Genomic DNA, 61,029 nt, shown 5'->3' on the forward strand with positions numbered 1-61,029 from the left:
TTCTCGGGGTTGAGCTTCAGGCGGGTGGTTCGGAGACTGTTGAAAGTCTCGGCAAGGTCTTCGAGCAGGGTGGCACGGTCTCGGGACTTGACCATGAGATCATCGATGTAGGCCTCGACGTTATGGCCAACCTGCGAATCAAGGGTGATGCGGATAGCGCGCTGGAAAGAAGACCCAGCGTTGCGCAAACCAAAAGACATCGACATATAGCAATAAGTCCCCACCGGGGTGGTGAAAGCAGTTTTTTCTCCATCCTCCTTGGCCATGTGAATCTGGTGATAACCAGAGTTTGCATCTAAAAAACACAAAAGATCGCATCCCGCGGTTGCGTCTACAATTTGATCTATGCGGGGCAAAGGAAAAGGATCTTTGGGGCAAGCCTTGTTTAGATCGGTGTAGTCCACGCACATGCGGAGCTTGCCGTTGGCCTTCGCGACGATAACTGGGTTCGCCAGCCACTCGGGGTGGAGGACTTCTCGGATAAATCCAGCATCAAGGAGCTTGCTGACCTGCTCCCGGATGAATTTCTGGCGCTCAGGCGCCTGCCGCCGGACCTTCTGCTTCACCGGGCGTGCGTCCGGACGCACAACCAAGTGGTGCTCGATCACCTCCCTAGGGATCCCGGGCATGTCGGACGGCTGCCATGCAAACACGTTGGCGTTAGCCCAAAGGAAGGTGACGAGCGCGTTTTCCTATTTGCCGTCCAAGTCACTGCCGATTCGGATGACCTGGGAGGCGCCTTCGCCCACCACGACCTCTTTTGTAGGAACGGAGGCGTCGGCGGCGAGTCGGGGTTTGGATGAAGAGGGTCCCGGACCCCCTGGATAGCCTTCGACCTCGGCCTGAGCTGAGACCAAGGCCAGGTATGACTGTTCAGCGCAGGAGACAGCACCACCAGAGTCGGCGGTCACGGAGATGGGGCCTGCTGGGCCCGGCATCTTGACCGTGAGGTACGCATAGTGCGCAGCCATCATGAACCTAGCAAGCGCTGGGCGCCCAAGGATGGCGTTGTAGGGGAGGGGGAGCTCCACGACGTCGAAGAGGACGCTCTCCGTGCAAAAGTTATCCCGACTCCCGAAAGTCACGGGCAGCTCAACCTGCCCGAGGGGCAGGGAGTGCCCGGGTGTCGCCCCGCAGAACAGAAGCGACGGCTTTAGACGCCTGGAGGGCACCTGCAGCTTCTAGAAGGCCTCCTTGGAGAGGAGGTTGAGGCCTACGCCCCCGTCGATCAGCACCCTGCCGACCCTTATATTGCAGATGGTGGGGGACACTACCAAGGGTAGTCGCCCCACGCCTGCAGTACTGGAGGGGTGATCGGCTATACTGAACATGATCGGGGCGTCCGACCATCTCAGGGGCCTTGTGGCCTCTTCGCTCGGGGTTGCCGAGCATACCTCGCGCCGCATAGTCTTGATGTCGCGCCGTGAGGATGGCGTATAGGCGCCCCCGTCGATGAAGGCGACGGTGTGCTCGGGCTCCTGAAGCTGAGCTCTGTGTTGCCGGGGGCGGCCTCAGCGTCGCCTCCCCCGCGGGACTCGTCGCGCTCCCTTTGGCGCTGCTCGATGAGGCCCTTGACCGTACGGCACTCCGTGAGGTCATGCCATATGGTCTGGTGGATTGGGCACCATTTGCCTGGCTCGGGCTCCGCAGGAGTGGGGGCTCTTGCTGGAGCGGGAGCCCGGGCAAGGGCTGGAGCCCTTGTGGGAGCCGGGGCCCTTGCGGGAGCCGGAGCCCAAGGAGGGGCCCGGGCCGGGGCTCTCGCGGGCGTAGGCCGTCTGTCGGTGGCCGCCCGGCATTCTTGCCAGCGGTCGGGCTCTTGGGCCGGCCTATGGGCGGGGCCCTGGGCCGGCTCGACGGGAACAACCTCGCACCTCCTTCTCTTTTTCTTTTCCCGCCTGTCAGAGCGGGAAGAACTTGGTTGATCGGCGGCGGGGCGCTCGGGGCGCGGAGCGTGCCAAGCCCGCGCCTCCACCGCCTTGGCGCACTTGTCGGCCAGCGCGAAAAGTTTCGTAGTGGTCTCGACCTCGTGCGTGCCTAGCTTCTCGAGCATCCGCTCGTCGCGGACGCCCTGCCGGAAAGCAACAATGACAACGTGGGGGGTGATCCACGGGATAGTGTTGCGGACCTGGCCGAAGCGCTGAATAAAGCGTCTCCCCCTCCTGCTACTTGAAGGCGTGGAGGTCACACTCCAGGCCAGGGCGCGTGAACGTGCCCTGAAAATTAGCCACGAACTGGTGGCAAAGATCATCCCAGGAGCTAATAGACCCTAGGGGTAGGTTCGTGAGCCAAGAATGGGCAGAGCCCCACAAGGCAACATGAAAATAATTAGCCATCACCTTTTCGCTGCCACCAGCCGCCTGGACAGCGGTGGTGTATATCTGGAGGACTCAACGGGGTCGATGGACCCGTCGTACTTCTCCGGCAGCTCGGGGCGGAACTTGGAGGGCCATTTGACCCGGCGAAGCTCGCTAGTGAAGGCACGGCAGCCGGTGCCGTACCCTGTGGCGCGGGTGGCGTTCTTGGGCGGTGAACACCGACGAGCCGGGGAGCCCCGGCGATCATAGGCCGGCAAAGAGGAAGCCTGGTCCTCAGCCTCGGTCTCCTGCCGGGTCTCCCGCTGGCGCTCGAGAGTGACACGCGCGTCTTCGAGGCCCCTCCGCTCGTTGAGATGCAAGCGGAGGTCCTGGGCTCCGAACGCGGCCAGGGGGGCGGCGCTCAGCCTGGAGGCCCCCCGGCCAGTGCGAACGTTACCCGACGATGGGCCGGTTCTGGCGGCGCCACGCTGGGTGGTGGCGCGAGAACTCTCGGCCAGTACCTGCCGGCGGGCAGTGCCGACCAGGGCAGCGACTTCCTGGAGCCAGCGGCCCTCCGGGGTTTCCGCCGTCGCCTGGACAGGCGGATGTCTGAGGAGAGCGTGCGCTGCAAGCAGCGCGCTCCCAGGGCTGGCCTCGCCGAAGGCGAGCCTACGCCAGAGAGGCGCCCGGCGCTGTCCAGACGCGGACCTGGCGGCAGGAGTTTCGACCACCGGCTGGGGGTCGGATGGTGCACCGGCAACGGCGGCGACGGCCCTGCTGGGCCGAACTCCCTGGTCCCCTTAGGAGGGGAACGCCGCGTGTGCAGATCGCGGCTGCTGCTGGGACGCAGCAGCGGCTGGGGCCTCCTGTGCGAGGGGCTGCATTTCCCCGCTGGAAATGGAGCCGGAATGCAGGAGGCGATGACCACCGGCCATTTTTTCTGCGGAAGAAAACAAACAAACAGATTCAGGGATGTTTCCCCCCTACTTGGCGCGCGAGCTGTCGGAGGATTTACTCCTGTCGCAGGGATCCCGAGAGACCCCTTTTTAGAGATTCGGCCGGGGGGATGATCCTGAATACGTTCGTCGGAGAAATAAATGGGAATGAATGCAACGGCTGGTGGTGGGGGTGTCTACCTAGTCCAAGAAAAAGTAAATGCACCGGAATTTTGACAGATTCAGGCCGCACGAGGGCGTAATACCCTACTCCTGTATGGATACTATAACTGTCCTGAGGAAGTCCCTCAAGGATGTTGCTGGTTACAAAAATCTTGATCTATCTAAGAGCCTGGGACTCCTTGTTCTTCGGCTGGGACTGGGCTCAGCCCTCCTCACAGTGTTTCTCTTGCGCTGTGTTCTTGTCTATCCGTTGCCTCTAACCGTCTTCTTCAGCTCTCTTTTTCGTCTCTCCTGCTTCTGTGCCACCGGCTGCTTTAAGTACACGCCGGTAGCAACGTGCCCCGAACGAAAAGGGGGCACGAGTTCCGAGACACCATAAATGAAAAGGGCGTCATCATTTCCTCTGGGCGAAGTGACCGGGGGTGGAAAATACGGCACACGCCCGGTCATCCGTCACAATAAATGCCCTGGCAACGGGCGCCGTGGAGAGGGCCCACCGGGCAGCCGCAGAGCAGCCCGACGTGCCTGCCCTGTCTTGTTCCCCTGCCACAGCAGTGCGGCAGACGGAATGCCTTGGTCCTTACGACGTTATCTGAGACAGGCCGGATGGCACGGGACGGGACCCGTGCAATTAATAACCCCACGCCTCTCTGCCAGAACATGGCAGGAACTGACGCTGAGCGCGACGGGAGTAGTTGGAGGTGACAGGTCACGCACGCTCATTAAATGCGGCCTCGGGCCTTTGACTGGTTGACACCTCATCGGTGGGCCCCTCGGGGGCCTTTCTGGGTCGTCGGGGTACCGAGTAATCGGGGATACTGTTCACCTCCCCGAACACTCTCTCCCGGAAACGCCCTTTCTTGTCCTCGGGGAACCGAGTGCTTGGGGGTACTGTTCAACTCCCCGAGAACTCTCTCCCGGGCACACTTGTACGGATCCTCGGGGAACCGAGTGCTCGGGGGCTGCCGCACGCAGCCCCGAGCACTCTCTCCCGGAACTTAGCTCTCCTGATCGTCGGGGGACTAGGGTGCTCGGGGGTGACCGTACACTTTCCCGAGCACTTTCTTCCCGGTACTTGGATTCCGTGGATCATCGGGGAACTGGGGTACTCGGGGGCCACCGACTGTGGCCCCGAGCGTCTTCTCCCAGGACTTGATCTTTTCTCATCTTGCAGGAGAGACCCCGCTGGATGACGCCATGTGGCGGATGGCTGGCCTAGCCTCGGGATTCGGGGACCCCCGGTTCCTGATACACTGACACACCCGGAGAGCACCCAAGCTTGTGGAGTGCCCTAGGAAGTTTGTGAAGGTCATTCTTGCATCCGCAAAGGAATAGGAAGCTTTGAGTAAGCCCAAGCTCGATCTTCTTGGTCACTTGGTGAGGATAAGGGTTGAAAGAGATCTAACTCTTTGTGAGCACCACAATGGAGATGTAGGATCGTTTGATCCGAACCTTGGGAAATAAATTTTTGTCTCCTTTACTTTCTTGCATACTTTCTCATTCTAGTTGATCTTTAGGGCAATTTGTCTAATCTCTTTGTTTACGAGTTTGTAACTACAGGTGGTTGGTGACATTGTCTTTAAGCTTCCTTTGAAACCCGTGTTAACCCTTATATTCAATTAGACTTGCTTTGGTATTCTTAGTTTTTTATTTTCTGTTCCATCTGGACTATCCGGGTTGTATAAAGGCACATATACATGCTTAGGAATTTTTATTTAGTAATGTAAAACTATTTTATTTCTTTGAAAAAGGTTTTAATTTTTTGGGTTTTAAGAACTTAGGTTGCTACAGTAGTTTTTTAGGGTGTATTTGGTTGCCTGAATCTCCCCCAGCCTAGCCAAGTGGATGCATATAATCTCATATAGAAGTGTGTTTGGTTGTTGTAGGATCAAGGATACCGATTAGAGGGTGGGGGGGGGTAAATAGGAGGTTTCAAAACTAATTGCTAAGCGATCAAATAAAACTTGCCAAAATTAAACTAGAGATCACTAGAGCAAAAAGAGGCAACTACAACTACATCAAGGTTTTCAATTCTAGGGTGATATGCAATAATTTATATTCTAGCAAGATAAATTGCACGAAAGTAAAGAGCACAAGATTTATCACACAAATTTTATCCCGCGGTATCGATGATTTGCCGATCAACCCTATAATCCACGTTGAGAAGAGTTCAACCTTCTAATCACCCCTCTATCAAGTATGCAATTCTCACCACGATAAAAGACTCACACCGAGCAATTTGATCTTGAGCCAGATTAGAATAATGAACTACTCAATACCTCGATTTCATTAGAGTAGCACTTTACCGCTTAGGTGAAGCGTGCTCAAAATCTCTCAAAATCACCATTGGGGCTCCTTCACAATCTTCTTTGAATTGCTCAATGGTGCAACCACCTCCAAGTCGTCTAAGAGGCGGCAACCTCCAAGAGTAACAAGTCGACGATGCTTGCTTGAAGGATCACTAGTGCCACAAAATTCAAACGCTACAGGGCAATGCACTAGATGTTCTCATACTCTCAAAATGCAATCACTAATCCAAGACAGGGAGATGATAATGTCAAGTGCTCAAGAGTTCAGAATGGGCATCCAAGAGAGTCTCCTTGAACTAGAAAGGGGACTATTTATAGTCTACAACCCAAAATATAGATGTTACCCAAAGGATTACACTTCTGCGCTCCTGGCGATCAGACCGCATACAACTAGCGATCAGACTATCACTGTCCTAACAGCTATTTTAGAGCAATGATTACTCTAACTCTGAGCTGAATTTGACTTGGTGGTCTGATTGCCACTTATCTTGGTCAGACCGTGAGCCTTGAATAGAGAACCAAAACTCTATGTTCCCTTAGCGATCAGGCCGGGATGCCCCACAGTCAGACCGTGAGCCGGAGCAAAGAGTCCAAATTCTATGTTCCCTTGGTGGTCAGACCAGAAAGCCCCATGTTCAAACTGCGAGTCATGAAACCTAGAATTTTTTGCCTTTACGCATATAGTGGTAAGATCGACCACTCCTAGCAATTAGACCGACAACCACTCAGAACATCGCCCATGTAATGGCTTGTGCGTCTTCATGGGCATTGACGTATGCGTCCCACCAATCTGTCGCGGGCCCAGAAAGCTGATGTGAAGCAAACAAGACCTTTTCCCTGTCGTTGCATTGAGCTATCCGGAGTTTCTTCTCCGTGGATTTCAACCAGTCGTCAGCATCCTTTGGTTCCACAGCCTATGAGAACACTGGGGGTTTGGTCCTCATAAACTCTCCCAACTTATTCTGCGGTGTAGGAGGGGCTTGCATGCGCACGGGGGCCTGCTGCATATTTACAATAGTTTGAGCTAGTCCTTGAAGGATTTGCGTTTGCATGGCCATCATTTGCTCCATGTTGAATTGAGGTGGTGGAGGAGGCGGCAGTTGCTGGTTGTTGTTGACTTCGTTGTTGTCGGCGCGGGGGTTTCTCCTGGTGTTCACCATCTGCTTGGTTGCCAAGGTATAAGCGGGGAACGGAGGAAAAAAGCAAAGATGACAAGATATGACTATGACAGGAAGAACAAAAGCAAAAAGACTCCCAACTATTTATTATATTATAAGATAACTGATGCAACGTGGAGAAAGAGCATCCACCTTACATCGATAATCACGCAAAGATCCAACTCATAACATGATCACAAAACAGACACGACGACACCAGGACTAGACAACACAAATGATCTAGACGACTTATTAAACTGGCTTCAGGTAATCTCCTAAGCTTGCGACCCGACAGATGGTTTGGCAGTTGACTGGTCGTCGTCCTCTGAAGACTCCTCATTAGAAGGATCACTGTGGCATGGCCTCTTGGGAGAGGGCGAGCGAACGGACTGGTCCTCTGAGTCAGAAGAGCTGGACATCCCATTGAGGCTCTTCTACAGCTCCCTGATCTGTGCTTCAGCATCACTAAGGCGCTTGCGGGTGTCCTGAAGCTCGTCCAAAGCTTCATCCAAGTCCTCGTGCAGTGTGGTGGCCAGCAGCACCTGCTCTCGAGCCACACCGCTGTGCTCGTGGGTGGTTGCCTTCACCTTGATGTCCCGGCTTCCACGCTCTCGACGAGGGAAGTAGTCGTAGGAGGTCCCCCTCAGAGTACTCCTGTGGCGCTCACAGACACGAGCTAGTGCCTGCCTCGCCGCGTCTCGGATCCCTGCTTTGAAGCTTGCTCGGACGACCATTGCTTTGTGGATGCCCACGATCTCATAATTGTCGTCACCTTCTGGAGAGCCGTAGATGCACACCTCCACTGTCCACTCCTCACGTCCTGGACGAATCTGACGAAGACCGTGGTAGACAGGTGCCTTGGTGTACCCTAGACGTTGCAACATTTCCACCAGTATCATTGGTGCCTTCCCTGCTTCGAATCCCTTGGAATGGTACACCTTCTTGCTTCCGTTCTTAGGAATGGTGACTCCACGGCTGGGTCCAGCAGAGGCGTTGGGTGCAAAGGTGGCCGGGGCACGAGGAGGAACATAGCCGCCGGTGGTATTGCGGGCAGTCTTCTTGATGCGGGCCATCTACAGTTTGGAAACAAGAGAGAATCAGTAAACATTTTTAATAAAGCAGTAAAATGAAGCTCAAGGGTAAATGAAGATTTTGCAAATATAGTTTTTATAAATTAATCCTTATTACGTGACCATTTCTAGCTAGGCTTGCGACCTACGGTCAACACGGCTCTGATACCATTTCTGTCACACCCGGTTTTAAGACCAAAACCAGATGTAAACTTATTCATACATATAGCGACTTCATTAGTGTAACAGACACAGTGCTTCTTATTACAACGCTAAATTATTATAAAATGATCACACACGGGTCTAAAGAAAAGAACACCACAGCGGAAAAAAAGAATGGCGCAGCTCCAAGCCAACAGGCAGCCGACCGAGAGTTCCACAAGCCTAGAACTCGGCATCATCCTCGGGGAAGTCGTCCTCAGAAAATTCTTCAAAGGTTTCACCTTCTGAAACAGCAAGCGTGAGTATTTCCAATACTCAACAGGTGGGGGAAAACATTTAATTTGATATGGTGGCTTGAAACAAGGCTTCCTATTCTCTATGGTTTCATTTGCATAAAAGCTGATTTTTAGCGCTGAACTATGGAAAACAAATTTTTATTTTAACCGGGAAAAGATGTACCAAAGATTTTCTTTAACCTCTGGGAATTCAACCCAATTCCCAAAGATTTTCTTTAACCTCCGGGAATTCAACCCAATTCCCAAACCGAGAGAAACACCCACCCGACTAATCATGTGAGGGTCCATGCTGCTCATAACCGTGAGCACGGCTGAATATTCGGTTTGACACTCTGCAGAGTTTGTACACTTTACCCACGAGTCATGATGTTCTCTGTTGCCGGCACCTGATGGTACCTTACACACTTCCGGGGTGTGCGCCAAGAGATCACTACGAGGCTTTTCCAGAGAGTCTCCCAGTATGCACTCGCCCACTGAGGTTTCACCGCCGTACATAAGTGGAGTAACTCTCCACCCCAGAAGCCCCCTCTTGTGCCGGGTAGAATCGGGAAGTAACCCTTCCTTATCTACACATCCGATTGGCTCATACAACACTGGGAGAACATCTAGTTACTAGGCCAAGCCGTACCATATTGATCTCGTGGTTGCTCTGTTTGCCATGGATGTTCGCTCCACGAACCGGTCCTTAAAATGGTCTGGGCAAGACCTCCAATAACCCCATAAGGGTATACTACCAAACAACCAACCATGCTGGAAAAAGTAGCCCTTTCTTGCCCAAAACCCCAATTATCTCTGTTGTTAACTCCCTTAACAACATCAGTTTCCATGATATTCTTCCTATATCAATTTTTAGTTCATAACTCAAGATTCATCACCTACACGCTACATGTTCATCTAAAGCATGGATAAGCATAAACATGATGATCTTGTATGGATAAAGCATCTATATCTAACACTAGTATTTGCTATACTACCCATTTTGTAAAACAGCATGCATATTTGACAAAGACTCACTTTATGTAAAAACTGGGTTTGCAACATGGTCAAGACACTTGCCTTCGTCGAAGTGTTGCACAGGTCCTTCAAAATGTTCCTCTTGAAAGTTGCCGAACTCCTGGACTGAATCGTCTACACGAGCACACAATCTAACATAAGAACAGTACACCAAACATTCCTAAAACTAGATGAAAACCCTATAAACAGATTCTATGCGACGCTACGATCATTTGAGCGTGAAAATCGCCTAAATCGGAGCTACGAACAAAAAGTTATGATTATTTGAAGTTCCAGGCGTGTTTCTGCAAAATTTCCTTACTATCAGAGAAAATCTGAATTGTTTTTATACTGGAAATTGGATTTATAACGTCATAAAGCAAAACAGATTTAATTCTTAAAAGGAAAAAGTGTGGACAAGGTTCACGGGGCTTGTGGACCACGGAGGACACGCCGGTCCACCGCTCCATGGTGGACGAAAGGGGTATGCCCCCGGCCGGTCTAATCCGAGCCGTAGATCGAAGATCCGATGGTCGGGGCTTGAAACAGCGGTGCCGACGGCTTCCACCGGAGGGGGCGACGGCCGGCAGCGGCAGGGACGGTAGCGAGCTTGCCGGCAATGCGCCAAACGATGCATTCGGCCATGATACTCAACGGTGAGCGGCGGAAAAGAGAAAGGGGGAGAAAGGGAATCTCACCACGAGTTCGACGGCGGCAGAGGAGCACCGGAGATGGCTGGCGACGGTGAGGGAGGCCGGCGGCGCTTCGGTCTTCGGCGGAAGTGGAGTCCGGTCACGAGAGACACTCCAAAAAGCGCCGAGGGATGAAGACCGAGACCCTACAGAACCGTTTGAGCGAAGAACAAGGTTAGATGAGGCTCGGCCATGGAGGAAACGGGTGGCGGTCGAGCTTCTTACCGTCAACAATGGTGGTCTCGGCGGAGGGCTTAAACCCGAGCGCAAACCGAGGGGAAAAAGAATGGTTCGGGTGGGGAATGATGCAACGATGCCGATGGAGGGCTTAAATAGCCGAAAGGGGAAGGGAGGCGGCCGGATTCGAGAGGATTGGCCGGCGGCCCCAAATTTTATTCGAACTACGGTTTCCATGCAAGGGGAAGGGGAAACGAAGGGGAAACGGTCGGAATCAAGAGTGGGGAGGGGGAGGATCACGGCCATGCGATTAATTTCGCGATTCAATGCGCGGGGCGGCTTCAATTTGAAACGACGGCGGCAAACGAGAGCTCGGGCGTCGGGAGGAGGAAGAAGGCGAGCCGACGGCTTCGAGGCTCGGCGTTGGCTTCGGCTCGGGCTCGGCGGGTCCACACGTCAGCGAGAGCGGGGCGACGGGGCCGGCTGGAGTGGGAGGCGGGTCGGCTCGGCGCTGGCTTGGGCCGGTGCTGAGAGGGATTCCGGCCCACGCGGGAGGGGAAGAAGGGAGGGGGAGAGGGGAAAACTGGGCCAGAAAAAGGATTCGGCCCAAACGAATTTCTTTATTTTCAAAACCTTTTTCCAATTGAATTTCAGCATATTTTCCAATGAGGTTTTAAAGCCATGAAACCTAGCGAAATTTTGCAAACTTTTTTCCACCCAATAAAACCTTATTGCATCTACAACGGCATGAATGCATTCAAACAATTATCCTAGGCCAAATTAATTTTAGAAATTAATTTCCTATTGAGCTAAGTTGCAACACCTGAGTTAATTTCTAGGAAAATTTTAAATTATAGCAAATATTGAAATTTGGGTGTTACATTGACGAGTGTGCGCCCTGGAACTGGGACGATGACAACGGTGTGAAAGACCCAAAGTCAGAACCATTCTTCGTCAAGTACATGGTCACACTGGAGGAGATGCAGGGAATGGGATTCCCCGATCACGCGCGATCATTGTCTACATCGACACCAGTGGTCATGGCGCCTGCGATGCCGACTGCAGCGACATCGAATGCAGCAACACAGACGCTGACACCCACATTGATTGAACATGCGATGCCACCTTTGCACGATCCAGCCCTAGACACGGACGAGGATGAAGATGTGGCGCGCAGGTACTGCACAATTGACAACCTTCTTGAGCCGTTTAAACCGCATGGGAGCACACCACGCTACCTTGACATCCACAAGCTCCATGCAGTCAGCATCGAAGAGCCAAACTTTGTGGCAGAGATAGAACAAAGTGAAGCATGGCGAAATGTGATGCAAGTGGAGATGAACTCCATTGTTGAGAACATAACTTGGAGTCTCGTCGAGCTCCCTGCAGGGCACCAGGTCATTGGCCTAAAGTGGGTGTTCAAGCTGAAGCGCAATGAACATGGAGCCATCATTAAGCACAAAGCCCGTCTCATCGCGAAAGGATACGTCCAGAAGCAAGGTGTGGACTTCGATGAAGTGTTCACCCTAGTGGCGTGATTGGAGTCTGTCCGTCTGCTCCTCGCCATCGCCGCGTGCCAAGCCTGGGAGGTTCTCCACATGGATGTCAAGTCGACATTCTTGAATGGTGAACTCCATGAGGATGTGTACGTGGGACAACCGTTCGGCTTCATCGACAACAAGCAGAAGAACAAGGTGTATCGAATGCACAAAGCTCTCTACGGACTACGTTAGGCATGGTGCGTGTGGAACCTGAAGCTAAACGTCACACTTTTGTTGCTGGGGTCAAGCGTAGCAGCTCGAAGCACGGCATGTACAAGCGCAGCCAAAGTGGGCTCAACCTGGTCGTTGGAGTGTATGTCGATGACTTGATCATCACAGACACTAGCTTCGACGACATCCGATGTTTCAAGGTGGAGATAATGGAGCTCTTCAAGATGCGCGACCTGGGTACCTTGGGCTACTACCTTGGCATCGAGGTGCGCCAAGGGGCCGACATCATTTCACTATGTCTGACGGCCTACACCCACAAGATCTTGGAGAAGGTGGGCATGGTGAATTGCAACCCATGTCAGACACCCATGGAGACCCGCCTCAAGCTCGACAAGATGAGATCAACTCCACCGTTCAACACCATGGCCTACTAAAGTTTGGTCGGTAGTCTTCGGTACCTCATTAACACCAAGCCGGACCTCGCCTACGTGGTGGGGTACATGAGCAAACTCATAGAGTCACCACAAGAAGAACATCTGGTTGCGGTGAAGCTTGTGTTGCACTATGTTGCAGGGACCTTGAGCTGGGGTGTCCTGTACAAAAGGTGGAATGGCACATGGTCATGTTTGCTGGGATACTCGGATAGTGACATGACCGGCGATGTCGATGATCGCAAGAGCACGACGGGGCTGGTCTTCTTCATCAACAATAGCCCCATCGCTTGGCAATCCTTCAAGCAAAAGGTTGTTGCTCTGTTCACCTGTGAGGCAGAGTACATCGTTGCGGCTGCCACGACATGTCAAGGAATTTGGCTAACATGACTACTGGCTAACATTCTTGGCGCAGAGTTCAGCACATTGGGTCTCAAAGTGGGCAACAAGTCTACCATATCTTTGATCAAGAATCCAGTACTACACAATCGAAATAAGCACATTGATACAAAGTTTCACTTCATAAAGGAATGTGCAAAGCGTAGGTAGATTGACGTCGAGTTCATCAGCATGGAAGAAAAGCTCGGTGATATCTTCACCAAGCCACTTGGCCAGATTCGACTCCAGGAACTATGTTCCAAGATCGGCATCATTCACATCTAGTAGATGCATCAGCGATTAGGAGGAGAAATGTTAGAATAAACCATGTGCGCAAGTGTCTGTGTTTAGCTTGTTGGTTTTTTGTTTGATTTGGGTAGTTAGGCACTCACCAACTGTTCCATTTAACGTGAGTCATGGGCGTGCCATTGACGGCTTCTGCTGAGTCATGGTGCACTTGTAGGAGGCCACGTTTAGCCAGTAGAGAGTCCTTTAAATTGAGCAATACTATGCAGAAAAAACACTACCACTTCGTAGCATAATTTCGCTGAGTGCTTCCACTGAGTTCTGACAGAGGTGAGGGCCACAACTGAGGGCGCGTCGAGGAACGACCAATGGAGGAAGCCGAGGAGGCAGATCAAGACTGCACAAGAGGAAGCAATTCCATCAACTTTTCTGTGCACAAGTAGTATACATGTATACGATATACCTGCATCACTATATGGGAGGGGGCCTTGGGTTTTGGGGTTCGAGGCATCCGCCATGCTTGCCCCCCTCTAGGGTCGGCCCTAACTATGAGTTGGCTAAGGCTTGTACATCTCTAGCCCATACAGGACCTAGGTGCTCCCAACGTGGAAGCCTGCAGTCGCGGCCTCCGTCTCCGATGGCTTTGGTTCCGATAGAAGCAGCCACAAAGTCCATGGAATGGGATGGAGCTGTTGGTGGATGCCGTTGACATTGCTCCTTTCGCCGCAGCCACACAGGTTCAAGTACACAATGGACGTACAACACGTTTCTGGACTCCAAGTTGGCTTGATGGGCACTCAAAGCATCTTCAGCAGACTAGCCAAATTCCACCCTCTATATCTCCATTTGGCTATCCACTCCAAAATATTTCCTCTCTATATTTCTACACACTTTGGCAGACTAGCAAAATCCCACTCCTCATATCTTATTTACCTATATTTTATTCATAACGGCTAGTTTTTTGGAGCAACTAGTTTTTTTGCAATAGGTTTTCCTTAAGTGGCATTTCATCGTACAACTTCAGTGCACCACAAAAACTGAAGCAATTAAGCAAGCAGTAGTAACACGGAGCAACGTATAGGACAAGGAATGAAGCAATCAAGCATTCAAGCAGCAGCAACAAAGAGCAGTAGCTCCACCGATGAAATTTGGCCTCATGAATCAAGCATACAACCAATCAAGCATAGCAATAGCAGCACATATCATTACGCATTTAGCCGAGACAAACTCGAGCGACGGCTGCACGTCTGTCGCATTCCTCTTCCGCCTCCGCCTCTGATTCCACGATGACCCATCGCGCCTCCCTGCTCCGCCCGCCCCTCCTCATGCTCCCCGTAGACGTCTGTTGCCGGCCCACTCCCTATGCCTTCGTGTCCACCATCACCTCTTCTCCTCTTCATGGCCCCCTCCCCTCCACCTATGGCCTCTACGCGCCGCCACCGCCGAGGCCTACCCGTGCGCCACCTCGAGCCTCCCCAGCCGCACCACTAGGTCCCTGCGACGGCGGAGAGGGAGCGCGGCGGCGAGGCCGGCTGCTGCCGCGACACTGAAGGTAGAGGCGGCCGTCAAGGGTGCATGGCGATAGGTTTGGAAGCTGTAGTGAGGCCCGGGATGCCGCGCGGGAACGAAGGAACGAAGGAGAGGTACTTGAGGTTGGGATAGCGAGGCACACGCTCCAGCTAAATTTGGTGACCCTCTCCCACGCGATGGCGAGTCAACAAGGATAGCGATGCTATTGGCTATTCTACTAGACGTGCATTTTCTCGAACAATGGAGAAATATAGCGATGGCGAGCTGGATGGCAAGACTACTGGAGATGCTCTCACCGGCCTCCCTCTTCCCAAAATTATACTACAAGCCTAGCAAAAGGAAAAAAACTGGACAGAAGTGGAAGCACTGTGCGATGAACGGTGGATTATGGACATCTCGCATGACTTAACCGTTGGGCTAATTGAGGAATACGTGCAACCATGGTAATTGATTGATATGGCTACCTATGATCCGATGGATGATGCAAATGATGAGATCTTTTGGATAAGAACAGCCAGCGGGGAATATTCAACAAAATCGGCTTATCTGATGCAATTCGAGGGTAAGTTCTTCCTTCGGCTGTTGTTTCAAAACCGGGTGTGGACAGCGGCAGCTGAGGGAGTGGCCTAATTGCTACTTGTGACAGATGTGCGGGGTTCTCTTGGAATATTCAAAATCGCACGTTGAAAAATTAAGAATCGCTCGGAATATTCCGCCGCAGCGCTAGTCCAATGTATCCACCTGGACGCACGAACAGTTCATTCTCGCCTTTGAAACTTCAGTTCAAGTTTGGACGGAGTGGTAAAGCGTGACCCGGTTGACCTCCACCGACCGAGCCGGAATGGGACCATCCAGATGTTTGACCTCTGCGGCTCTGCCCGGGCACGTACCCGGCATTACGGCTGTCACAGCAGCACTCGTAGTCTTGTAGTTTCACGACTCGCGTGTGTACCGGCAACGCAAACTAGGGACCCTACGTGATCGTTCTCCGCGCCCGGCGGCCGGTATGCAGGGCTGAAATGCGGCGTGAACCGAGGTAACTGCTTGTCCGTCGCCCTCGGTGCACGGACCACAGCTGCTTGTACCAGTCAGCCTCAGGCCTCGGCAGTCTCGGGTGCTCACCTGCCCTGTCAGCGGCCGTCGCGCGTGAGGGTGTGAGCTGACGAAAATTGCTGGATCGGGATTTGATTACATTTGGGCCGGTGGAGTTCGGTGGGGAGACGGAAGCCGCCGCCACCCACCGTTTCTACGGAATAAGGCCCATGGTTTTATCAGTTTATATCGCACTAGAAGTGTGCCAGCGACAGGCAAAGAATGAACGAACAAAACAAAGTAACAAGAGCATCTCTAACAGATTAATTACATTAATTTTTTATATTTTTATTTAACTATCTACTTCGATTTTCTCTCTATATTTCTATAGACTCCAACAAACTAATCAAATTTCACTTTTTATATCACATGTATTTATATTTTATCCATACCTAATTTATTTGCATACGGCTATAATTTTAACTGTTAAAGTGCAAATAGGAACAACACACACTAAATACTAAAAATTCTCATGTAACTTAGGATTGACAATAATTTTAAAAATTAGTACATTAGTTTAGATGAATATTTATGAATTTTCTCTGATTTTGGGAATTAATTTATACCTAAAAATTCAAGTGAAGTACAAAAGCAGTTAAATTTAGGGAATTTTCATTTAAATTTTGTAATAGATTTTTAGTTGAAACCAGTTAAAATGGGTTTTCTGTTATTTATTCTACGAGCACAAAATCAGTCTGATTTTAGGAGCTTCAGAAGTTCGTATTTTTGAATTTATAAAAGATGAGAGAAGCGGTGAATTTTTTAAGCATTTGCCCAACTTACTGCCTTCTCTCTCCTCCCACCGATTTGCACAGGAGCCAAACACGCGAATGGAGGGGCGGCAGTAAACACAACAGTTCCTATTTTGTTGTTATGTGGTTCCTCAATGGATGGATCAGTCGACGTGGCACGGGAGAGGGAGGATCGAAGAAGGTTGCCAGTAGCGGCGCGTGGTGACGGTGGCGTGGGTAAGTGACGGTGGTAGTGGCCTAGCCAAACGGGGGTTGGGGGCGACGGCGGCGGCCTGGCCAAACGAGGGCAGGAGGAATGACTTCTGAGTTGTGTGCTTATGATTGTGGGCGATGCAGATGACTATTAGGTTATGGGTTGTCTGGGATCTGGACCGACTGAACAACCTACATTGCAACCTAATGTTTCAGTGACCTAATGGGCACCTACGAACGAAATTTAAAACCTGAGACTGACTCGATCCAGTTCAAGTATCCAACCCGATGAACCTGTGTGGAAAATAGAATCCAAACCTAGATCCGTCAAATGCAGAACCAAAGAGTACCTGAACCCACAGATCCCATTATCAATCTCTAGTCCTGGTCAGTTGACTAAAATCAGAGCACATTTCAGTCAACGGACAGGGTTATCTGCTAAAAAATAGTTTCATCCTTCTTTTCCTTCCTCATTATCAATCTCTAGTCCTGGTCAGTTGACTAAAATCAGAGCACATTTCAGTCAACGGACAGGGTTGTCTGCTAAAAAATAGTTTCATCCTTCTTTTCCTTCCTCACTTGGTTTCTCTTCAAACCCTAACCCTGGGTCCTAACCCTCAACCCTAACCCAGACTGGACGCACGGCGGCAGGAGAGGAACTCGGCAGCTCATGGTCGTCTAATGTTGGTGGCCTCGTGTGGATGGAGAGAGAACATCTACACTGATGCTATCACTGAGACGAAAGATGAGAAGCGTTGGATGTGGATCCAACGTGCCACGTCATCAACTGAACTTTTTTTAGATTTTCAATCGTCTGGCCTTGAGACATTTCGTAGAAATAAAGATGGGTTTCATGCTTTTGAAACACCTATGTGTTTCTGTGTAGCACTAGCAATGTGAGCCGTTCTTACAAGTTACACAGATCATTGTACTTTTCCTTGCTTCGTGCATCCAAGGTATATCTCTCAAAGTAGGCTTCGAACAAAAAAGAACAAAGAATTAGAACCTTAATGGTTATACTAGTACTAACAACTGCGCATGACGTGAAATCATTTCAAAATATAGCAATTTAAATAAGTAAAAGAATATAATATATCAAAGAGGGATTTACAAAGATGATTGAATCCAAATGGCCGTTGGACGCGGGGATGGATGGTGTTGAGAAGATGGTCGTCATCGATCAACAGAGATGGCCGGTGTTGATGAGGTGGGTGCGAGTCGATGAACGGAGGTAGCCAACACCTATCCACGAAGATGATCGGCGTGTGACTAGATTTGAAGTTGTTACCAGTAGATCCATATAGCCAGTAATAAGGATCGAATACTATGACAGGATTTTAAAAATAGACAAAGAGGGGAGTATATGAAGTATAAAAAAGAAACCCAGGTCATGTTTGTTTGTGTTTTTAGTTTTTAGAAACTAGAAACTGAAACAAACATCCTATTTTTACTAATTTTTTAAAAATAAAACAGTCTTTACTAATACATAAATATAAGAAGCTAGAAGCGCATTTAAATATACTTGTATTAGACACAGACTTTTAAAATATATATAGAAGACCAAATAAACATGGCCTCGATTATTCCTCGAGAAGCCAGCCAACCACTTCAGTTTCTCCATTTGGAGAAGCAAGCATGTTACTTGTCGACTTGTCGTCTCAGAAACCCAAGCCCGAACCTAGAACAAACACCCCAGGCCCAGCCCGTCAGCCCACAGAAGAAATGAAAACACAAAACCGAAAGGAAAAAATAAAAGGAAAAGAGAGTCTCCGTCCCCAAGCGGCCAAGCCCTCTCCTTATCCCTTCCCTTCCTTCCCTTCCCTTGCCATAAAACCCCGACGCCGTCCTTGTATCACCCCCGCCTCCATTCGCCGTGACCCCGCCTCCGCTTCTAGGGTTTGATCTCCCACCGCGCCGGGCCGGCCCCCGCATCTCCCGGTAAGCATCTCCGGTTTCTCCACCTGGGCCACCGAGAACACTTCGCTGCCGCCGTGCGCCTTGGCCAAATTGGGTTGTTCTTTCTTGTTGATTCGTTGGGGGCGGGTCCTTGTGTGAGGGGACAGGAAGGAAGGGAAGCGCGTGGATGGCGGCGCCGATACCCCGCGAGTGGGTTGGGCTGCAGCAGTTCCCGGCGGCCACCCAGACCAAGCTGCACGATCTCCTCGGCAAGCTCAAGGAGGAGGTACTGCATTACACGCCTATCTATACAACGCTCCACGCGTAAACCAGTTACGGCCTCCGCCCTCCGGTTTAAAATAGATGTCATCCTAGAATGTGTGCAGTGTACTATAGATGAAATTATTTATGTTTATCACATGAAAATGATATTGATAGAGTTGTCACCAGAATGGCTTCAGTGTCATTACAACTTTGTTGACTCATGGTAACATATTCTTAGAACAAGTAATGGTCAAATTGGTGTGTTAGAGACTATTAATGTCCTAAATGACAAGTAAATCGGACCGGAAGTAGTAAATAGTTAGGAATGCTCATATTTTCTGATTGGTTGTGTATTGTGAAGAATTGTTGATAACTGTATGTTCTGCTTATGTTTGGTGTGTCAAGAATGTGAGCACGTTAACGATACTGGTGATGGGGAAGGGTGGGGTGGGGAAGTCATCCACGGTCAACTCCATCGTTGGGGAGAGGGTCGCTACTGTCAGCGCTTTCCAGGTTTCACTTCTCCCAGTTCCAGTTTCTGTTTGGGACCCTTACCAGAGTAGCGTATGTATGGATGTTGTTCTGTGCAGTCCGAGGGTCTGAGGCCGACAATGTGCAGCCGCACAAGGGCGGGGTTCACCTTGAACGTTATCGACACTCCTGGGCTCATTGAAGGTGGTTACATCAATGAGCAGGCTGTTGAGATCATAAAGAGGTATGTGCATTTCAGGATGTTGAGTTATATCCTTGTTTGCCTGCAAGTAATGCAATTGGATGTAGATTTCGTAACATAGGGCTTTAGATGTCACTGTGGCCTGATAAAGGATTGCCAATTTGGACTTAGTTCAAGGAAGGATTGTTTCTTAGTATCTGGTTGCTTTGAGTTGGATGCTTTTACATTGTGGAATTAGCAAGATATTTTCAAAAGTCAAAACAATGTATCAACATGAAATACTGCATGGCAGATCCTTGGATACTATGCAAAACCATGTGCTGAACTCCTGAAATCTCCACTCATGACATATGCACATCCTTACTATTACAATCTACAACCATGACCGCACTACGGTCTACTATTAATGTTCCTGTCTCTAGTTAAGCACTCCGTAACAATGACTGCATTGTTAAATTACATTGTTTTCTCTGAAAGAGGACAAAAATCTTTTGCAACTTAAAGAGCTTATGCAGAATAGATTACTTCATAAATGTGCAGAAATTTTGGTTAGCAGACTTTTTATATGCTGAGTGCCTGAGTTACCTTGATCGCTGTAGTCGGTTCATAACTTCATATGCAGCCCTGACAGTCTTGGATTAATTTCCCTTTTTCTAGTTATATGTTTACTAAAAATCATAAAAAAATCTTTTGGAAAAAGAAATTACCAAGCATCTTAAGTGTAGAATTAGAGCAGGTCATTACTTTCACGTCGCAAACAACAAAATGATGTCTGTAAATATTGGGTTATAGTTGTGTTCATGCCCGACGGTAGTTCATTAAATTGATCTAATCAAATGTTTGTGTTTTTCTGGTATCACTAACATGTGACCCTTGGACCCACATGCAAGTGAGACATTGAGTGGCAAATGCCATTTAGTGGAGTAGCAAATCAACAGCCCCCCCTTAATATTCATATGCTTGCATCTTACATATTATTAATGATATCACAGGTTTCTTCTGGGCAAGACTATTGATGTTCTCCTGTATGTGGATCGCTTGGATGCATACAGAATGGATACACTGGATGAACAAGTTATAAGAGCTATTACCGATTCATTTGGAAAGGACATTTGGCGAAGAGCATTGGTTGTATTGACCCATGCTCAGCTCTCCCCACCTGATGGAATAGATTATAATGATTTCTTTACAAGAAGATCAGAGGCTCTTTTGCGATACATCCGCTCAGGTGCAGGAATCAACAAACGAGAATATGGGGTAATGCATATTTTCGTTTGTTATATAACCATTTCCATTATGCTTTATAAAATACCAACGCATCAGCAAAAATCTGCAATTTATGTTGAGTTTCCTCAGCCTAGACTAGTCATTGTCTGCCATTTTGTATTTGGACATCCTCCCATGGAAATGCCTTTTGGACTTCTGATATTGGCATTGCTCTGAAATGAGTGATCGAATCCACACTAGCTGCTAAATGAAGGTCACATGTGGATGTAGTTATCATCGTATGCCATTAACCTTTCATGGTCACCATTTCCAATGTCAGGTTAGCATGCTATTTGGTCTTCACATAACTAATAACTGAACCTGGTTTATGCTGAGAGTCTTGGGCACTAAGTCAATGATATACTGACATGGAGCGAGTCTAGAGTTGTTCAGGGCATACAGTGATTTTTGTCTGGTCAGTCCACGGCTCTACACCATTGCCATGATTTCATCTATTCAGTTTGCAAATACTATACATGGTGATGGTAGTTTGGTTGCCTGAGATTTTGTTGAATGTAGTGCAAATTGTCAATTTCCTGCTCGAACTGGCAACAGGATATGTGTATGTAGCCATATATCATGTGATAAGGCACAATTACACAAATGAAGTTTAATTTTGCATTTCATTTTTCAGTCATTAGCAAAATGTATTTGCTGTATTGTTTGTGTTTTGCCGTTCAGCCCTTGCCTTCTTCCGGTTATATATTTAATCTAGCATACACATTTTGTGAGCCTTCAATAATTTCTCAGTTAGCTATGCTCCTCCGTGTGCTTCAGCCTTGAGTACTGGGCTAGGTCAGGATTGGTGGAAAAAAACCATGGCTACTTTGTGTTATCAATATTAATTTCTATTCTCCTGCTGATTTACTTTATGACATGCTCTTTCATCACAAACGGTTTCATGAAGAACCTGGAATTTGGATTTGTCAGTATATCACAATCTCTCTGTAGACAAGCAGCCACACCTATGAAATAACTTTGTCTTTGCATATGAATAATAATTCTAATGGAAGCTCTACATTCTGCGTATTTAAGGATTTCCCCTTGCCAATAGCTTTGGTGGAGAACAGTGGAAGGTGCAAGGTTAATGAGCATGGGGAGAAGGTCTGTCTGTTTCATGCTGTATTTGACTTGCATTTCTTTGTGCTAGCTTCTTGATGTTTAATAGATGATGCTATTTGATTGCTCACAGATTCTTCCGGACGGGACTCCGTGGGTTCCAAACCTGATGAAAGAAATTACTGTTGTCATCTCAAACGGGAGCAAGTCCATTCATGTTGATCAGAAGTTAATCGATGGCCCAAACCCCAATAATCGCTGGAAGATATTCATACCACTTATCCTTGCTGTGGAGGTTAGCTACATTTACATCATACTCCTTTCACTCATGCCCTGAAACAGAATTCTTCATTCAAATCCTTCATACTCTTTTTCAGTACTTTTTGGTGGTAAAAGGAATCCGGAGGGCGATCCATGCTGATATAGCAAACGGGAAGGTGGATGACTGGGAGCAGCGTTACCGGGACTTGGTTGGAAGCAAAGACCCCGTAGAGCAGAAAGGTTCTGCGTCCAAGAACCGCAAGGCCTAAGCTGGCGTATTGGAGCGGGTTTCTTTTGCATCGTGACCCATTCAATTCTCTGATGTTCCTTTTGAGTTCCTAATTCTAGTGGTCTGTTGGGGTGGTGGGGGGGGGGGACGCTTTATAGAGTTCGCTGGGACAACTTGAACAAACTTGCCGTATTGTAGTTGCTAAGAGTATGCACTTCATTTTATGATGCCCTTGCAATTTTGAAAATGTTATTGATCGAATCCCTGTTTTTGAATTTTTCGTATGACACGAATACACGGAGTGTAGTGGTTTGAATGGGCCATTCCGTTTTCGAATTGATGAGAACTATGAGACCAAAGGAACATATATGTTTCGCTGCAAAGTATCAATAAGCAAACAAAGTCGTAATATTGGCAAACTTAAGTACTTGTAGACAGAAAGCTTCGTCAGAAAGGACTGTTTTGGTTGAGTGTTTTCTGCATTTTTACGCTGCCAACCGAACAAATCATCAGCACTCCAAGTAGCAGCGATATGTTTCTGAACCGTGGCCCATATAAAGAACACAACATATATTGAATCCAAACAGCAGGTCATGCATATGTATACCAGGCTGAGTACCTGAGCATATATACTTAGTATGCCTTTATCCTCCAAAAAAAAGCATGTAAAGCATGTGTAAATCTAAGCCTTGCTAAAACTGAATGAAGCATGGATGGGCCTATTGCTTTGGCTTCTGTATTTTATGCGAGCTACAAAAATCTTGGTATGGCCTGAAATTATTTTGCCATGTTAAAAATTGTTTCTTCAAGCATTTGTATACCTTTTCCTCTGCAGGATGAATTTCCATGCCTGGGAATTCAAAATCCATCCTCACTGGGCCGAAATCAAACAAAGCAGTTGCAGCTTGTTCAGCTCCAGAATCAGGAATTTCAGCTTTTCCACAAACAAATGTCGTAAATATCTTATCCTGATATGGTGTTGCAGATGTATGCACTGGGTCATCTAGCTTTTGATCTCCTTTTTCCTTCTTTTTAGCATTTTCATCAAGAGTGAACCTATTTTCAATCTGAGGCTCATATGCAAAATAGGACTTCTCATCATTCATCTCTTGTGAAGCAGGCCATCCATTACAGTTGTTCATGTCAGCAATGGATATTACAGGATCAAAGGCTTCAAGAACTTCTCTACATCGATCTCTTACAGAGTCGGTTTCTGCAGTTGCACCCTGAGAAGAGCTTTCTATATCCTTGTTTCTCTCTTCCATTGCAAGTAGAACATGTATGGGAAGTACTGGACCAACAAGAGAAGATAGTACTTTGCTAGTCAGATTGTCACTTAAGCCTGAAGGTTTCGCCAGCAGGAAAGGTCGAAGTTTATTGTGTGTCAAACAGGTAGGAACATCTAAATGTTCACATAAGGTTTTTTCTGCACTGCATGCTAGCATGTCCTTGTAGTTAGAGAAGGTGACATGAAGGATATTTGATGGTAGGCCATTCAATATTCTCTGACATGCAATTTCAAAAATGTTCATGGGGATACTTGCATTGCACAGAAAATCCGAAACTGATCGAGAACATGAACTAGAGTTATCTTTTGCATATTCTGACACTTCTTTACTAACAGTAATTTGCTCCATTTGTTCACTAACAAAAAAATCATGCTTCACCAATGCACTGCACAGATTGCCTTTTAGATGTTCAGATAGGAAATGCAACTTCATTAAACCATATCTGAGGGAGAAATTTTCTCCCCAAGTGTCAGGAAAAATGGATGAGTTACTAACCCTGGATGTATGCTGTGATTCATCACATGGGACATCATCACGCAAATCTGCTGATGCACGATACTTTTGCATCTCTAACTTCCCCAATGCTGTCAGCCGGATCAAAGCAAAACCAGTAAATGATGGCTCCAACACTGAGAGGTCATTCGGAAGCACATAGTAGCCAATAGTGGGGTTCTTACTTTCTTGAGAAGCAGGGCCGTCTCTTGAAACAGGCATTGAGAATACTTCTTTCACTATTGCATTGCTGCAGCTGCAGCACTGACCTGTCAGAGAAAACCGTGAAGGAAGATCCCAAGCATATAGGTGAGAATTTTCTGAACAGCCTTGCTCCTTAGGCCCATAACAGAACACACTGAACTCCCCAGTCCAGAATGAACCAACCAAAATAGCAAAACCAGAATTTGATGCCCACTCATGTTCCTCAGAAGGCCTCAACTCAGAAAGCCGAAACATAGCAACATTATTAGGGCTCTCAAGCCCATGCTGCCACGCCAACAAAGGTGTCAACGGCTGTCTCACATCAAGGAGAATCAAGTAACGCTCTGTCACCACTGAGAAATGAAAATTATCAAATCCCGCCCTGCAGAATGCAAGATACTGATCTGCCCCAGCAAAAGGGTCAGTTTCAAACAGTCCTGGAATCCCAACTCTAGCTAAAACCTTGTATTTGCCATGGTCCCCAAATCTCAAATCAATCAAAATAATGGATTTTGAGCTCGCAATGATCACCATCCATGGTTGCGCCCCATAGTCACAGCTTAGCCAGTTCCCCCAATCATCCTTGCAGCCAAAATCAACCCTCATCTTCCCTCCACGCTGGGTATTCAGATTGAACCACCACAGCTCCCCACTCTCCAGCAACACAATACACTCCGATGGCAAATGCCTGCTCCAGCAGGCATGCACGACGACGGCGTCAAACCCATAATTGGCCACCGGCACTAGGACCGGAGGATCCGAATCCTGCAAGTTAACCCTGAACCAATTCACCGAGTACAACGACGCAGCAAGCAGGAATCCCTCGACAAGGCTGTCTCCCAGCTGCGACGGCCAGGACGACTCAGTAGCGGAGGCAGCAAGCTGCTGGATGCGGTGCCCCGGGTGCCTGAACCCATCTCCCTGAACAACGAGCGAGACGGGCGTCGAACCGGTGACCGTGGAGGAATCCAGGGTAACAAAGGCAAGCTGCTCTGCATTCTCGCCGTAGGGGAAGAAGAGGAGGAGAGAGCACGGGGAGGAAGAGCTGGAGCGGCGGAGGACGGCGAGAAGATTGGAAGGCAGCGGGAAGGGCGGAGACGGCGGCGCAAGGAGGGCCCCCGCGAGGGAGTCGAGGGCGGAGAGCGGGAGGAAGGAGGTGGCGGTGACGAAGGACCGGACGAGGCGGTGGAGGCCGCGGGTGGAGGCGCGCGGCTGGATGGGGAAGGGGAGGGAGATCAGCGGGGTGGGCGGCGGGAAAGGGGAGAAGAGGAGGGGCCCGCGGGAGGAGGAGGAGGCGGCGGGCGGCGGGGCGAGGGACGGCGGCGCGAACACGGAGGAGACGGGGAAGAGGGAGCGCCAGTCGTCGGAGAGGTCCATGGAGGGCGAGGGCGGGGCGAGCGGCGCCCGCCCGCGCGGCCGCGGAAGTGAATCGGTGGCACGGCGTGCGCGGGAGCGAGTCGGGTGCAGAGGGGCACCGGCAGCCACGCGCGGGAGCGGGAGGAGGAAGACGTCGGCCGGGGGGTTTTGGTGGGGAAATCACGGGAGCCGGCGCCTAGGCGGAGGGGTTTTGGATTGTTTGGTGGCGGCGGCGGCGGCGGCGGGGCCGTTCTGGGCTGAGGCAGCCCAGAGGGAGGCGGGAGGACGGCCTGCTTGGTTTGCTGAAGAACGTCCAAGCAAACCCAACTAATATTCGACGGTTTCGATCAAATTCGGTTATTGGTACACTAACCAAACAAGATTATTTTGGTCTCATGTATTAGCTGTCTGGATTTAATTTATAGCGTGATATATGATAATTTATTTTGTTCTTTATTTTTTTCACACATGATTTCCTCTAACTTCATCATAAATTTTATGATAATTTTTTCTATGTGTCACGTTATGTGTCACGTTATATATTGAGTCTAGACTGCAAATATATGAGATCAGATATTATATAATTGTTTTCTGACTTATAGGATAAAGGGCACACAAGCCTTAAACTAATGGTAGAACCAATTGTGCCATCCTAGCTGCATATATGTGATATTACAAGGTAACAGGTGCTTAAGAAAGTGCTCGGTGTCTAATCAAGCACATTCTTTGTTATCTGTGGACCTTTTCTACCTTTATAAGCACTTTCTAAACACGCGCACCCATACTGTCTAGGCCATTGCTCTAGTTGAAACGTGGATGATCAATCACATGGATGTCTTGCAGTTACCTGTTAGTGTTGAAATTTAACATGTAAGTATAATATAAGGCCTTAGCCATAATTTGTCGAGTTGCTATAATCGTACCTAATAATGTCTTCTATATGAGTAAATTTTTACAGATATTCGGTTTTGTGGTTGAAACGCCAGAAAAACTCAGATCATCTAGCATATGCACACTTAACACTAGTTATCCTCATATTGAAGTTTCGAAATTCTTCCATCTAATAACAAAAATAGCCTTTTGCACATATGGTCCACTTTTGCAAGGCAACGTGACACTGATGAAAAAACACACCTCAGCAAACAAGGATGTATAGGGCTTAGAGAGTACCATGTTGCTCTATAAACGATCATACAAATAAGAATGATTGTTATTTGAGCTGTGGTTGTTGATGTAAAAGTTACGATAACATTACTTAGCGTGAAGTGACATATGTAAATATAGTTAACGTTGTTAAGACTATATACAGTAGAATATGTTTTCAGACTATGTAAATATCTCATTGTAACGTATATATTATCAAAACTATTAACAATATATCGATGGTAATTGTATATGCTAGAACTAACGCTGTCAAGAATATGTAAATATAATTTCAAACACGCGAATTGGTCGTCGCAAAACCTTTTGAAAAAGGTAACAAAGTTTAGTCATTGCTAGGATTATTTGCTGTCCAAATGGAAAAAGAAAATACAGAAAAATCACGCTTTTGCCTCTCAACCCTCAACTCTCTCACTCTTTGTCTCTCTCTCTCTTCCTTGTTTCTCTGTCCGACCCGACGTTGTGATTGGGGAGTGCTCACACCATTTCCTCTCTCCTCTCCATCCACATCAGGGACAGCGCTCCACGCCTCCGCCTCCGAAGTCCCAAATCCAGCGCCTCCACCCCGAACCTGCTCATCGAACCCTTCTCGCTGAACACGCCGGAGGAATTCTTGTCTGGCAGTCGTCCTCCTCTCTTCGTCTGGGCTGGCGTGGAGTGGAGATCCACACGCACGTGGATTGGTCTCTCCTTTTGTTGGTAAGTAATCCTAGCTTTGCTCGGACGGAATTCCTTCTTAGAGTTCGTCTGTTCTCAAATCAAATCTAAATCTTTCCTCCTCTCCGTTGAGTTAGTCGTGGATTTGTGTGCTGCGCGGTGTCCATACTGATCCAACACACCCGTCCATGGCTCGATTAGATTCTTCTTCATCGCCCCGAGATCGACATTAGTTGACGCCATAGGGCTTCTCGGTAGCCAATCAAGGTGCGGTGCAGTCTTTGTTCCGAAATGTCTGGGGGTTCAACTGAACCACCTGCCCCTTATCAGAGTCACTGATGGTATTTGTTAGATCTATTTGATTTTTTTGGGAGCAACTTGTGGAGGATTCGAGGATTTCCCCTTTTTATGTTGCTCCTTTGACCTTTTTGTTTTGCTTTGTCCTGTAGAACCTTTTTTGTTTGAGAGATGCATGTCACGTAATTTTGTTTAGTGTTATATCACCTGAGGCAAGGTTGTCATTACAGTAGTTTCAATTAAATATGCTATCTTGCGAGAATACCGAACATCTTAACTTCTTAAGTGCGTTAGTTCATGAAGAACCCGTGTCTGTAATGCCCCCCAGTGAGTAGTTCTCTTAAGGAGTTAAGGTGACTATTATCTCTGAGAATCTTAATAAACTTATACTTGTCCTGTTTCCAAATAGATGGTAACATAGAATGCTTGTAATAAAACCTTTCAAGCTGATTGTCACTATGCATTGAAGTATTTAGATTAAGTTAATTTTGCCAACATATTACTACAGAAATTAATGGTCCAAGATGCATATTGGAAACCATGCTAAAATGTGAAATTGTACTTATTTGCAAGTATACGAGTAATACTTTTGAAGTAAACAAATGCCTCCTGGCAGGGATCGAACACAGGTTATGAGCTACTTGCTCCCATGCTCTTACCAAAGGAACCCATCCCAACCTTGTTGGTATATTGACATAATTATTAAATAAAAAATAAGTGACTGAAAGATTTTTACTCCTTATTCCTGAAGATTTGAATGGATGACTGTCATCAGGCATTTATTTCCTGCCATTTCATATACGATGTCAAGACTACATGCATTCCTTAGCTGGATAAATTTTTTGTCTGAGACAGGTATCCCTCATCGAAGTATTGTGGATATGCTCATGACAACTGTCTAAACAAATAAACCTTATATTGAGTCGAATCGACACATCAAATAGTAGAATAGTGGATTCTACAATATTATAAGAGTTGCATATGTTTTATTTTCAACATTTTAAAAACCCTTCTGTTATAAATATAGGACTAAATTCTGTTGCTCGAATTTGTACACGAGACATCTCATGTGGAAAAACTTATAACACTACTGTTGATTTTCTTGTATGAATCTCTAGAACTAGCATTTATACATGAAAGGTGTGACCTTTAGAAGATAGGCTATATAGTACATACTGTTAGCTAGAATAGATAGAATCTAGTTGGAATCGTGATCATATCAAAGTAAGAATTCTAAGGCAACCTACAACTAGGATTGTGATCCTACTCTGATCGAGACTTGACATGGTGTTGTAGGGTCATATAGTCCTATGATTCTAGGACTTGACTAGGGATTTAAACTACCTTGGATGTGAGCAGCTGAGCACCCTAAGTCTCTTATCCTGGCTGGGTCACATGAATAGTCTTTTTTGTTGTCTAGAGGAGTTAATTCAGCAGCAAAAGCATGTTGATTGTTGACAGCTATCAATAGTTAATGGCAAACATCTTATGGTAGATGTAGCTTGCTTGGTGTGCTGGATAACAGTGGCATTGTAAGTTGTTTCCTAGAATATCCTTCATTAGTAACTGTACCTATATTTCCTTGCCATGTGTGGACAGCTTGAAAGCCTGGTTAGTCTAATTACCAAAATGCCTAATTATTTACGCTCTTAAAGTTCACCATGATGGTCCTAATATGATTTTGTACCCCCAGCACTCGGGACTTAAAAGTTAAAAACTTCAAATACATCAAACTTGGACTTTGATGTTGTTCCTTGTGAAACACTGCGATATAAAACATTTGATAGTGCTAGCAAACTAACGATCATGTAACACTAACAGTGATACACACATTATGATGCGTTCTGGTTGGATGCTTCTGATCCCAACTTAACCATATGACATACATATCTTTCATGGGCCTCTTAGTCTCCTCCGTGCAGTAAGCTTGTTGCACAGAATATTACAATTAATGTTTCTTTCCTTCTGTTTCGGAGCAAAAGTTATCAATACATTCTACAATCTTTCTTTCTATTTTTGTTCCAAGTGCTAGTAAATAAGCCAATTCTGTGTGTTGTTCAAGACTGCTTGGCGACTCCACCGATCCCTTGGCCAAGCAAATATAAAATAACAAGCGAAACAACTCTGCATTGTGGGTATGTAGCTGCTATGTCTTCTTGATATGTTCCCCATTTCACTTGATGGATTTCTGCCATGCTTTTTAGTTATTGTGGGTTTTGGTTCACTTCTGAATTACCCAATGTTCCGGTACTGAAGAAAATTCATTCCTCCTTTTAGAACAGTTGTTTCATCCTGGATCGATATGTTTGCCTGCCGAAATCTGTTTCTTACATTCATTAAAAATATATTTGATCTAGTATGTGCGCTTTGAAAATTAAACTGAAGATGAAATCATGACAAGTGATGTAAGACCCTTCTGAATTCATTTTGTGAGAGTTTATTTGCTTTGTACTGCACAATAGAGTTTTAATTTCTTTTACCCGAAGCCTCACACCCCTGCGACGTAAATTGTTTATTGACTCAGAGTAAACATGATGGTTGGTAATCTAGATCAAGTAAACAAAGTTGTTTCTTTGAATAGTGGAATATGTATGTGTGAGTAGATGGGTGGGTGAATCAATATGATTTTTGTTACTGTTTGATTTGACTTTATTGGAGTTCAATAGTTCAAAACAAAAATCACGCCTTTCAGGCTCCCAGATGTCACAAGTTTGCATGAGGCAATGAAGAACTTCCAAAATACAGCGTCTAGAAAGACTTGTAGAATACTACTGATGAAATATTTTTGTGTTGAGTCACATTTGACGGAATTAGGTGGATTTTTAGTTGTAAACAAATGTTACAGTAGATCCCTCATTTTTGCTTATTATGGCGGCCTTTAAACCATTGTTGTTCTTGTTCATAGTTGATTAAAGAGCTATTGTAGTGCCTCTCCTCTGAAGCTAATATGGTAGATTACTTTTATGTTCCTTCCAGTTATTTATGTTGTGCCACACTATTAAGATATGACTTTGATTGATATGTTAAACTTTAGGATTTATCCTTTCTTAATGGCACTTTTACCTTTTTCCCACAGGTTGGACCCATCATATAATCATATTTTCAGTGTCCTGCATTCTCTGGTTAGTGTGATTCTCCATTCCTAAATCCTTATTCAAAGAAAGGAAATGATGTTAAGCAAATTGCAAGGTCCTTGGGATTCTTATTAACTGATAAATTCTCATGAAATTTGTTTTGTTGCTTACGGCCATCAACCCAAGATGTTGCTCTTGCTTTAAATTGAAAGCTCTGTCCTTTTGGGAGCTTAAGAGGTGAAAGTAACATTGGACTAGAGAGGAATAAACGATGGGAAAAGGAGATGTGGTCACTAGGTCCAAATCTCAAAAATCATCAGCGATACAGGTTTGTATGATCAATCTGAAACTACAATAGTAGCAATACAGGTTTGTATGATCACCCTCTTACCTTATTTTACTTGTTTCAGATTGAACAGAGTACACCTACTAATCCCCCCACAGCATATCCTGACTGGTCTCAGTTCCAGGTGTGTAAAATGAAATTGTCCTGTATTCCTTTTTTCCATTGATCTAGTAGATTGATTTGTATAACTGTTAGAATAAACCTGTAGGCATACTATAATGCTGCTGGGACGGCTCCAATGACCCCACCAGCTTTTTTTCATTCATCTGTGGCTCCGAGTCCTCAGGGTCACCCATACATGTGGGGTCCACAGGTATATTCTGTCACTTTTACCATTCTGCAAGAACGTGTCTAGTAGCTAGTGTAAGTCTGTAAGCACGAGGGTTAGTGAGCAAATGTTAGGATGAACCTCTCTGTAACTGTAGTGTGAGTTTGGCAGATTTTTGAACATTTGGTCATAGGGTTTGCTAGCCATTTACTCGCATGAAGGACACTATCAGCCAGTACAACCACTGGAGGTCTGGACTCTGGAGATAATCAGTCTTTTAACATTCATTGTAAACTCTTCTGGTGACAGATGATGCCTCCTTATGGGACACCACCACCATATGCAGCGATGTATGCACATGGCACACCATATCAGCAGGCACCCATGCCACCGGTAATTCACTCATATTTTACTCGAGATCATGGTCTTATCTCATCATCTTATCATGCTTATACATGGCTAATATCAAAAGAATTATAATCTCTTTGTTTCTGTGTCAGGGTTCACACCGGTACAGTCCTTATCCTGTGCAATCACCAAATGGGACAGTTCAAACTCCTGTAAGTTAATGGGCACCTTGTACTGGATCTATATTGCTTGTTGCAGAATGCAGGAAGAATTTCACCCTATCTCATCACAACTGTTCTGTCTTTTATATTTATAGTATACCTTAATAATCATGTGTTTGAATTCTCCTGTCTGCATCATTTGTTTCCTCAAAGATGATATGATTGTGAATCTTTGATTGGATCATGTTGTTAGACTTCTGGTGCTGGCGGTACAGAGACAGATAAATCAAGCAAAAATAAGCGGAAGACTCCCCTGAAGAGATCAAAAGGAAGCTTAGGTAGTCTGGATGTAGTTACAGCGAAAAATAATAAGTCACCTGCAAAACCTTCAGCTTCATCCTCCAATGAAGGTTCTTCACAAAGGTAACTTCTTTTCTTATTTTTTGTGGGATACTAACAGATAAATGATTGAATCAACTAACTATCTGATATGCAGTGAGAGTGGAAGCGGGAGTTCTTCTGAAGGAAGCAGTACAAATTCAAAAAGTGTATGCCATTCCATTATGTTACTTCTTGACATTTGATTTCATAATGCTGTTAGGGACTGTTTGATTTTTGGCCCAAACAGGCTAAGCCAAAATTTGGTCAGAGGCTAAATTAGGGCAGTGCCAAATTTTGGCCACCAAAATAGCGTTTGGTTTGAGGCCAAGCCAAAATTTGGCCGGTCAAAAAGTTTGGCGGACGATTTGGCCGCCCGAGATTTGCCCAAAAAAAAATTTTTGTCCGGCCAATATTTTTTGGAGCATGACCAAATTTTGGTCTCAAACCAAACGGAGGTCAAATTTTCAGGGCACCGCCAAAATTTGGCTTAGCTCCCTTTGGCCCCTAACCAAACAGCCCCTTAGTACAAAATCCAAAACAGCCTGCCTATTTTTCCACTCTTCCCATTATAGAAGGTCTGGTTTGTGTGGGTAACTTCTGAGCTGTTCCAATTTTTTACCATTGCTGGATGGCACCTGCACTATAGAGTACTTGAGACGTGCTATTCGGTAGGGTTTTGCACTGGTTCTGTGTACTTGGTCTTTTAAGAGGATGCTGACTAATGGATGTCCAGTTCATTTTGCTGGAAAAAATCCTCAAAAATCAAGCGGTGGACTTGTATTATGTTTTTCTATTGCCCAGCACTTAACAGCTTTACTGATTATTCATACATTGCTTTTCATATTAATTAATGTTAAGTGTTGATCCATTCTTTAAGAGTCCATATCTTGTATAAGATACTTCAAAATTTACGGATCTAGTCTTTTGTTTCATTTATCTTTGGTAATTATAGGGACATTCATGTTAGAGGTATCGATATTTTTCTTGCTTTATATGCTGGATTTAACCATCCTCATGCTAATTTATATTAACTGGCATAAACAAACAATTTGCCTGCAGGGTTCAAGGGCAAAGGATGGTTCTGAGCGTGGGCAGGGGAATGGTAGGACTTGAAACTTCCTCTAGTATAATATTTTAAAAGGGAAAAATGCAAAAAAAACCCCCAAAAGTCACTTGGATTTTGACTTTCCCCCAAAAGTTGTTGCAAAAAACCCCCCAAAGGTTCGGTATTGTTGCAAAAATACCTCCAAAAATTCAATTTTTTTAAAAAAAATCACAAAAAATTCTAAAAAAAACTAGAGACAATTCTAAGACCTTTTGTGAAATTTCTTTTCAAAAATAATATCTTTTGCATCATATTTCATGGAGAGGAAGTTTGAAAAAAAAGAAAAACGTGCAGCTCATTTATTAATTCGAGTTAAATGCATAGTTGATTATTTACTAATCCAAAAATCATGAAACCAATTTTTTTAGTCTTCTTACATGATCCTATATCTTCTAAAAATACATGAAATCTTGAAATAGTTATTGTAACGTGTAGGATTGAGTAAATGTGTTGTAGATAGATTAATTCATAATTAATCCATAACACTCCCAAAATTAGTGAAAACACTTTTATTAGTTTACTTAAACAATTATTTGTGTAGGAAAAATAATGGTAGACATGACAAAGTTAAAATAACATAAGTTAATAAATGAGCTGCACAATTTTTTTTTCAAACTTCCTCTCCATGAAATATGATGCAAATGATATTATTTTTGAAAACAAATTTCACAGAAAGTCTTAGAATTGTCTCTAGTTTTTTTAGAATTTTTTGTGATTTTTTTTATTTTTTTGAATTTTGGGGGGGGGGGGGGTTTGCAACAAAGTCAAACTTTTGGGGGGGTTTTTTGCAACAAAACAACTTGGGGGGGGGGGAGTCAAAATCCAAGTGACTTTTGGGGGGGGGGGGTTGCATTTTTCCCATTTTAAAAAGTATTTTTTTGGTAAGTTATAACCAACTATTGATAGCCCCACCAGCCACCAGGGGATTAGGTTCTGAAAGCTACTTTGATTTTTATTAGCACAAAGCAATAGATACAATAGTTAGGTTCCTTCTTGTGTTAGGAAATGATTACAGTCTGAATACTTCCTTTTCGCCAGATGCTAGGAATAAAGGTACTAAGAGCTCTGCAATTGAGCCCACACAACCATCTTCTGGGCCACTTGTGCTTAACCCTATGATGCCATTTTGGCCTGTTCCCCCTCCCATGGCTGGCCCAGCAGCTACTCTAAACATGGGTGTGGATTACTGGGGCGCTCCTACGTCTGTACCCATGCATGGTAAAGTTATTGCAGCACCGACATCAGCTCCTTCGTCAAATTCACGTGATGTTGTTCTGAGTGATCTGGCTATACAGGTCTGTTACTATGCAGAGTTTGGTTCTCCTGGTCTTTATTTAATTCTAGTACCCTACCATGCAGTTTTCTTAGGGTTGTTTTTCTTTTGTTAACTAGGATGAGCGAGAACTGAAGAAACAAAAACGGAAGCAATCGAATAGGGAATCAGCTCGCCGCTCAAGATTACGCAAGCAGGTCCGGACTGTCTACATCACTTCGCATGAACCAGTGGATGCTTTTCGTTAGCATATCTTGTGGATAGTTTGCATTTCTGCTAACAGCTTATCTAGGTGCGACCAACTTGTTGGTGATGGATCTAGTTGAGAACGGTAGGGTGAGCAAAGGGGGAAGATAACTCAGGAGTTTTTGCCAACTTAAAACAGAATCGATTAAACCTACTAGGCTATTACCTATTCTCCTGTATAAGGACATAGCGTCTATCAGATCATGTGTGGTTCCTGTAGACTTCTGGGAAATATGAACTTTACCTAAATATAACCTAAACCACAGTAAATTAGGATGTGATTGAACCTACTTGAATTGATTGCAGTAGATGAAACCATGACCATGTGTAACATGCATGTGTGCCTTCACACTTCGCTAGGAGTCTAGAATAGATGGTGTTTATTGTAGTGATAAGTTCTGGTTCATGGATGACACAGCCAACATTTTAACGGAACATGCCTGCAGATATTTGCTCAGAAGATGGTGGTTGTTGGACCAGGATCATAGAATGTAGATACGACCAGTGAATAATGAATCATAAAACTACCAATTATATCTGTCATAAGGTTTAAGAAAAAATTCTTGAGGCACATCGTCAAAACAACTGCATAATTGTTTCAGAAGTCATGCATATATTAGAAAGCAAGAGCGACAGATTTGTTTGGTCATGACTAAGGGTGGATGCTGCCACATTCATGATCTGTTCATATAAGTTGGAGTTCTTTGCTTCTTGCAAGTTATGATCCAACGATAATTCAAGGATATATGGTATAATAAGTTTTTTCTATTTGCAATTGCGGGTAGCCTGATGTTATTGTAGTATACCAATACCAACTGTATCTCCTTTACTACTGTGAGTATTGGAAATTGTTATGGTTGAACTTAGTTATGCCACGGATGGACGTTTAACCAAAATCAAATAGGCACTTTAGTACTTGTGTGGTAAGCTTAAATGCTTAATATAAAATTGTTGTTTTCCCTTTGATATATTATATATGTTGATGGTCTACTACAGGCTGAATGGGAGGAAGTAGCCAACCGTGCAGATTTGCTAAAGCAGGAAAATATTTCACTTAAAGAAGAATCGAAACAACTTCAGGAGAAGTGTGATAGCTTGACCTCGGAAAATACATCTCTACATGTAAGCTTTATCTTCTATTTTTCTCCTGTAATTTTCAGAAGTTCAAAAGTATTCTATGCACTTTAATTCTAAGTTGTTAATTTGCTGCAAATAACGAGCGAAACAAAGGTCTATTACCTATTGAATCATCCAAGATGCCTTTGGGGCATGTGGATGTAAGCATTGACCCCTGAAATGACTCATCATTATTGAGTTTCAATATGGAGCCATCTCACGCTAACACACTGGTGCTCTCAGCAAATTAGCTCACTGACCCCGTTATGTGTGCACAATAACAGGTTCAAGTAGTTTTTTTTCTTTCTGTTTTTGGGTTTATATCGGTGGTTGAGAGCTGTATGCCCGTTGTTTTGGAACTTTATAGTTAAAGTTGCACCCTTTACTTTGAGAAACATAAGTGAGATGTTGCTAATGCTTGCAGGAGAAGCTTAAAGAGCTTGAGGACGAGAAATCAAATGGAAATTGGTACAAAGATTGAAGTCCTAAACTTCTTTCTTTCTGACTGCTGATGTAAGGAATTCTTACTTGTCAGCTGCCATTACCATTTCAGAATACCAAATCTAATGTTTCTGCTGTAATGTCTGGACTTTTCAGATAATTTGGTGGTGGCATGATAGGTCGGATAATTAGGAGGTATTCATGTGTGCTATTAGATTTTTGTCCGAGGGGTAAAATTGTATCATAGGACTTGACATGATGGCTACAGATTTTCTTCCAGTTTCCTCAGCTGCTGTGCTGTGTACTTTCTTCTTCCTCTCTGTGCTAGACGCTAGAGAAGTACTGCTCTGTAGAAATCCCCGGGTGATGTTTGGCACTTGGGGATTAGCGTATGATATAGTTGTTGTAGAGCTGCTCATTGAGCTTCGGGACCTAAACTGAAGCGTGTTACAAATATTATTTGTGATCTACCGATCCAGATGTACTAATTTGTATACTGTACTAATGAATAGTATTTACGGATTTCACTAGGCCTCTAGATTGCATCGTTCTGTTGGGGAATGAGCTCGGAAAATTTTGGAAATTGCAGTTGTTCTCTCCCTGGATATTACGTGAACAGGTCATGTTGCTGCTCATATTTTAGTAGTTCGAAACACACGATTCCCATCTACAAGAAGCGCCAATTCTGCAAATTTTAGTTAAATATTAGCTGAAATTTACATGAATCTTAAATGGAAGGTGCACTTTATGATTTATCTTGTGTTCTGATCACTTGCTCCACCGATTCAAACATAAATTATTCAGGTAAATTTTATCTTCAGATTTTATGTAAGCCTCTGGTGTATGGTGATGCATACAGGGAGCCATCCAATCACTTTACATGATCCCCTCTTTTTCCTCTCTTTTTCTATATGGTCTTTTTGGTCTCCAGAGTCCAACCTCTTTTCTCTCGTGTATAGCCTTCGAACAAAACGCCATGATTCTGTCCAAAGGTCTGCTTGTTTATAGTTTCCTTTTTTTTTCACTTGCATTGCATCACCAATCTTGTGCTTTCGTCAACCACATGGGTCATGGGTGGCTTCCTTCTCCTTTTTATCTTCTTTCCTAGCTGGTAGAGCATTTGAGTGTCGTGACTAGACGGAATAACCACGTAACACATCATAACATGTAGTGGAATTTACCCATTATCAGCAAGGAGCATGTGTCTTCGATCACGGAAATATGAACGGAAAAAACAACAATCACATGTCTTGCAAGTTGCAAGTTTGCAACTGATTTCAACATGAGCTTGTTCCGGTATGACGTGAACAGCGGCCCGATCTGTAGCGCGTGTAGTAGAGGTGATGTCCTCGTCACAATATCTCTCTCTCTACATGATTCAGAAATAAATTCCAGATCTCGCATTGCAGATTTGCGGTCTGCAATCTAGCTTTGCAGAGTGCATACAGTACAGAACTCTGAACTTTTGCTCAAAGCCATCACAGCGAGAAATCTTTTCTTTTTTCCCACGGCCTGTCCCCCTTCCATCCATCCAAACGAATGGCAACAACAACCATTGCATGGGATCCATCCATCAGACAGCAGAGCAGCAGACGGACAAGGCCAGCGGAATTAACTTGCAGGCAGAGGCAGGCATGTCGTGCAGAGCAGAGGCAAAAGAAAACTGCAAAAGCAGCTACACCCGAACTGCTTTCTGACAGCGAAAATTGAATCACGGACTGGTCATGAGTCATCTGGCCACCACGAGTACGCGGGGGCGTGAGACAGGGGAGTGGAATTGCAGGCATGTTACGCAAGAACAGCTGCAGACGCACTGCAACGCGCAAAGGAAAAGGCACAATTCTGACTCCACCCCTGACAAAAATCTCATGGCGCTCTGGTCCCCCCCTTACCACTCCAACTTACACACACATCCTTCTCCTTTCATTTCTTTTTTCCTTCTCTCATCTCTTCGCTGATACTATACTAATTCTCAACTGAGTGTTTAGATGGGTGGAACACACTTAATCCAAGGAATAAACAAGTGCCAGCCATCACAGGAATGAGCAGTTCAATTGTTTACAAGCTGTGGGCACTTTCTGTTGTGCCCTTTTCTTGGATGGTGGTGGTGATGGTACAAAGAAAAGAAAAGGAGAAGGAGAGTTGAGGGGCATACCAATAATTTCCTGAAGTATCTTCAGTGCAGGTACATCCTTTTCTTGTACCACTTCTGAGCACTGCCCTACACCCCCTACCAGTAATTTACCAAACCTCTGCTTTCCATAATCAAACATCACAGAGGGGGTGCCACTTTAACTGAAACAACACTTCCCTTCGTCCTCACTTCTCTCTCTCTAGAGTCTCTCCCCCCTTTGTTGAACACAAGGGGCAATTGTTTGGAGGAGCCATGGCCTGAGCTTGCTGGTTTTTTGGCGTCTTCTCCAGGCTTGGCTCTGATGAAGTGAAGCCGTGTGCAGAATTCTACTTCTGGGTGTTAAGAGGTGATTCTGCTTTCCTTGTAGTGCGAGTTACTTGAGAAACCAGTGATTCTCTTTTTTTTCTTTGCTGCTGTCCTTGAATTCTTGGACCTCTGCGGTTCCTTGTATATTGTGTTCTTGGTTCTCTGAATAATTCTCTGTGCATGCTCGGTTCGACCAGAAGGAACTTCATAAGAATTTGGGTTCTGATGAGTTTTGATTCCTCCTCTTTTTTATTCCTTCTGGTCTTGAACTTGTAAGCTCATTCAAACATTTTGCTTTGTTGCTTTGTTGATTCTTCAAGATAATAGACATGGTAGTGGAGTTCTCATATGAAACCACTTAGTATTTGGTATCTATGTTAAAAAAAACATATTTGCATGATGCTAGTTACTCCAAGTTTTATCATGCTTTTGTTGTGATAGTACTTTTCGGTATAGTGGTACCAGATGCAGCTGACGAGTTAGGTAATATCTTGGTTCCATATTTATGTTTCCTTGCTTCCCATGCTTGGCAAAATTAGCTCTTTGTCTCTGATCCAAATGCTTTGCTTACTTATCTAGACAAAACAAGATAAATTTGCTGAGATGTATCATGCAACACTCCATCTGAGAGTTAATGGTGCTTCGATTTATTCGAATGTTTCTACTAGTAATTTCAGCATTTACACTTGCACTAAGAGCTGGTGATTCTACCAGGTGAACACCATATTTAACTGAAAGGGGGTTAGGTGCCGTATTCTGAGCCAGTGAGTTTATCTAGAGAACACCATAATTTAAGTGAATGTGGTAAGATAAGAACAACAGAGTTCCCATCTTTTCTGACAACTAATGAATATGCTATTCTTGGCCTTTTCTACTAGATAAGGTTCCATTTTAGAGATTCTCAGACCAGAAAAGAAGGCATGCTTTTCATATGTTTGTCTTCGAACTTGGAATTAAAACTAGCATATCCAAGCCTAACAATGAATCAGATGCTTCTCATGATTGTTGAGCAGAAAATAGAGCAATCTGGAAATAGGCTAAGATTCCCCTTCTGCTTCTTTGCACTCCACATTATTATTTGCATCAAATATGCACTGCCTACTCTTTAGATCAATAATTGTTTTTTTGGGAAAAGAGATTTAATTTGGTAATTCAGCAAATAGAAACTTAGTTTTCCCCACACACGACAAATTGTTAGACGCTTAAGCAATTGGTATCATGCTCAACGGACAGCCTCTAGTCTGTAATGGATAAGCAAGGGTCATCTTCAGAATCAATAAAACTGCAAGCAATTTCAGCCAAAAGAGTCATTTCAGACTCCATCGTTTTATCCGCGAGGCTGTCTGATTAGACACACCCATCTGTAAATAATCAGTTTCTCATTTGTTGAGCAGAAGTTTGTCATCAATTCATGATCACCATACTGGCAAGAACAGTACATGCTATTATATCCTTATCAGTTTTGTGTTACGACTATCCTGCACACTAGTGAGCAAGCCAATGAGTGAACCTGAAACTGAAAACACTGTGATTCTTCTTAATTTATGCATAAACACATCTCACAAAGTTGCTTTCTCTTACAAAAGTACTCCGATTTTTTTTCAAAAGGACGGCAAGAACATTGCCGATTTTCTTTTTTATAGAATGAGAGAATTAATACAGTTTATAAGGAAAATTGGATCTGAAAATCTCACAATTGCACGGTTTAAAGGAACCGGCAGACAACTCCAAGACGGCAATACGACCTCAGAACAAAACGATGCCCATACCAACGGCACAACCAAACAACAGCCAAGACCAACCCAACTTAACTCGCGCGCTAACTAACCCAACCACTATCACTCTCACAACTTGGCCGGCGGAGTCCTGCACCCACACCGCCACAACACGGCCAGTGGAGCTCTGCTCCCACGCTGCCACAAACACAAATCTATCGGCGGAACCCTGCTCCTACGTTGCGCTTCTCTGACACAGGAGTCGGCAGTGTGTCACTTCGGAGGAGCGTGCATTGGAACAAAAAGCTGTCGTGGAGTGCCAAACCAGCTAAAAGGCCGCAGCAAAGAGCGTAGGGGCAAAACCTACAGAAGAAACATGCAGGTCAAATCGAACCCGACCGAGCTACCACAAAGCCAATACCACCGCAACGCGAGAACTGATCTCCATAGCGACGCCTCCAAGGAGGACGCAATGTCAAGTTACCGATGTCGCCCGTCCGGTTGCCCGAACAAGGTTTTCACCCAGAGGCCCCAGAGGAGGGGAGTGGGGAGTCGCCATGAAATCGCCTCCAAGGAGGAGAACGGCATCCGAGGATGTCGCCATCATCGATGTCGGCCAAAGACCAGGCAAAAATTTCACCAGCGGCTCCCACAACCTGCCCCTTGTGCACGGCCGGCCCGCGCAAGGACCAAGACCAAAGCAGCAGCATCGCCACCTCCACGCAGTCACACCGTCCCATGGGTAGACCAGAGTCACGAAACTCCCCACGGGCCCGACCCAGTGTGCAAAAGAAGGGGAGGCCGGGCAAGGGGAGGAGCAATGCAAGCGCTAGGAGCTAGGATCGACATCACGTCGTCACCACTGGACGCAACGCCACCTTCACGTAGCCGCGCTAACCCACTGCCATCCCAGCATCACAAAGCTCCACACGAGTAGAGCATGCAGAAGAGGAGGAGGCCGAGCAAGAGGAGGAGTAACGCAAACACCAAGAGCCGGGGAGGAGGGGCGGCCACCACCGGAGGCACAATGTAGGTGGCCCTCGCAACAGGACGGCAGGAGCGAGAGCCACGCCGATGCCTGACAGGTCCAAGAAGACGGCAATGCAAAGCCACCCCTTCTTCGAAAAGGTAGGAAGCAGAACGAGCCCGACGACAACTGCGTCGAGGCACACCCGCACACCATGAGCGACGACAGCGCGAGCACCACCACATATAGAGTCACGAGTGGCACCAGTGATGCCAAGCACCCAGTGGATGCTGGGCCAATGCATGCGCAGCAACACAAAAACGCCAGGATCCTAAGCAGCAAGAACTCGGCGGCCACGAACACCATGCAGCTCACGGAGGAGAGCGGAAGGTTGAAGGTGCAGAAGAAGCCCTCTAGCGACGTCCCATGCAAGGTTTACAATATCGTTTGGACCCCAAAAATCGGTCCCCGGCGGTAATAAAAAATTCACGGTTATCGTGAAAACCGCTCAAAATTCGGCGGGAATTCGTTCAAAATTCACTCGGTCAAATTTGAAAATCGCAGAAAAAATCAACCAAATTGACATTCAGTAACCGGTCGAATTGCATCGATAACTGAGCGAATTCACCAATTTATCGATCATTTTTTTCGCATTGACCGTATTTCTAGGTAACCATTCGGTTTTACTAATTTATTGAGCAGTTTTCTCAAATTTCAGTGAAGTTCAACAAAAAAAACAAAAAATGGCTCAACCTTGTAAATCAATAACTAATTCATCTGAGGTTCAAATCAAGTGAAACAAATTTTGTTGGTTTTCTTGTAACATGATCTACATGATAAAAGTATTTATACTCATAAAAAAGTTGAATATTTTCTGTGAGAAAATGTATTTGCTAAACCTAGTTAAATGCATAATTAACTCTTTGCTAATCCAAGAACCATGAAACCAATTGTTTTAGTCTTCTTTCATGATCCTATGTATTTTAAAAATACATGAACTCATCAAATAGTTATTGTAAAATACAAGATTGTGTAAATGTATTGCAACTAGATTAATTCATAACTAACCCATCACACCTCCAAAATTAACGAAACTACTTTTATTAGTTTACTTATACTATGCTTTATATAGAAAAAATAATGGTAAATATGATAAAGTTAATTGCAGTGATGTTTCTTAACATATTCACTTTATGCTTGTGAACTTTGTAAAAATTATGGAGAAATTAATAAAACTCTAAATAAAGTAAACCAATTTTAAAGACCCTTTTAAGATATGACCTACACAAAAAATATGTGTTTGCATGTTTAGCTTTCCCTTAATATGAGTTAATAAATGAGTTGCACGTTTCAACTTTTTTTTTTCAAACTACCTCCCTATAGAATATGGTGCAAACGATATTATTTTTGAAAAAAAAAATTCACAGAATGTCTTAGAATTGTTCTAGTTTTTTTTAATTTCTTTGTTTTTTTGATTTTTTTTAATTCAAATTCTAAAACCGTTCACATTATGAAATCGGTGCGGATCGGTAAGCTCGATAACCGTGATAATCACTCAATAATCATTGCATTTTCGAGCCATGGTCCCATGCCGCAGTCGCCACCACGATAGAGGAGCACACCCTTACGTGGATGGCGCAGCGAATCTGGACATCCTCGAGCAGAACCTAGTAGCGACACGACGGATCCGACCAACCCCGCATGGATCCCGCCGGTGGAAACCCATGCCGCAACCACCAGGCGACACGTCCAGCAACCACCCGAAGATAGATGCGTCCGGCGTTACGGCCAGACGAGTGCGGGAGCGGGATTGACGCGACCGGAGAGGGGGCGGGCGATGCCGTGGCCAGGGAGGCCGAGACCAAGGACGAGACCTCGCAGTCGAGGAGGCCGAGCGGCCGCACTAGCCCGCCACCAGCCACGACCACAAGCGTCCAGATCTAGGCCAGCTGGCCCCGGATCTGCGGCCCCCTGGCATCGGCGGTCACTAAATGACGATGGAAGTGACGAGAAGGGCCGATGGGAGCAGGTTGTTAATCAGAGAGGATAAAGAAAGGTAGAAGAGGGACGAGGAAGGCACACGGCACCGCTTGATGTCGCGGCCGGCCGGCCGGCCACTAGGGCTGCAAGGGAGGGGCCTTGGCGGCAGCGATGAGTCACCTCTGAGTCACCTCTCAAAGTTGATGTGGGGGGAGCGAAAAGTTTTTTTTTGCCAAAAGTACCCCTATAACCTTCAGGAGAACGCATGTTTTATATCTTCATCATGGATGCCTGCATCAGTACCTTTGTACTTACCAACCTGCCATGTTCACAGAAGAATCATGATCCAGAGCATCTTATCAGAGCCACACACTAAAATGAGCTGATGTGTTCTCTGAATGCAGGTGAGACAAGAACCAAGTGACGAGTGAAAAGATTGTTGTGATCATTCAGACATGGACGGCAAGGAGATGTGCCAAGAACCGTGCGACGAGCTGTCCGAGATCAGCAGCCAGGCGGCGTCCAACACCGAGGCGTCCAACTCCTCCGGCCCCGTCAGCCTCAACCTCTTGCTCACCGTCGCGGCTGCCGCCACCGAGTCGAGCACCACCGACAACAGCAACGGCAGCGGCGGAGACGGCGGGCAGGCCGCCGCGGGCGCGGCTGCCCGGGAGCCGGCGCGCGTGTTCAGGTGCAACTACTGCCAGAGGAAGTTCTTCAGCTCGCAGGCGCTGGGCGGGCACCAGAACGCGCATCGGCGGGAGCGCACGCTGGCCCGGCGCGCGCTGCGGCTCGAAGCGACCGTCCCCTGCGACTACTACGCCGACGTGGCATCCCTACCGCTGTACGGCTCCGGGCTGTATCCCATCGGCATCCAGGCGCACGCGTCGGCGGCGCACCCGGAGCAGCGGCTCGACGCCTCCGAGCTGAGGCCTGCGCGGGGGCTGCTGGGCCCGATGCCGTTCTTCGTGGGCGACGAGGAAGCGAGCTTCGGCTGGCCCGGCAGCTTCAGACCAACCGCCGCCGCCGCTCCGGCGGGGAGTGCTGCCCTCAACTCGGTCGGCAGCGTCGTCGTCCAGGCCGGCGAGGAGCCCGATCTCACGCTAAGGCTCTGACTGATCCGCTGACTAGGCTGGTGTAATTCGTCAGGCTACTTCTTCTTTTGAGATTGTTCGGTTCCTGTTTGATATTTATCAGATCGTCGCAGTCTTGCTTGATCAGATTCCTATTGTTTGATGCGCGCAAGAAGCCAGAGCTATGTTTACAGTTCTTACTACGCTAGAGACGCCTCGTACGTGTTCAGCTGTGAAATGCACTGTGGCTGGCAGATACGGACGCGCCTCCTCCTCCGGCGGGTGGCGACGCCGCGGCGGCGAGCTAGAGGCAGCGGCTGAGGGCTGTCCACGGCCACGAGACCGCTTTTAGTCTGTAATACTCGTGGACCATGATTCCCAAACAGGCAGCAACCGGAGCTGCGCTGCTATTGCAAGCTGGAGGAGCAGCAGCAACTTGCACGGGCCGTCGACTGTCATTAGTGGTCACCGGAAGGTGATGCGATCGAAGTTGGAGTCTTGGATAGGATAGCCACATGTAGCAGCGGGCCACGTAAAGATATGATCAAGGGCAACGGCTGAACAGGCAAATCTACGCGGGATTCCACTTGTGGCAACTGTAAGGTTTCTTGTCCGGTTCGCTGCCTGCCTTATCTTTAAGACCATCTTCAATTATATTCTTTTCTTCCTTATTTCTATTTTTTTTCTTTTATCTTCAACAATTTCTCTTCGAACGAAATCGTGAAGGGAAAGTAGAGATAATTTCGTTCTAAGGAGAATGACCTTAGAAATTCCTTCGTGACAGGAACCGTGAAGAGAAACCGTTAGAACGCTGAAGGTAATAAAAATCCCTTCACAACGTGATTTTTTTTCTGAAAGAAAACCATTGGCCGTGGTCTAACAAGAGGTTTGGTTTGGTAGAGAAGTTCACTTATCCTGCGACTGAATACCCCATCAAGGTACCATTGCGTGATTTTATTTTTATCCTGTAAAGAAAGTGTCACCGGGGATTTGTGTGATCTTAAGTGGATGAATACCATTTCTTATGTTTATAGTAGACACTTTTATTATAAGGGACGAGGTGATAATACATCAACACATTCCATTCATCAAACGAAACACCTAAATTTCATCCCTCAAGCCAAACAAAACCCAGAAACTGCCCTGAAAATAACAGAGAAAACTGACGATGAGCAGCAAAGGGGTACATTCTCATGGAGAAGCTGACTACAGCATGGGGGCAACATGTCAAAGTCGTAACCCAACAACTCTATTTTGCACATAAAAATTATCTGCAGATACAACATAAACTGGCAAACCATCAATTGAATGTTGGCTAGTTATATCAGCCGGCGCAAGGTTAGGCATCCACTTACAAGTTACAACAACAGGTAGCTCATGACACAACATGAAGAAGGAATACAACAATTCACAAACTTTCCTAATGAGCAACAACACATCTCAGGTATTCAGCAGCACAAGCAGCAGACAATTGTTAACTGGAGCCTTATACCCACATCTTCTTAGTGGCTTCCATTCGCTCAAGCAAGCCCTGGATTTCGGTCTGCATCCGCAGCTTCATCTTGTGGTAGTCATAGTGTGAATTCTCGAGCATCTTGAGCTCCTCCATCTTCTTCCTCCTCTTCTCCTCAGTTTCTTGGAAGCATAGTTTTGCCAGCTTCGTGGCATACTCCTCCTCCAGCTTCTGAGTCTTCGTGTGGACGATTTGGCGATAGTTGTCTACTTCCTTCCTGGCATCATCAGCCAGTTTCTGGAAGAGTTTTGCCTCAGCTTCCTTGCACTTCACAATAGTCTCGAGGCTAGAAGAGTCATCATCCTTTGAGGCAGAGATGAAATGGGGTTCAATAGAGAGTGGTTTTGGGCTGGCCTTAAGGGCATCGAGCTGTGCATCAAGAATGGAAGTGCTGGGCTTGAAGTTGAAGGAGGATTTTGGTGGAGTGATGGTTGGAGATTGAAGATGAAGCATGTCGGTAGATTGACTTGTCTGAGCTGCCAATATACCTTTTGACTTGCTACCGGTAACAGAGTAGTCCGTAACTCCATCTGTGGAAATGAAAAGTTAGAAGTACTGCACTTGAACAAGTGCATTACTAACAGAAGTGCCTGATGTGTTTGGGAGGATTCTACAATGAGCTTAGGATCAGAAAGTGATTGAGTTGGTACTATAAAATACAAGTCGATGCAAGGGCCTCAAGCCCTCTACTACTCATGGTTTATAGTTCATCCATATGTTGTTCAACTGAATTCAGAAAAGGTATTGTTGACCAAAGAAATCAAATTTTCATTAGTGCAAATAGAGTTATCAGCATATTGCTATGATCTTTTTTCTTTTCAAGCACCAGACTCAACCCACTCATGGAAACATTGTCCAGTTTTGCAATTGTGATAGCGATGTTTTCAATGAAGGAATTCACGATCTTTGTCAAGAATTTCATCAGCAATGTTGCTATGCAAAATAGATAAATGTTGAAACATCTGAATGTCCTAGCAATAGTAGGACAAACAAATGATATAAAGGACTAGACGAATGTGACTGACAGGAACATGCATGTAGCAGGAAATATATAAAGAAATGTGATGTTACTCCCAATGTAAGTGATAAATAAGCTAGCATTAAATAATTGTTAGCATTCAACTAATATAATTAATCAAGAACTATACCTAACAAGTTATACATGTTCGTTCTAGTACAAATGATGAAGCAAGCAACAATGCAGTTAGATAACTCAAGTATGTAACATGGCATGCTAGAATGTAAAGGAGTAAAGAGATCTCACATTTGAAGAATTGTAGCATGCTCTTTGTCGCATCCGATGGGGAAATGCTTTTCTTTGCAAGCATGCCAAGGACCTCTGCAGCCTTGGCATGAAGCCCCTTCCCCTCAAAATCTTCACTAGCAGCAAAGATCTTCCTAACAAAGTCCAGCTCTTTCATCAGAGTCTCGGCAGTCCAGTTCTCCGCGCAGCAATTGAACACCTCCTTAACAAATCCAAACATCTCAGAAGCATGATTGCAACCGAGGCACTGGAACTGCATCTCAGTTATGCCCATCGCCCCTTTCAGTGTTGGCCCTGGCCTGATCAAGTTCCTCTCCAGCGCGCATGCAGCATGGCACCAGTGGGAGCAGACATCACACCCAACCCAGCTGCAGGTATTTGCAGCACAATCAAACTTCTGGCACACCGGGCACATACACGAGCTGCAGAACCCTTTCTTGGTGGAGCATATCTTGCACTCACAGTCGTCCACAGGGAGCACGCTCTTGCAGTTCAGGTTGCGGCACCGTGTCATTAGGAACATCTCCACAAGCTCGCTGCTTGATACTCGGCCCTTACCAGTGACAAACACGGCCATACCAGTCTTGATAGCCACCAGGATCTCCAGCTGCGTCTTGTTCGCCCGCCCCAGTGACTCGGCGGTCAGGTCCGATCGACGCTCCAGCTTCCGCTGCAGGCTGGCCAGCTCATCCCTCTTCTCCGGAGCATCGATCATGCTCCGCACCGCCTCCCGCAGCACCTCCAGCGTTTCGCTCGGGAAATCCTGCAGCACCTGCGCCATGGCAGCCACGGAGTCCGACACGATCTCACGCAGGATCCTATCTGGCCGCGACGAGTGCGGCCCGCCGCGGCTGCCGTCGAAGCTGCCACCGGCGCTGGGCACTGCTGCCTCCGGTACCATCCTCGCGGGGAGCTCCGTAGGGAAGAAGGACGACGTGCCCTCCTTCAGCGGCGCCGTGGCGAAGGCGACGCTGCCGTCCCCCATGGGGCGAAAGTTGAATCGGCTGTGGACGGAGCCGTTGGTGCCCTCCCCGGCGGCGTAGATGTCGGTGGAGTTGTGCGTGAGGGAGCAGCTCGGGTTGTGCGAGAACACCGAGTAGGAGTAGGACATGTCGTCGGAGTTGATGCTCCGGGTGCGCCCCGTGGTCGCGCTGTAGGTCCGCTTGGGGGGCGGCGCGGCCGCGGCCCGCAGATCGCCGTCGGCCGGAGGGGCGGCAGACGGGAGGAGGGACGCGAGCTGCAACGGCGGCTGGGAGGACGGCGGCGCGGGCGCGTCGGAGGGGAGGGAGAGCGAGAGCTGGAGGGAGTCGAGGCGGGGCTTTTTACCCCCAACCACGGACGAGTCGTCGCCCGGTGGATCCCCGCGCTTGGGGGCGGAGAGGTTGAGGAAGTCGCGCTCGACGCAGAGCTTGGCGTTGGCGGCGGCGTCCACGGCCGGACCAGCCGCGGGGTTGGGCGGCGAAGAGGGGCCCACTGCCGCGGCGGCGTTGGCGAGCGGCGGCTTGTCGCAGAGGTAGCTGCTGAGCGTGAGCTCGCGGTTGGGGAAGGGCGGCTCGGGGGGGTTGGACGCCGGCGCCGTGGCTTTGGGGTCCTTGGATCCGTCGGAGTCCCCGAACATGGCTGCAGGATCTGGGCCGAAACCGGCCGGATTTGGATGAACTCTCGGGGCGCCTTTGGCCGGCGGGGCGGGCGAGGGAGAGGAGAGGGGAGCGGCGGTCGATGGGGGTTGGGTTGACTTCCTCTTCCTCACGCCGCAGCACCCACGCGGAAATGGAGTGGGGGTGGTGCGGCACTGGCGACGAAATGGAATGGGATTTGCTTTGTCTTTTTTTTTTTCGAATAGAGGGGTGGCCGGCTGGGGTGGACGAGTTCCTCTAAATTAGTACTACCTCCGTTTTTAAATAATTGATATAGGTACTGTAGCAACGAGTACCTCCGTTTTAAAATAATTGATATAGGTACTGTAGCAACGAGTAATTTTATCTAACACTAATTTTTAAAATACTTAAGCAAGTAAAATGAAAATAGTATTTTTAGATTTGTCATAAAAAAATAGTTTAAGTATGTTGTATACTTAGAATAATTTACGTGTGCATTTGTGAAAAATTGACGCTCAAACATTGATGCTTGAGGTTAATTGTGACAGTTATTTGAAAACAGAGGTAGTAACTTTATCACCGATACATGGGACTGAATATTAATGATAAAGTCGTGGTAACATTAAAGTCAGAGGATCCTGACGTGGCTGGGATAGATGTATGCCTAGCACCGTTTCAATTTCGTTTTATAAATTTTTTAATCGATGGAAAGACCAAAATTCTTTATCGAATTTTTATTTATTTTTTCTCCGCTCTGTAGGTTACACATGTCAATGAAAGAATATTTTGAAATTAAATATTTCATTCTCTTTTAAAATTCATAAAATTACACCAAAATTTTATGCCTAACACAAGGATTTTAATTTCGTTTTATAATTTTTTTCACCAGCGAAAAGACCGAAATTTGTCAATTTTTATCGAAATTTTGGTCATTTTTTTCCCTCCGCTATGCATGTTACGTATGTCGGTGAAAGAAAATTTCAAAATTAAATATTTCATTCGCCTCTAAAATTCATAAAATTTCGACAAAATTTTAATCATGCCTAAGCGACTAGGCAGAGCCTGTTCTCAACTCTCAAGCATATGCCAGGTGCGGTCGTGTGGTTCAAAGCAGCACGGCGGTGTCTCTCTCGGTTTTGTCTATTTTGCTTACGTGCGTTTCGTAAGATTCCTCGGTGTTCCCATGCTAAGAAACCGGTTTGTTTCCGTTGGAGTCACACAGCAACACACTCGGTGATCTCTTGGTTTGTGGACTGTGGACTCCATGGGTGCTCCAAGCTAGTAACATCTTCGAGAAGTCAAGTTGTGGCTCGTGATCGCGACGCACAAACCCATCCATCCGGGCAGACCAGCGGCATATGGGGAAAAGAAAAGGTTGAAGCGCATGTGATTTTTTTGGACGAAGTAGCACTCGTGCTGGAGTCCTAGGGGAAGACTTCTATCACAGTTGTCGAGAACTCCGTGACAAGCAACAGAGGGAGCCAATAGAAGCGGGAGAAGAGGAAGAATGAGTTGGGTCGGGCTATGTGTGCTGGGCCTAGGTTGTTGCGTCCATGTGTGGGCTGCGTGCCTGTGAGGAGTATAAAAGAGATGTCAGGAAACAGACACGGCAACAAACTTGTATCGGCTTTCCTTTCTTCCTCCTCATGCTGAACCTCCTGTTGTCTTCCTCCTCTCCTCCTACTCCCGTTCTGGCATTGCTACTGAACAATGATGATGATGATGAATGGAGTGCAGAGATGCCCAATTTCTTGTGTTCTTTAGTTGATTGATTGATTGATTCATGAGCTGGTGGTAGCTCTGGTATCAGAGACAGGTCAGTGAATTTCTCTATAATCTCTTGATCGATCGGTAACATCCCATGGGGAAGGTTGGCTGTTGCTTTTGTGTGACGGACGTAACATCCATTACTCAGGCAGACCTGGTTTGTGCTGACCGCCATGGACGACAATTAAAAGACATTGTTGGAGAAGATCGAATTGCTGCTAGCCAAATCTGAAGCGGTAGATTAGTTGAAGTTGCAACGTCAACCGACCGACAAGAAGGTGGATGAGCAAGCATCTCATCTTGAGAAAGTGCGGACGAAGGTGGACCTCTCAATGGCCACGATCAGAGTTCTTCAGTAGGAACAACTCCATATGGCGACAACGCTGCGCTACTCCAAACCTCCACCTCCTTTGTGCATACCTCAACTAGGCAACACCAACATCATCGTCCCTCGCTCACCGGACATCACAACAACTCAAGCTTAGATGATATTTCCATATCCCACTCCACACCCACTTGTTGTTGTTCAGATACATGAGGCAAACAAGTTCTATTCTAACAGTTCTACATGACTGCACCTAAGAGGGGTTGGATGCCTAAAATGGATTTTCCCCATTTTGATGGTTGTGATGTCAAAATTTGGATAGATAAGTGCATGTCATTCTTCTCTATGTACCAAATTCCAGATGCATTTCGTGTCACTGTTGCATCAATACATATGACTGTCAACGCTGCATATTGGTACCAATCTTACAAAACTATTGTCATTATGCCATATTGGGAATAATTTGTGAGTGTTGTAGTTAAGGAATTTGATGTTAACACTTAGAAACAAGGTGACGGAACTATTGGTGCTCAAACATACATGATCTGTGGAGGACTATCAGAAACAATTTGAATAGTTGGTCTACCCTATCAAACTGTATGACACATCCTTGAGTGACATTATGCTTGTTGCTCAGTTCATATCCGGATTGAAAGAGGAGCTTAACCGACAGTAGAAATTCAATTACCAAAGTTAGTAGCTCAAGCACCTATTTTGACCACTGTACAGGAAAGTATATTAGACAGAATTAGAAAAGTGTTTGTCAAGCCTAATATAGCTAAAACACCTACCATCATTATTAAGCCTGCTGCTGACACTTAGACTTCTCTTTCTCTTGAGGAATTATGGAGGGCCAGAGTCAGTAGTTGATTGATTCATTCATTCATTCATCAGCAGGTCAAAACAACTTCACACGACATGAGTTGGAAGAAAAAGAGTGTCTGTCTGAGTGGATTGCCGACACGGAAGCAATCGACAGAAAAGTTCGAGTTTCTTAATCTATCCCATGCTCATGAGAAAACCATGATGCCTATCCACGATTAAGTGCAGCGTTGACGCCATGCCATGTGTCTGTAAGATTAGGTGCAATAAGGCCATCACCACTTCTCCCTGGCGTGGGCACCCATCTAGAGATCCAATCCAACCAACTGCGGAACAACCTACGACAAGAAGGTTTGTAGTGAAGACGCTGGCTACTCTGCATGGTGAGAAAAATACCAGCCTGTGTTGAAGCCGGGCGACTGAAGCCATCACGGCATGCCTCCACGGTTGCACTTTGTTCGTGGTCTCGTGCTCGCGGGTCAGCACCCATGGGGCATGACCACAGGCACCCAACCGCTGCCACAGTTGTGCCACGAACAAGCTGTTCTTGCGTGTCATCCGTTGGCACAACACTTGGTAGTATCTGATACTGATATTGGTGGTAAAATCCTCTCTGCTGATTGCGAGTTGTCGGAGCATATTATGCAGGGTTTGTGGGCTATACGGTCTACCCTCTATTCCTCTATCTTATCCGTGGTGCCGCTCATAATGCATAATGAGGCTAGAGAGTGGGGACCTATTTATAGACTTCACTTCTAGGTGCTGCACTTATTTCCAGATAAACCGTTAGACTCCTAAACCATGTCACCAACCACGATCAGACATGCCAGTTATATCAGTCTACAATATACTAGTCTCTAGCACACATGTGTGAGTCATGTGCCATGATCATATTGTGTATGAGATTAATTCCAATATGATCATGTGGGCCAATAGCCTGCAGAGCCGATCTTACAAAGCAAACCCAGCTATTCCACTTTGTGCTGTGTCCGAGCTAAAACATGTACAGTCAAGGGTAAATCCCTAACAATGATTCCGAGGTATGCTGGATAGTGGGTGCGTGATCGGCACTCCGGGTGTGCCTATGGAACGTCTGTGTGTTTGTTGCTCAAGAACACTAGAGTTATCCAGGTTCATGCCCCCCATGAGGTAATAGCCATACATTCTGTGTATTCTTCTTTATACTTCCCCTTTTTTTTTACAGAAGATATCCTCCTTTATATTCCAGGGGGGAGAAGTCTTACAAGTGGGTCTAACAAGAAGACCCATGTCTGTCCTAGAGAAATGATATAAGCAATCATTACAAGCCTATATTCGATGTGCCTGCCCTGGGTCCGTGCGGCGCCGGTCCCGTCCATCGATCGCACCCCAGCCTGCCCTGTCCTATCGCAGGCTTCTCACACGCGCCTGCTGCGCCCCCTATCACATCTGCGCGCCTGTCCCGCAATAATTAATATATGCGGGACATGATAAGTTAACTCTGCACCGACCATGCCGTCTCAGCCAGAGTGGACTATCTGGGGAAGGAAAACGGTGTGCGTAGCATCATTAAATGAGGTTTGACTGGCCTAGACGAGTACCTACCCCGTGACCAGTCTGGGAACCCTGCGAAGGCCTTGGTCGTGGTCGCGCTGGCGTCGACTGGTCGTGCGGGGGTCATGGGTCAAAGAACGAAAGTGGATACTACCCAAAGCTGACCGTTGCGGGTCATCCTGGTGGGGACCCCTATATTCTTTACATTGACAATAGCCCCCAAGCTCCCTCGCGGATGTGATGATCTGAGCTATTTTTCGTCGTGTTGAGGTCAGGCCTAGTCGTACCACTTAGGCCCTGGGTGAACAAGAACTTTACCCATGGAGTGGTCAGCGATATGGTCCACCACTGTGTCTGGCTTGGGAAACCTCATCCCGAGGGGAGGTAAACCGTCAGAGAGAGAGAGAGAGAGAGAGAGAGAGAGAGAGAGAGAGAGAGAGAGAGAGAGAGAGAGAGAGATCGTGGGGGAGACAAACCTTGACGACTGTTGGTTTCCGAGGCGGCGGGACCGAGCCGATCTTATAAATTAAAATGTAGAAACCCCTTCGCACTCCAAGTTTCTGCGTCAAAGACCATCGCCCCCAACCACATCCTGACATTCCTGCGAAAACCACCATTGAGCTCCCATGGTGCCGCGCACTGGAAAGGAGTCTGACTTCCCTAAGTCAAAGTGCACCGCCTGTCTTCAGGATATCTCCCTGGGGGATGTCCCTACTCCCTGCCAGGAAGGGTGGCCCTTCGTGTGTCCCCCGGTGTGAGCTCCCCCTGCCGGAGAGGGCTCAGATGAGACTGATATGTTTAACATTTTTTCAAAATTTCCTGCTCAAGCCTTTTCCTAGGTCATGGTCTCATGGCTCGAGTTATTTACAGCATCTCTCTGAGGTAGATGTCTTGCGGCCGATAGTCGACGAGGTTGAGGAGGCCTTCTAGGAGATTGAACGTGAGGGCCTCCAGCCCTCGCCCTCGCCTATTACTGCCCCAGACGCCCACCGACCTGGTCGCGACCCCAACCCGTTAGGTCGGGGAGGGGACCTGTCTGCTCCGGGTCAGGCGGTGATTGTTGGTAGCAACTCAACGAGCAGTGCCAATCAATAGGAGGTCGTCCCATAGCGCCCCGACCCGACCCTTCAAGACCCTGCGCCCCGCGACCAGACCCGAACAGGCCATGCCTACCCAGACCCGGCTAGGTCCAACCAGAGACCTCGCGACCAGAAGAGGCCAGCAGAGGACTCATCCACCGCGGAGGCGTCCAAACGTGCTTGCGGAACCCCGAGTACCGGCGGACCCCTAGCGGGGTTGTCTTCCTCGGCTGGTCGGTCCGGAAGTTTTGTGAGGACCAGACTTGTGCATAGCTCCCCGCCACCACAATAAGTTTCTTTTAGGTAAGTATATGTGAGGAACCGTCCAAATAATATTCTAATTAATCACCAGGAGGATCATTATTCATAATCACAACCTCAATGATTAACCAGAATATCATCCCGGTAGTCCCGGCACGTGTTTTGTGCCCAAGGATCTGGATGCATGCCTCCAACATAGTACATCACAATATAGATTAATAAAGAGCAATTAATAAATATTTATATTACAAATATTAAGCATGCAACTGATTCCAATAATTTATTACAAAAGCGAGCTAGGAGGAGACAAAAACCCCTCAACTCCTAACTATCCAAAGATCTACGCGGTGGAAAGAATAAACTAGACAACAAAAGAGAGTGGAGCCACATGCGCTTAGGCTCCACTCCAAAAGCTCGAGCTTCGGAGTAGGATGCACTACTCCTGCCCGCTACCCTGATCGGCAGGCACAAAATAGCCGAACACCGCCCCCCTCCATGGCAGCCGGAGTACTCGCAAGACTTACACAATATGGGTATATAATATCCCGACTCCAAGGATTATGCATTGAGCTATTAGCAAGAATATAAACATGCAGTTAAGTTAATTAAAGTAGTAAACAATCTAGACATATATGTGGGAAACTAACTTAACCAACATATATGAAATTACCTTGCGACTACCAACTGATCATATGAAACTGTAACTACAATAGTATCAATGTATAACAAGTGCCATCTCAACCACCTCCCACATATCCGAACCACAAACCACATATCCGAACCATATAACCGAACCAACCATGAGAACTCTACGACCGATGCAGATAAGCAATAGCATGCTCATAATCGAGAGCGCGACAGTTCGAACTGTTTATACACTCTGCATGGGATACTCCTGGACCCACACGACTCGGGGACCATACGGCTTGTGCCACCCGCTAAAGTGTACACAAGAGGGTACCCGTGTCAACCTTTCCCAACCATCCCCAACCGTGTGCGGCATGCATCGCTCAGTGCAGCGGTACTAGAACTACCCCCGGAGCAAACTAGTACCACTTACAAGCCCACCCGCTCACACCATCGATGTTCAAGCCCCACAAAGCCACAGCTGCTAAGGTATTCGGCTCGCCTTACCATTAGATCGGCATGTGGTGAGTAAGGAAAGTGCTAAAGCCGACTACACCGACGATAGGTGCTTAACCGGTGCAAAGTGATCTATGGTGTCCGGTTTCCTCTACCGACCTACCTAAGGGAACTCCACATCCGGGCAGGACAAATACCTCTTAGCACCGTTGACACCTCGCCTCATACCCACCACTCGACCAACCAACACCAACAACCCAACACGGTAACCATTGTGAAAGTAATTTAACCTATAGCTCGTGAACAATAGGACGTTACACCGCTCGACTTCTACCGAGGACCTATGCATTGCTAAGCATCTCGCATCACTTTTAAGTTAGGTCTTATCATGAATAAACCTAGGCTACAAGAATATAGACCAACAATAATTCAAGGTAGAGACAATGCAATCAACATAGGTTCTACTCATAAAAGCCCGACATCGACTTCCTATACATGCAAACCTATACATAAGCATAATTTATCAATATTTAAACTTTGTTCAATTCAACTGACAGGGTTCAATATGATAGATGCTTGCCTTGATGCACTGGCTCACAAAGGTGGGGTACCTTCGAATCGCCCTAGCACGCTAGGATCGTCGGATCGGCGCTCTCTAAAAAGAATAACGCGTGCAATGCCATGAGTATGGATAAAATGCAACAATGCATGCCATAAGATGCGCTAAACATGTTAAAAGTGCAAACATGCGAGCTAAAACAAAATTGGGACTCAAATAAATTTGAAAAGTTACCAAAGTGCGGAACCTCCGGACATATGTGGACTATCCGCAAAATTATACGGAACATCCGGACATTACGCAACTCAGGCAAACTCTGTACTATCCGAAGAATTCTCCGGATACTCCGGACATATGCGGACCCTCCGGACACTCCGGACCTTTGTCCGGACACTCCGGACCTGGGCTGAAAATGTGTTTTTGATGATTCATCGATCGATTTAACTCCAAACTTGAATCTATGCTACATACTTCTGCGCATATACCATACCAAGGGTTCTAGACTAACTTTGTAGTTTAACCCTAAGAAAATCTTGAATACAATTCAAATTTCCATTTTCCCAGAAAGTGCGGACCCTCCGCACTTTGATGCGGAACCTCCGCACTTGTGCGGACTATCCACACTTTTATGTCGATAACTCCGTACTGCCCAGAACTTCTCTGATTTGGGGAAAAATTTGCCAAATCGAATTGCGATCTTTTCCAACTAAAGAGTAACATGTTTGAGATGGTTTATGTAGTCTAGAATTCACTCATCAACCTAGCAACTCGATTCCTAAATTAAATCTCAACCAAATCCTTATTTTGGTCTAAAACCTCAAAAACTCATGAACTTTGCTAAAACTCAAAATCAATCAACCAAATCATGAATTCTTGCCATGGGGAACCTAAGAGACTTACCCAAGATGCTTGTGGAGGCTAGTGACCGTTGGGAAGTGGAGGAAATGCTCGGGAAATGAAGAATTCTGATGTTCTTCTCGTTTTAACCCGAAACACCAAAATGAGCCAAGAACGACTCAAATCCTCTGGGAATTCAAAAATGAATTGGATGGATGGATAGCTTACGAGCTCGTGATCGCAATGGTACCACATGCATACCTTCAATCCCTCTCTTGAGCTCTGATTTTGGAAGAAATGGAGAGAGAGTGAGAGCTTGAGTGGGAGGGGGGAGCTCCTCCTGTGGCCGGTTGAGCACGGGAGTGAGGGTGGGAGCAAGTGGGAGAGAGAGAGGGCAGGTGGGGGCAACCCACTTGAGTGGTTGGAGGGTGGGGCCACATGTGGGGCCCATGTACAAGAGAAAAAAGTCTGTTTTGACTGTGAATCTAATTCTTTTCTCTCCTAAATTTCTTTCTCTCATCTAAATGATTTCAAACGAATTGCATTAGTATTCCGAATTATAATTACACAAAATTAACATCATGCTTAAAAAGTATGATTATGCTTAATTGCGTGATTAAGAATTTGGGACGTGACAGTATAGATGCTTTGGATTTCCGTTCCTTCCTGATTCAGTAACTTTGTTGTTTGTTGCAGGCCTGTCGTAGCCCCTGCGGCTCCCGTCATGACCCCTCTGACAACGCCCCCGCAGGACCTCCTAGCGCCTCCGCCAGCCCTAGATTTTCCCTCTGGAGCATCGACGGTGGTTCCAGTCCTCGTGGCGTCTGTCGAGGAGTCTGTGGTGGCCCCCAACTTGCTTGCTCTGGTCAGCCGCCTCCCCGCTTTTGTTCGCAAGCTGGTCAAGTAGAAGGAGGTGGTGGCCAGCAAGTGTGTTGAGATGGAAAAACAGCTGGCCCAAGAAAGGGAGGCTAGGCGCCTGCTGCAGCAAAGGTGTGGCAAGCTCCAGCAAGAGAAGGCTGCGCTTTCCGTCGAACATTCCGCGCTTTCCGCTGAGCACTCCCAGCTCAAGGAGGTCGAATGCACTACCCTCTGCATTCAAGGTGCTGGTGGATCCTATGTGGAGCCTCGGGCTGGGAGCTACTGAGCCGAAGGACAACCGCACAGCCCGGGCCTAGGCCTACGCCATCAGGGTCTTGGTGAAAAAAAAATTATGAGCTCCCAGCCACTCTGCGATGAGGGGTGCCGAGGACGTAGCGCAGGCGGTGAGGTCGACTGCGGAGTACATTTTTCGATGCTACCGCAGTCGCGACCCCAACTTTGACCTGGACCTTATCCGGGAGGGAGCTGTGGTCGTCGAGCCCGAAGCTGAGGAGAGGCTGCAGCGGGAGTGTCAAGGAGCGGTGGACCACATGACTTCTATCTTCTGGGTGGAGGCCACCGAGGATAATAAACATGATTGTAACTTTTGTTTTGTAATATATTCGAACGAAGCCTTCCGCCTTTTGTTCTCTGATGAGTTTGTTGTTGTGGTGGTTGTAGAGTTCCTAGAATGTTCGAACCATCCACCCGTATCGAGCCCCCACCTACGCCGACCAGCCCCCGAGCTCTTGTCAAGCCCCCAATCAGTACAACCCTACAACTGAAGATTATGACCATTAAAACATAATGAATAATCCAAGGTTCCTTTGTCCGCAGTATATGTTTCATTTGCTTCCAGTGCTCTTCGCCAGGATTCATTTGACATCTACTGAGAATCCCAATAGCATGGCTAATGTCAGGTCGCGTGAATAACATAGTATACATAAGATGTCCCAAAGCTGAAGAATAAGGAATGGCAGTCATTCTATCTTTTTTTATCAGGAGTGTTTGGACGTATTTTCTCACTAAGTTTAGTTCCCTTTACTAAAGGTATATTAACAGGTTTGCAATTTGCCATAGAGAATCGTTTTAAGGCACTACGAAGATAAGACTTTTGGATCAAACTAATAAGTCGTTTATTCCGATCTCTATGTATTTCCATTCCCAAAACATAGGAAGCTTCTCTCATATCTTTCATATCAAATTTAAAAGACAACCAAACTTTAACTTCTATCAATGCAAATTTATCATTAGAAGCATTAAGAATATCACCGACATATAAAGACAATAGCACAAATTTTCCACCAATAACTTTTGAATATATACAATGATCACCTCCGTCATTGAAAAACCATATGACTTGATAGCATTATCAAAAAGAATATACCATTAACTCCTTTCCTTTTTCTCCAAAAACCTTCTGGCTGAAGCATATATTTCCTCCTCCAAATGACCATTAAGAAAAGCAATTTTGACATCCATTTGGTGGAGTTCAAGATCATAATAAGTCGTTAAAGCACTAACAATGCGAATAGAAGTAAACTTTGCAACGGGAGAAAAGTTTTCACAAAGTCAACACATTCCCTTTGTGTAAAGCCTTTAGTAACTAGGCTAGCCTTATATTTTTCCACTTAGCCTGTTGCATTAAGTTTCCTTTTAAATATCCATTTACACCCTATGGGCTTGTGGTTATGTGGTAAAGTAACAAGTTTTCAAACTTTATTCTTTCTCATTGAGTTTAATTCTTCACGCATTGCTTCCACCCATAGTTTTGATTGAGGACAACTAATGACTTCTTTATAAGTCTTTGGATCTTACTCTAATTCTGAAATTTTGGAGTGCACTTCCCCTAGAAACACATAATAATCATCTAGATATGAAGGTGCTTGGGTATTCCTCCCACTTCTTTGGCTCTTGTGGAGTTTGACTAGTGTTTTCACCCAGAGTTAGATTTTCCTCATTAGTTGAGTTAATTCCAGATGTATTCATCTGTGGCTCTTGTGGAGTTGCCAATAATTCCACCCTTGCACGTTTAGCACGGCGATGTGTATTCTAATCTAGAAATATAGCATCCCTGCTTTCCACTAGTTTATCATTTTCAGTACCATAAAAATGATACCCTTTTGAATCCATACAATACCCAATAAAAATTCCTGATGTGCTTTTAGGTTGCAACTTAGCATGATTCTGATTGGCACTCTAATTTGAGTATTACAACCCCAAACAGCTAAATGACCAAGTGAGGGTTTTCTTCCAGTCCATAACTCATAAGGAGTGATTGTGACAACTTTTGATGCTGAATTATTCAAAAAATAAACAGTAGCTTACAAAACTTCACCCTAAAATGATAAAGGGAGATTTGAATGTGCCATCATAAACCTAACCATATCCATGAGTATTATATTCCTCCGCTCGGCTACAATGTTTTGTTCCGGAGTGTATGGCATAGTATAGTGATGAATAATTTCATGCTCTTTGCAAAAATTATTTAAAATTCTTGAAGTGTATTCTCCCCCACGATAAGTTCTTAAAACATTAATTCTTTTATCTAACTGATTTTCCACTTCAGTCTTAAATATCTTGAACACATCAAAACCTTCCGACTTATGTTTAAGAAGATATACGTAACTATATCTAGAATAATGATCAATGAATGTGATAAAATAGACCTTTTGATCTTTAGTGGGAGAAGATATTTCACCACTAATATCAGAATGAATAATAGCAAGAGGTTCATTAGATCTTTCCACCTTGGGAAAAGGCACACAGCTCATTTTACCCATTATACATGCTTCACAAGTACCATAATCCTCCAACTTAAAGTTTAGAATTCCAAAATTGATAAGCCTCTTAATTCTGATTTTAGATATGTGTCCAAGTTGTAAATTTCA

At 46.1% G+C, this 61,029-nt stretch overlaps 5 protein-coding genes across 13 annotated transcripts; 3 read left to right on the forward strand and 2 right to left on the reverse strand.

The window, feature by feature from the left end:
* Positions 1-18,385: 18,385 nt before the first annotated feature.
* Positions 18,386-22,572, forward strand: LOC133916552 (translocase of chloroplast 34, chloroplastic-like). Of its 2 annotated transcripts, none has more exons than XM_062360257.1 (8): positions 18,386-18,539; positions 18,665-18,783; positions 19,167-19,274; positions 19,352-19,476; positions 20,427-20,691; positions 21,736-21,804; positions 21,893-22,054; positions 22,137-22,572. In XM_062360257.1, exons 2-8 carry the CDS (start codon positions 18,685-18,687, stop codon positions 22,287-22,289), a joined length of 981 nt encoding a protein of 326 aa, XP_062216241.1. In that variant the 5' UTR covers positions 18,386-18,539; positions 18,665-18,684; the 3' UTR covers positions 22,290-22,572. The 2 variants fall into 2 exon arrangements, with proteins under 2 accessions (XP_062216241.1, XP_062216240.1); XM_062360256.1 differs by having other exon boundaries at positions 18,387-18,539; positions 18,658-18,783.
* A 59-nt stretch (positions 22,573-22,631) lies between these two features.
* On the reverse strand, positions 22,632-25,897 carry LOC133916551 (uncharacterized). The gene has a single exon (XM_062360255.1). It carries the CDS (start codon positions 25,609-25,611, stop codon positions 22,969-22,971), a length of 2,643 nt encoding a protein of 880 aa, XP_062216239.1. The 5' UTR covers positions 25,612-25,897; the 3' UTR covers positions 22,632-22,968.
* Positions 25,898-27,175: 1,278 nt separating this feature from the next.
* Positions 27,176-36,994, forward strand: LOC133916553 (bZIP transcription factor 16-like). 8 transcript variants are annotated; one of them, XM_062360262.1, is made up of 17 exons: positions 27,178-27,450; positions 27,546-27,675; positions 29,768-29,840; positions 30,782-30,827; positions 30,966-31,107; positions 31,190-31,249; positions 31,334-31,438; positions 31,703-31,786; positions 31,894-31,953; positions 32,156-32,325; positions 32,399-32,450; positions 33,343-33,385; positions 34,427-34,683; positions 34,781-34,858; positions 35,904-36,029; positions 36,448-36,536; positions 36,621-36,994. In XM_062360262.1, exons 5-16 carry the CDS (start codon positions 31,051-31,053, stop codon positions 36,502-36,504), a joined length of 1,149 nt encoding a protein of 382 aa, XP_062216246.1. In that variant the 5' UTR covers positions 27,178-27,450; positions 27,546-27,675; positions 29,768-29,840; positions 30,782-30,827; positions 30,966-31,050; the 3' UTR covers positions 36,505-36,536; positions 36,621-36,994. The 8 variants fall into 8 exon arrangements, with proteins under 8 accessions (XP_062216249.1, XP_062216246.1, XP_062216245.1 ...); XM_062360265.1 differs by lacking the exons at positions 27,546-27,675; positions 29,768-29,840 and having other exon boundaries at positions 27,176-27,450; positions 34,427-34,441; positions 34,550-34,683; XM_062360261.1 differs by lacking the exon at positions 27,546-27,675 and having other exon boundaries at positions 29,732-29,840.
* Positions 36,995-38,376: 1,382 nt separating this feature from the next.
* LOC133916554 (zinc finger protein 4-like) lies at positions 38,377-44,843 on the forward strand. The gene is made up of 2 exons (XM_062360267.1): positions 38,377-38,944; positions 43,971-44,843. The coding sequence occupies exon 2, from the start codon at positions 44,022-44,024 to the stop codon at positions 44,679-44,681; it is 660 nt and encodes a 219-aa protein (XP_062216251.1). The 5' UTR covers positions 38,377-38,944; positions 43,971-44,021; the 3' UTR covers positions 44,682-44,843.
* A 1,023-nt stretch (positions 44,844-45,866) lies between these two features.
* Positions 45,867-49,271, reverse strand: LOC133916555 (protein TITANIA-like). The gene is made up of 2 exons (XM_062360268.1): positions 47,417-49,271; positions 45,867-46,682 (listed from the first exon to the last, which is right to left on the reverse strand). The coding sequence occupies exons 1-2, from the start codon at positions 49,032-49,034 to the stop codon at positions 46,126-46,128; spliced, it is 2,175 nt and encodes a 724-aa protein (XP_062216252.1). The 5' UTR covers positions 49,035-49,271; the 3' UTR covers positions 45,867-46,125.
* Positions 49,272-61,029: the final 11,758 nt, after the last annotated feature.

Source organism: Phragmites australis, chromosome 4, assembly GCF_958298935.1.
Source record: "Phragmites australis chromosome 4, lpPhrAust1.1, whole genome shotgun sequence".
Taxonomy (NCBI): domain Eukaryota; kingdom Viridiplantae; phylum Streptophyta; class Magnoliopsida; order Poales; family Poaceae; genus Phragmites; species Phragmites australis.

Bases quoted from the DNA above. Each gene is read 5' to 3' on its own strand.
- LOC133916552 (XM_062360257.1), top strand. From the start codon at position 18,685: ATGGCGGCGCCGATACCCCGCGAGTGGGTTGGGCTGCAGCAGTTCCCG. The intron at 18,784-19,166 runs GTACTGCATTAC...TGGTGTGTCAAG, and splicing joins TCGGCAAGCTCAAGGAGGAG to AATGTGAGCACGTTAACGAT. The intron at 19,477-20,426 runs GTATGTGCATTT...ATGATATCACAG, and splicing joins GCTGTTGAGATCATAAAGAG to GTTTCTTCTGGGCAAGACTA.
- LOC133916551 (XM_062360255.1), bottom strand. From the start codon at position 25,611: ATGGACCTCTCCGACGACTGGCGCTCCCTCTTCCCCGTCTCCTCCGTG.
- LOC133916553 (XM_062360262.1), top strand. From the start codon at position 31,051: ATGGGAAAAGGAGATGTGGTCACTAGGTCCAAATCTCAAAAATCATCA. The intron at 31,439-31,702 runs GTATATTCTGTC...TTCTGGTGACAG, and splicing joins CATACATGTGGGGTCCACAG to ATGATGCCTCCTTATGGGAC. The intron at 34,684-34,780 runs GTCTGTTACTAT...TTTGTTAACTAG, and splicing joins TGAGTGATCTGGCTATACAG to GATGAGCGAGAACTGAAGAA.
- LOC133916554 (XM_062360267.1), top strand. From the start codon at position 44,022: ATGGACGGCAAGGAGATGTGCCAAGAACCGTGCGACGAGCTGTCCGAG.
- LOC133916555 (XM_062360268.1), bottom strand. From the start codon at position 49,034: ATGTTCGGGGACTCCGACGGATCCAAGGACCCCAAAGCCACGGCGCCG. The intron at 46,683-47,416 runs GTGAGATCTCTT...TCATTTCCACAG, and splicing joins CATGCTACAATTCTTCAAAT to ATGGAGTTACGGACTACTCT.